This window comes from Eutrigla gurnardus (assembly GCF_963514095.1).
Source record: "Eutrigla gurnardus genome assembly, chromosome: 9".
In the NCBI taxonomy this organism is placed as follows: Eukaryota; Metazoa; Chordata; class Actinopteri; order Perciformes; family Triglidae; genus Eutrigla; species Eutrigla gurnardus.
Genome location: NC_139923.1, coordinates 24249197 through 24319978, shown reverse-complemented (window position 1 = coordinate 24319978; position 70782 = coordinate 24249197). Strand labels below are relative to the sequence as shown.

At 43.7% G+C, this 70782-nt stretch overlaps 5 protein-coding genes and 1 long non-coding RNA gene across 7 annotated transcripts; 5 read left to right on the top strand and 1 right to left on the bottom strand.

Moving 5' to 3' along the window:
* Positions 1-26225: 26225 nt before the first annotated feature.
* Positions 26226-32511, top strand: cry1b (cryptochrome circadian regulator 1b). The gene is made up of 11 exons (XM_084016577.1): positions 26226-26866; positions 27958-28066; positions 28396-28538; positions 28621-28805; positions 28937-29025; positions 29264-29404; positions 29522-29833; positions 29962-30113; positions 30448-30650; positions 31133-31264; positions 31637-32511. Exons 1-11 carry the CDS (start codon positions 26709-26711, stop codon positions 31717-31719), a joined length of 1707 nt encoding a protein of 568 aa, XP_083872703.1. The 5' UTR covers positions 26226-26708; the 3' UTR covers positions 31720-32511.
* A 1486-nt stretch (positions 32512-33997) lies between these two features.
* On the top strand, positions 33998-36415 carry LOC311018926 (dihydrofolate reductase-like). Its single transcript, XM_084018045.1, has 6 exons — positions 33998-34267; positions 34842-34891; positions 35003-35108; positions 35218-35344; positions 35557-35672; positions 35759-36415. Exons 1-6 carry the CDS (start codon positions 34161-34163, stop codon positions 35847-35849), a joined length of 597 nt encoding a protein of 198 aa, XP_083874171.1. The 5' UTR covers positions 33998-34160; the 3' UTR covers positions 35850-36415.
* Positions 36416-38837: 2422 nt separating this feature from the next.
* On the top strand, positions 38838-41140 carry LOC311018397 (dihydrofolate reductase-like). The gene is made up of 6 exons (XM_084017342.1): positions 38838-38997; positions 39572-39621; positions 39733-39838; positions 39948-40074; positions 40287-40402; positions 40489-41140. The coding sequence occupies exons 1-6, from the start codon at positions 38891-38893 to the stop codon at positions 40577-40579; spliced, it is 597 nt and encodes a 198-aa protein (XP_083873468.1). The 5' UTR covers positions 38838-38890; the 3' UTR covers positions 40580-41140.
* A 3925-nt stretch (positions 41141-45065) lies between these two features.
* mterf2 (mitochondrial transcription termination factor 2) lies at positions 45066-47105 on the bottom strand. Its single transcript, XM_084016664.1, has 2 exons — positions 47037-47105; positions 45066-46254 (listed from the first exon to the last, which is right to left on the bottom strand). The coding sequence occupies exon 2, from the start codon at positions 46225-46227 to the stop codon at positions 45100-45102; it is 1128 nt and encodes a 375-aa protein (XP_083872790.1). The 5' UTR covers positions 46228-46254; positions 47037-47105; the 3' UTR covers positions 45066-45099.
* Positions 47106-47487: 382 nt separating this feature from the next.
* LOC311017957 lies at positions 47488-53457 on the top strand. The gene is made up of 3 exons (XR_014597667.1): positions 47488-47613; positions 52049-52185; positions 52998-53457. It is a non-coding gene; the product is annotated as an uncharacterized lncRNA (long non-coding RNA).
* A 5549-nt stretch (positions 53458-59006) lies between these two features.
* On the top strand, positions 59007-65715 carry LOC311017952 (carbohydrate sulfotransferase 1). 2 transcript variants are annotated; one of them, XM_084016660.1, is made up of 3 exons: positions 59007-59446; positions 63107-63278; positions 63941-65715. In XM_084016660.1, the coding sequence occupies exons 1-3, from the start codon at positions 59444-59446 to the stop codon at positions 65065-65067; spliced, it is 1302 nt and encodes a 433-aa protein (XP_083872786.1). In that variant the 5' UTR covers positions 59007-59443; the 3' UTR covers positions 65068-65715. The 2 variants fall into 2 exon arrangements, with proteins under 2 accessions (XP_083872786.1, XP_083872787.1); XM_084016661.1 differs by lacking the exon at positions 59007-59446 and adding an exon at positions 60912-61046.
* The last annotated feature ends 5067 nt before the right edge of the window (positions 65716-70782 follow it).

Below are 70782 nucleotides of genomic sequence, written 5' to 3'. Positions count from 1 at the left end.
CAATGATTAGTAGCACAAGTGAACGGGGTGCTACATCCTGCGCTTTTTTGGTAAATGCAACATTATCACCTCAGCATTTCTATCACGTTGTGCGGTGAATAATTCCCTCGGCTCATTCAAAACGAGAAGCTCCTGGGTGCTGAAATAAAGGCCATTTGTTTGTGAGAATTAAGTCATTCATTGATGCTTTCTTTCCGTTCTCCCTTTCTTCCCTCCATCCATTCACTCCCCATAAAACAACCGATTCTGCTGCCAAACAGGCGGGCACCATTACAAAGAAAAGGATTGAAAACCTATTGATTTACAGTGACACCTCAGACAAAAGGGAGCAACTGAATTAGTGATTGTACAAGTAAAAATGACTTTGCAACCTTATATCATTTGCCTTGATATAGTGCAGAAGATGAACTCCTTTTCTTAACTAAAATAAAATAAAATAAAAACGCATTCAGTGTTTCTCAACACAGTTACTTGACGCACTCTTTTCCTGCAGGAAAAGCTTGGAAAGGCATCAAAATGAAGTCCCAAGTCAAGTTTGTTTAAATTATAAATAACATGAGTCATATTTAAATCATTTCATACTTTGCTCATCCAGTTTTAATCCTGAGGCAAAAACTTCAAATGTGAGAATGCATCTCCGTGCACATTAACAGCCCGCTGATGATCAGTCGTATACATGGTGGTGGATGTGCACTGTTCCCCATCCACTACTTTCACATATTAAAGTAAGAACTATAAAGAATCTCCAAAGTGATCCTAATGTAGTCTCTCTTTGCCAGTCGTTTATATCGCGTATCATTCTTGGAAGTCATTCCGGATATGTGCTTTACGGCGTCCCACAAATGGTCTGTTAATGCTTTCTGTTTAACTGATCAAGGAGGAGGAAAACAACAAACAAGCAACACTTGAGCTCCTAAAACTCTGCTGCTTTGTTTTTAATTAACTTTCGATTTCCGTGTAATAAGGACGAAAACTATCTCCAAACACACACCTACACCTACACACACACACACACACACGGAAATTAAACTTTGCCAGGCCAAGAAATTACAATAAAAAAAAACTTGCATGAGAATTATGCATTTATTAATCCAGCTGTGTGACTGAAATGGCAAAACATCATGAAAGCCAGTGATGATGTGGAAGGACGCCTGACTAATATCTCTCTGACTGCCGTCCGGCTCAATTTATCAATAAAGTCCATTTAAATGAAGTGAGACTTTAATTTGTACGCTAAATTTAACGACAGAACAACGTGCCAGTGTTTGATCTTTAAGGCACTGGCTTTTAATGACCTCTATATTGCGAGCGCCGTGAAAGAAAGTCAGTGGAGTAATTACAGGCAGATGGTTCACCCAATGCTTTAAGAACGAGGCTCATGTGAGCGCCGCCATCAGCTTGTGAATGGAAAGGAAGTGGGTGAAAAATAGCAGATTGTGCCCCTCCGGTGCCACTCGGCCCCTGCAGGGAATTTTTATTTGCCAGAGAGAAATGTATTTGCCAATGACCGAATGGCAAGCCGTGTATATCCTCCCTGAGGGGGCGGCGCTGGCAATCTCTGTATTTACTCTCGCTCAAAACAAACAGAAGAAAAAAAAGACTGATAGAGTCGCAGAGACGAGGGGATTTTCTTTGCCGTATATCTGTCCCGGGCAAGAAAACACCCATGAAGTGACAACAACACTGTGTTTGCCACCGAAGCAGGATTCATCATCTCATCAGACACGGCCACCTCCTGACTGACAGGTAATCCGACTCCGCGGAAGACGCCTCTGCACCAGACGAAGGACATGAGGGGGTTCCACGTGCGTGAGCGTGCACACGTGTACAGACAGAAAGGACATCCATGTGTGTGTGTGTTTTCTTTCTACTGTCGCCCCCGGTGACACTGCAGATGTGAATAATTCACTGATTGGATAAAAGTGACCCTACAGTTCAGAGGGATATTTCAAATATCCGGTGCTGCTCAATATTATATTGTCTGTCTGCGTTTACACTTAACACATTTACATATGCTTTATCCTTTATAGGTTGGCGAGCATGGCATAGAGTCTTGGCATAGAGTCTTGGCAGGGTCGGGGGGGTTACGTCACATGCAAGTAAGTGACTGTGAGGAAATTATTAGAGGATAAGAGGATAAGAGGAGGTGAGATGGCTGAAATTTTGATATTTAATTCTGTTCTCAGGCATCAAAATAATAGATGTTAACACCTGATCTGATATATCATCAGCCAATTTAAATCATATATTATTTTATCAGAAGCCAGTTTACTTCATCAAAAATATAATTCAACATGTATTGTTATGTTGGTATGTTTGCCATGAATATAATATTTTAACATATTAGAGGGAAGTCCAATGAAGACATTAATAACGCTTGGAGGGCCCTTCCCCTCTACTTACCCATCCCAATTATTTTCATACAGTCCCTTAATTAGCCTCATTTAGATTAAAATATTAATACAAATTACATTAGTTGGCGTGTATGGCCGACTGCAGAACAGACAGTGTGCTGAATGTTAATGTGCTGCTTACAAGTAATTAGAATAATTTAGAAGACTAGAATTTTTTTTCCCCCCTTTTGGCAAAAGGTGTTTTTAAAAAATGAGGGCATCATACTCTCCACTCACTCTCGACAGTGAAATTTACCTTTAGAGGAACTAAGAGACCAGAAGACGGATGCACAGTGTGAATGAAGATAACAGCGAGGCGCGATGAAGAGTTGGGGCGTAGGAAAAGTGGGGAGCGAAGACAGCGAAGGCAGTGATGGACGGCCAATAGACTTGAGAGGCTCTGGAGACAACCCGGCCAGCAACTGACAGTCTGTCATCAGATAAAACCCGCCAAGATGCAACTATAAGTCAAAAAAAAAATAAAAAAAATAAATAGGCTTCTGCTGTCTCTCGCGGTGACCTTGTGACTTGCGCCCCGATGCATAAGAGACAAAAACACAATCTGAAGGTTGGAGCAGAAGCTGATGCCCTTTGGTGGAAAATGTGATCGTGTGTCTGCCTCCGGGCGGCGAGAGCAGCTCAGAGCAGCCTGCGGGAGCCTTTGAAACACAATCGGCCCCCATCAGCTCTAAGTCAGCAACTTTTACAGCACAAAAATAGGCCTTTGTTGTCGACCCCTGTAATTAGTGTTTAAAAGCGCCGCCACGTCACACTTCATCTAGCACTCGTCTCCCATTTAGCTTCATTTATGTTTAGCGAGCGGCGGTTTCGACGCGGCTAAAATAAGGACAAAAGGCACAAAGGAAGCCCAGAGATTATCGGGACTTTGCCGTCGTCCTACAGAAACAAACAACCACGGCTGAGCACACATCCTTAGGGTGTTGATACCAGAAAAGCCACGATGACATCAATAGCTGGAGGCTGTCCTAGCCGCGGGCCCGCGGCCATCGGGACGGAGAGCTCCACCCACCCTAATGTTGCCTGGAGGAACTGCGAGGGCCGGGACCAGAGGGCTGACAGACCGCTGGCTCACCCATCCAGAACATTGCACTGATTGACCAGAAAACGTCCATAGACATAACAGTCGTACATGAAACTGTCAGAGGAGAGGCAGCGAGGGCAGCAGAGTAAATTGTTGGATTGACTTAACACGAGTGGGAAGCAATAAAGCTCCCCACCACACAAACTAATGACTACAGCATGCGGACCGCAGGGCGCAGTCTCTCACCCTCCCTCCCACTCCCTCCCTTTTTCATCCAGCCCCCTCTGTTTCTGCAAAGACCCGGAGAAAAGCCTCCTCCAGCGTCCGACACGGAGGACAAAGTTGTCATTTTCAGTGAACAGAAGGTAATTCATTTGGAAATTGACCCAAACTTTACAGAAGCCACAACGTCAACGTCCCCCCGTTATGCCAAAGACAACAGAATTATGCTAATGCTGATTGAGCAGCTACCGCGGCTAATGGATAGGGATGACCTCTCTCTGACCGACCACTTTTCATCTTTCAAATTAATTCAGCGGTTTGTCTAAAAATCCCCCGGCGGGGAGGATGATATCGGATACCGTCCATTACACCTGCCGGGCTGCATTTGTTGTGTGTGTGTGTGTGTGTGTGTGTGTGTGTGCGTGTGTGTGTGTGTGTGTGTTTGTGCAGACTGGTAAAGACAGAAAGCAATTACACTGTCAGAGCTGGAAGTTATGCAGCGAACGACCAGAGGGGGAGAATGACGTAGTTCAAAAGGTCGCACGCTGACTCCCTTTGTAGGTGTGTAGGGTTTCTGACCCGCAGGTGTCCGAGGCCATAAAACCAAAAACCCTTAAGGGGGGGGAATGTCCTGCAGGCTTCAGCTGTGGAAACAAGGGGGGAGAGTGAAGCAGCAAGTGTTTTTCGTTAAAAAAAAAAAAACAGGTGGGAAGCTTTCACCTTCTCCTCATCATACCTCATCACAATCAGGGCTGATTTGCATAATAAGTGACGAAGTAGCTCGTTGCATTCTGTGACATGATTGTAAATGAGTTCGTAAAAACACAATGTGCAGTTTTCATCATATAATACACAAAAAAAAAAAAATGCAGTTATTCAAGAAGCGTGTTATCCCAATTATACCAGGTATGCGTATCGTTTGGCACCATCTTTGTCAACCTTGGCGTGACAATTAATTCACTTAGCAGGTAAGAAGAAAGCGGGGGAAGGAGTTGCCCTCCAGCTGCTGCAGCTGCATCAAAGCATGTGGATATCTCATGTGGTTATCTACTTCCACCATCTCTGTTGTTGTGTGTCTCCACGCCTGTTTATACCTCTCTAGTGATAATATACTGTACATCCATTGTACAGTTAATTCTATTTTAATGTATGCAAGTAGAATCCAGCAGCAATATGTACATGCTTGCAAAAGGAATACTAAAAACACACATTATGACTGGGCCTCAGTGAATCATATTCATTTGTTTTTTAAATCATAAAATGTATAAAACAAAGAATAAGGTCATTCTTCAAAAATGTAAGGCAGACAAACTGTATTGGTGTGTTTTTCGGTGACATTTAAAAAGATTTCCCTCCTCATCTCTCGCCCTTTCTCCGTTCCCCATCTAATATCTGCGATGACACTTGCAGCAAGCAAACAGAGTTGCCTCTGCGGGGAGTCAACGACACAAAAACAAAAGCAACTGTTCAATGAGAGACGGTAATAAAATAAAACAGCGCTGCGATAAAAAAAAGGCTGCCTGCCGTCGTGAAGGTTATCATGTGCAGCGACCAACTGGGTCAGCGAGGTGTTGAGTCAGATCTACGGCGGTTTTTGGGTCCACGGCGTGCATAGTTGTCGTATTGGATTGTGTTTTATTGGAGTGTGTACGCGCGGTGTCATCGTGCAGATTCTCACACAGCTGACTGCTCCCAGAGCAATCCGTCATTGATCCCACGCACGCCGACCCAGCGCCGCCGTTTAGCCATTTAAATGCTTGGATGCTGGACTCTATTGATCACAGATTGATTCTTTGTTTCAGAAGAGTTTTCGCCGGCCTCCAGTGGTGTCAGTGGTTTGAAGAGGCGACAGTACACATTTCAAGGATTTCTTCGTCCTCCATCTCTTTGTGCAACAATAACAAACCACACAAATTGTGTTTTCCACCGCTTCTTTGATCCTAAACTGCTCCCCGATGCTCCAGACAAATGACTCCCTCATGGGACACAAACAAGCCTGTGTGAGTGACGTTTGTGTGTGAAGAACCAGCTAAAAGCTCATATGTTATGTCACGTGTGGAAAAAGTGATGCAGTATCCCTGAATCAGTGCTGTTTTGTGCTCGCAGAGCTCAGTCAATAGCTGGATGAGGCCGAGGATGTGGGCACAGCAGAGTGTAATGAGTGCAGGGCGAGGGATCAGAGACACAGCATGACATATTAATCTCCTCCCCCCCAGGGAACCTGACACCACCAGAACAAAGCAGGTATGAGAGGAAATTCAGTTTTCTGTGGTCAGCACCTGGTGCCCGAGCTCTGATTACAGATCTCTCTCTCATCCTCCGTCTACCTTTATTTTCAGAAAGTATAAAATCTATGTGCACACAGTACGGTCTAATCACTCACATAACAACCAGACCTAAATATATGTAGTTTTTATTGTAGCGGCACCAGTCTGTTGGCCGGTAGCCTCGTCGTTAAAGGAATAGTTCTGGACTCGGGACACAGATTCGCTTATTTTAGCATAAAAAGTGGAAGCAGGGGGAAACCAGCTGGTCTAGTTCTTTCCAATATTTAAAAAAAATAAGCCTAGTTTCTGTTCATGAAAGGATAAAATGTGCAAGATACATTGTGCAAACGAGACAGCTGTATTTTTCACTTAAGAGACTTTAGCTGCTTCCCTCTGCTTCCGGTCTGTATGCTAAGCTAGGCTAACTACTTACTAGCATTTTTTTCTCAAAGGAATAGTCCGACATTCATAAATACGCTTATTTGCCGTCTTCCCAAAATAAATGATAAATCAATATCATAAATATGAAGCTACAGACAATTAGCATAAAGACGTCAACCATAGTGAAATCGCTCGTGTCACTGTCAAATCTCAGTGCCTCTAAAGCTCACTAAGTAACATGTTATGTCTCAGTAGTTGAACCTCCCTGCTTCCAATCATGCTAAGCTATGCTAATTGGCTGCTGCCCGTAGCCGAGTTAACTCCCGGAAAGAAAGCAAAGAAGCAGATTTCCTAAAAGAAGAAAAGCTTTCCAATACGTTCTTGTTTACATGCCTCAGCAGCCCACTAACATAAAAGAAATAGAAGACCACAGGTTCCTGATTCTTCTTTCAGCTCTGAAACTACACTCGCCTGCCGTCGGCAAACTGAATGTTGTCATCGCAAAGTGTGCTCGGTGGGCTTCTTACTCGTGGATCGGGGAATGTTGTTCTCATAATAGGTCTTTCTTCACATGGCTCTCTGCCATCTTTCCTTCATTACACCATGGGCCTAAAAACCCCTAAACCAACGCGACCACAAGCCAAGCATGTGGGTCCCCTGTGTTCAGTACGCCGCCTCATCCAAATAGGTCCGGCGAGGCGCTGTGCGGTGTGATGTCATGGGGGCAATTTTCATGACCAAAGCTCCCTGTGAACATGCGTTCAAGTACAGACAAGAGATGAGCAATTAATGATTATAAATGAACGCCATCCCCCCGCAGGCAACGCTGCGCTGTGAAGGAGCAGCTCGAGTGTGCGCGTTGCTTTGCGTTTGGACGGAAATGACTAATTAAGAGGAGTTAATTACATAAACACTGATCAGAGAATCCGATGTGACACACTTGTGTAAAAAAATGAGGGTGCCATGAAGCTCGATTCCCTTTGAACTGCATCCACAGTGATATCATGTGGTTTGGGCCCCCAGAGATGAGCTGTTACACACTGTTAAAGACCCATCATTATGGGCTGCAGAGCCGTCCGCTGCAAAATCAAAAGCACATTCAATGAGTTTGTAAATCCACATACGACTGCGAACTGAGAACATTTCCATGTGAATACAAAGTAGCTCAACGCGATGCAGAGCCAGGTTTTAAAAATCTGTGTTTCTTTAGTTTTAAGCCCCCTTGTCAAGATTTTCTGCCTTACACACTGATTTTCACCACCAACCTCCAGCTGTACAGTGAACAGAGTTAGACCCCACTCGAACAAGACACCAGCTCAACACATGCTCCAGCCGAAACAAAGCCGGGCACAAGATTCAGCCACATTATGGAGTTTCCATGAGTGGAGGAAAAAATTGGATTTTCAAAGTAAAGCATGTCTGCAATGATGGTTGAATTCCACTGAGGCCCTGCCAGCGATGCAGAGCGAATCCAAGAGAAAATAAAGAGCTATTTGGACTCGTTCCTCCATTAGATGAGTTTTGTGCTTATGATGTATGAATATCATATGATTTGAGGGACAAACTGCACCGACAGCCCTCTAATTTGTACAAGCGATGTCACTGTGAAACGCACAAACGGTCCAGCCTCTGAGAAAATAAAAGGAATTTGCACACGAAAAAAAAAAAAAGACATATCCTCCAATGCACACAGCGCATGGGGGAATGAAATTACAAATAAAGAAGGAAGTGGAGCCTGACGAATGGTTTCAACTTCTTTCATTAATCAACTGCATGCTCTGAGCTGACAGTTGGCAGGAGTCCACTTTCACTGAGAAACCGAGGGGTGAAAGCCGAAAAAACACAAGCTGACAGTCTTCACATGGATCATACAATGTATGAAAACGGCTCAGATTTTCTCCTGAAGAGGTGAAAAGAGCTCAATCTCACAACGGCAATCCAAAAACGTATCGTATACTCCGATAAATGCCACGGCTGAGATATGAAACTAAAGGGAATTGACTTTTAACTCCACACAGAATAAGTATTTAAGGAATATTTCACACCGTCAGTGGGTCTATATTGGAGTTATCATGAAGGTAATCACATCCCACTTACTTAGCGGATTGTTAAATGTCAAAAATGTCTGCTAAGACTTCACCTCGACTCTACATAGCATGACCCACTAACACCCTCCCTCGACCCCCCCCCCCCTGCAAAAAAAAAAAAAAAAAAAAAAAACTCGGATCGTAGCACTGTTACTCTTGAAGCACTACTTTACTCAGATGAGGACCTAACACTTGTTCTATTTTTAGCTCTTACTGCATCGGCAATGATACGTCGTGGTTTCTTGTTTCCTTCTTTTGACAAATGTACTTATTGTAAGTCGCTTTGGACAAAAGCGTCTGCTAAATGACCTAAATGTAAATGTAAATGCTAAGAAAAGAAAAATGTGACACGATTTGTCCGTCTGGGTCTCTGAGCAGATCCAAATCATCCTCTCGTTTTTCTCCGGCTGACAATCAGGCCTTGAGAAGGCGGAGATGATTTATTTTCTTTGCGTCGCAAAGAGGGGACATTTCAAATCTCCGCACACAAATTTCACACCTCGTGGTTCCCCCATCTTTGATTATACATATAAAGTGACCCTCTCTGTCAAGCATCAATCTCCACACTTTCACTAACCTTCACAATGTCTTGCCTTAAATTAAAAAAAAAAAAAAAAAAAATTCCGTTAAACCCTCTAATCAGAAACCCAATATGGCTTTTGATGGAAGGAGATTGGTCAGCTCCTCATCCTGCCAGGGTTGAATATGCAAATGACTTACATCTGTTCTGAATCTCAAGTAATCCTTGTCGATGGAGCAAATCAAATCCCACAGCATCTTAAACACTCTATCTCCTCTTCGGCTCGGTCTAAGTATATACTATGACATTAGAGCAGCAGTGCGAATGTGTTTTTTCCTGAGGACAACATGCTGTGCTATCACCAACATCAGTCATTGTGAGGCAGGGATTAGCCCGCTCCCGGTGCAGCAAACAGCATGACAGACAGGAAGGGAGTTCGCCTCCCAACGGAGGATAGGTGACATATATTTAAAGGGATATAAAAAGTGTCACTCGCCCTCTCTTTCCCTTCTGTTTAACTTGCCGAAGGTGACAAGAGGAATGCAGTCGGCCTCTCGTCGGCTGACCTCATAATTTCATCCATTAAAGTTGAAATCAATCTGAAAATCGATGCCGTAGCTTCATATCGCGTGCTCCGCACGAGAGCGACGGAGGGGAAGAGCGGCGACGCTCCGGATGAAATGTCAAATCTTTTGTCTGTATGGATTTAGTCATTTCCTGAGGCTCCCTCCGTTACTCAACACACCCCTCGGCTCCCCTCAGCTGCAGCGGCAGAAACTGTGATGATTGTGTGATAATCTTTCTGCCCCCACAGGGGGGGTAACACTTGGGTCAACATCGCTCATTTCCCCCCGAGGAACTTTTCTGCCCGATTGTTGTGTTCAAACAGCCAGAAGTGGTGGGAGAAGGCAAAGGGCAGGGTCTCTATCTCGACACCCCTCCAACCCGTTTTTTTTTTTTTTTTTTACAGAGGAATCCGCCTGAATACGTCCCCCCGGCAGGGAGCTGCAGTCAGAAGGCATCATCAGTCAGCATAATAGAGGCACGGCAACACTGGTGCTTAGCAGGAAGTCGGAAAAGTTTTGAGGAAGCCCATTAAAATGATCTCATTTCTGTGAAGTGATGATCTAAGATCTTCAAAATATGATCGGGGGAGCCGTGTTGCTCAGAGCACAGCCCGAAGGCAAAGTTTGGGATTGATTAGCAACTTTGTTACAGGTATGACGTTTGAACACAAACCAAACCCTTCTTGATCATCTCATTCTTCCCCGTCCTCTTCTACGAAGGAGGAAACCTGCCTTCCTTTGTACATTATTGAAGTGAAATACATAATTCACACGTCTCAGGTTTGTTCCCGGGCCGGCTCCTTCCTGCTACCTGGAGCCCATATGTGATGTAAACTGATGTAAACACTGCTGTGCTCTGCAAGGCGCCCCAATGCAGTGAGTGCAGCATATCCTGTTGATCATGTGTAAGGTGCAGTGGTGGAAGAAGTACTCTGAAGTAAAAGTAATACCACGATATAAAACATATGATACTACAATAAAAGTACTGCATTCAAAAGATAACTCAAATTAGAGATGGCTTCGTAAAATGTACTTAAACATCCAAAATGACTCATTATGCCTAATAACAGTTAAATGTTTATTATCAGTAACAAAGTACAATATTTTCCTCGAAAATATTTTGTGTCGTAGAAGTATAAAGTAGCATTAAATTGAAATATTCAAGTAAATTACAACTAATGAGTAAACTAATAATGTTCCATTATCCTCATGTGATTACAAGGCTGAAGATCCCCCACACACACACACACACACACACACACACACACACACACACACACACACACACACACACACACACACACACACACACACACACACAGTGCTGCTGCATCTCCTGCCTCCCTCTATATGAGCAGCTGTCATCCATCTCGTCAAACGCTGGACTGCAGTCACCGTGGCAGCGCTGCTTTTAGCTGCCGCTTAGCTAACTTGGTTGGAGCCTCTGACAGGCAGGCGAATGGACCAAATTGGATGGATGCAGCTCCCCTCGCCCAGCACAGGCAACCCTAATAGTTCACATCAGATCTCAGCTCTCTCATCTGTCACAAACACTTACACAGAATCTAAATGTGCAGTCTCTTGTTTCCAAGGTCTCCGTCCCAATGCCCCCCCCCCCCCCCTCCTTTTTTGTTTTGTTTTATATCCTGCCTTCCATCTGCTTCTTTTCTCTCTCTCAATAACTCGATCTGTGTGATCACACGCTGCACATGCTCAAACAAAATACGCTGCAGGTCTCGTGGAAGTGCAACGACAGACTGAATTTATCATCCCATCCCCCGTGTATGTTCTGCAGTGTGCAAAAGGTTACAATAGCAACCAATTGGATTTGCAATCAGGCATCATCCACCCCAGAGACAATCAATAATTTATATCATGGTTAAAGGAAGAGGCTGAATTTGACATTTTTAGACATTTTTGTGTATCATCATGTGTGCGCTTCGTTTTTAAAATTCTCCAGCGGTATTCAAGAAGGTTAACGAGTGGTGCAACTATATGAATCTCCTTCCAGCACAGACATAAATGCCTGATCTGATATTAACCACACAGCACTTCTCTTAGATCATGTTCGCTCCTCCAGCAGGGGGTGAGAGAATTTAGTTAAAACTGCTTTAATCTAGACTCTGATCTTTCCAAATCACAAGACCAAGAAGGGCAATATTCCCTTTTCTCTGGGGAAACTAAGCAGCAGTGCCAAAAGGATAAAAAAAATGAATTGAAGTGAATAAACAATATTCATGCTATACATAGAATTCATGAGAAGTCCCCGCTTCATGTATTTTTCAGCGGGTTTGCAGATTATCTGAAAGTGAGCAGCCCTTCCTCCCGAGCCGCCTGTAACTCATCCTCCCGGCAGCTCTTTCAGTCCTTTACAAAACAGATGTGAGAAGGACTTTGTAGATCAGAGCTGTGTGGCCACGCTGATGCAACATCATGCCGGGCATTAAAACTGGCAGACACACCTGTCTCACCGGCAGTGTGTCATCCACTCAACTCCTCTCCATCCTGTGAGTCAGAGAGAGCTCTGAACTTCTGTCCGTCCAAAGAGAGACGGCGACTGAACTAAGAGAAACACTCACGGCATAATGAGAAGGCTGAGTCATTTTACGTATAGCGGCCTCTGATCACCGCTGCACTATGGCAGTTGTGTGGGCGTTACCCAGAAATGAGCACGGATTATTAAAATATGCCCGGTGGAGAATTCACTGTAAACAAACAGAGTTTTTAACTTTCAGCGTTTCTCAGTGAAATGCACTTGACCTGAGAATATGCTGAATGTTTTAATGTTTTGAAACATGCATTATTATGTTTTGCCAAGTTAGCAGCAACATCTACCATAACATTTTGTACAGATGTTCATGGTCCCCAGATGATAAATCTGACTCAATTTGGTGATTTCACCGCCAGCAAGTATTATAGTAAAATTAAGTCAAATATTATGACAATTACTGGATGGATTGCCACGAATCTTGCCTCAGATATTCTAAGCCTTCGCCTGCTCTCCATAGGAAATGAATGAAAAGAGTTCAGACGCTTCAGCCTTTCTCTAAATCCCATTATCAGAAATATCTTGGAAAGATCTTTGCGATAAGTTAATGATCTCCTTTAAAGACTTAAATCCTAACATTGAAAGTGGGACAGAGCATATGTGCATATAAATAAAGATAATTTCCCCCATTGAGGGGTGATGAATACAATATGCAGTACTCTAAATGACTCTCCAGCAAGGACATATTCATCCGTTAAGTTGGAGGTACCAGACCCTGATGTGGCTGCCATAACAAAATATACAGTCGAAGTTACAGTCGCTGTTGCGTCTGTCTTTTCACAGCGCGCTTGTTATTCTGCCAGTCTCTGGTCCACTTTAAGGATGAAATGGAACTAAAGCAGGAACGGGCATATGTTAGTAATAAAAAATGTCATGAACAAAATAGACATACCTTCTCCTGTGGTAATCTGTACCATATGCTGCTAGTTCAGCTGGGGGTTGAGCAAACTCGCTCTGTTTTAGTGAAAGATTGAGAAGACAGCCAACGTTGGGCCGTTTAAGTGCAGCGTTTGAGTAAAAGTTGTTTGGCACTGGATATATGGACCGAATGCAAACACGTTGACTGCTACTCAAGCAAAGTCTTGTTGTCTGGCACATTTCTCATTGACTTTCTCGCACATCACCCACACGCTGCCCCGCCCACTACAAACTACGGTTACAGATTATAGTTCGATCTGTCATGTTTCAGACACGTCTGTCTGCAGAGCGAGCTTCGCCTGAGGATCCCCAGTGGAGCCTTCCTTTTCTGGATTGACAGAACTATTAGAGAGCTGCCAGACACGTAGGACGGGACAAGGTTACTTCAAGTTGGCACTTATACTCCGTCGAGGCTGTGGCAGAATGACTGAATAAAAACGCTGGGCTGAAACAGGGAGAAAACCAAGACAAAAAAGAGAGAATGAGAAAAGGGCAGCATTGAGAGAGAAGTGCAAAGACAGAGATGGAGAGTGAGGACATTCACATCTTGTCTTTTTTAAACTGGCTGGCTTAATTCGTCTGATTGAGGCAACTGCACACTGTGAAAATAAAAATAAATGGCCTATTCAGTTTTCTCAAACATGCATATAGTATATACGCAATAACACACACATAGTCCGAAGGTCAGCGCTCTGAGCTCTCGTGGGAGGTAATGAGATACTGGTTCATTGGAAGTGAATCAGTAGTGCATCAGGAGGTTCAACGCCTGCTAGAGTGCTATTAAGCCCCAGTTTTTGCATTGTTCACAGTGCATAGTCTGTTTCCAGTATGTTTAGACCAAATATATTTAATTTGGACTCATTTCAAGCCGACTTTGCAGCACAATGCTACTTTTAAATAACACAATGTCAAATAATGTTAACACTAATCGTACTAATACCTAAATGTCAATAAACATTTCCTGCAGAAAACAAGCTCAGTGTATTCATAATTTATAACGTTAAGACCATAAGCCATAAGGAGTATATTCCCCATGGAAAGAGAGAGAAGTAAGCCAGCTATTGGAGTGCAGAAAGGTGCTAAGAAAGACCTACCTTAAGTATACCAAACTCTCCATACCCGAGGTACTGGATGCTGCCGAACAAAGACTCACAGCTGAAGAGGTACACTATAGGAGTAAAAGCAAGGAGAATAAACAGGATGTTCTCCACAGAACCACCCAAAGTGAACTCCCAGTGGCGGAAATTAGCATGCGAACAGACCCACCCAGGGCTAAGACTGAACAATACTAGAAAAACCTCATGGGAGAAGGAGGCAACACATAACACCAGTGCTCAGTGGCTAGTGGATCTGAGAGCAGACCACAGAAACTGCCCAGAACAAGACCCAGTAACCATCAGAATGGCAGACATCCAAAAAAAAGAGTGTCATATCTGAAGAACTCGACAGTACCAGGCCCTGATATGATCCACATTTACTGGCTAAAGAATCTAACTGCACTCTAAGAATGCCTGGCAGCACAGATGAACCGGCTGGATGGGACCCATCCAAGGCTGGACAGTCCTGATCATGAAGGACCCCCAGAAGGAAGCAATTCCTTCCAACTACAGGCCAATGACCTGCCTGGAAGCTCCTTCCTGTGGCTAAGATGAGTAGGCACATGGATCAATACATAGCGGGGCCCAGAAAGGAGTTGGTGGTAACAGCATTGGAGCCAAACACCAGCTCCTGGTTGACAAAGCAGTCACTGGAGACTGTAAGATCAGACAGACCAACCCGTGCACGGCCCGATGCCACACACGGATACTGGCATGCTTGTAACTGTACAACATCAACAGGACACTAAGAGCCTTCATCAGGAACTCAATGGGGCTGTGGAAGACGACTCTAGAGACCACATCAAAGCAAACTGCACAAGTTACCATCATGTGTCGCACATACCAAGGAATCAGTGTGACATGGACTCATTGATCCACATCACCAGGCTCTACAGCAATGACATCAAAATGTAATTTGGACAAGAAAAGGGTGGTTGGATGGTATCCAAGAGAGGCCAGATGATCACCACTGAAGGGGTTGAATTACAAGAAAGGCAGCAGATGTCCAGGACAGCTACAAGTACCTTGGAGTCCCGCAAGCAAATGGAAACCATAAGGAGGCCGCAAGACATTCAGCCACAGCCAAATACCTACACAGAGTAAGGCAAGTCCTGAAAAGTCAGCTCAAACTAAATCTGAGCCATCAAACCGTACGCACTGCTGGTCATCAGATACTCCGCTGGTATGATAACATAACCCAGTGAAAGTATATGTTGTATTCCATGGGAAGTCTGTTTATTTCTGTCACATGAACTATCTGATACAGCTGATGTGAAAAGGAAATACGCATAAAGTGGTTTGTGAAAAACTTGAAATAATAGAAGCCCAACTCCCCATGATCACCTCGGAAATCCCGGACATGTTCACAACCTCACAGTTTACTGTACTGTAGCCACGGATTAGCTTGACTACAGGGGAGTTGGACATTGGCAGCTCAGAGGGTAAACAGTAGGAGATTTTCTTCACCTTGACAAATCTTCAGCGGAAGGGTTAGGAAAGCCAACGTTTCAAGGACCAAATATGAGGATCTTTAAACAAATAAAGAAAGTTTGATATCTTGTGGCACTATTCTCTTTTTTGCTGAGTAAGATGCAAAGGTTAACTTCAACTTGCGCCTATCTGTTTCATATATGCCACAGTTAGCTTAGCATGTTTTGGCGTTTTTTTTGGCTGTAGCTTTAATTTAACATGCAGAGTGGCATCAATCATCTCCTCTAACTCTTTGCAAACAAAAAAAGTACATTTCCCAACATGTACTTGTGCAGAAAACTGAACTAAAAGAAGAAAACAAAAGTCTCCTTCCATCTCAAACATCACGTCTAAGCTGTTCTCAAATACATCTCAATTTGTGCTCTGGGCAGATAAGATATTCCTTTCTGCACAGATTCACTGACTGACGCTCTCTCTCTCTGTTTGGTGCTGGATTGCTCAATGATTTGGGGAATTGATGTCTGATTTGACAGTGTTACTATCAGATGAGGATCACCACACACACACACACCCAGAGGAGGCAGTCACTGCAGATGGTTCTGTCACAAGTAATGAACTTATCAGTGACGTTGCTGCTGGCAGGTCCTGACATATTTGTGCTACTGTGATAAAACAACAGGTGAGATGGTGCAGATTTGCATAGTGCCTCTTGTGACGTGAGACAGCTATTCAAGTTGGCTGAAAAACAGTTTTATTTGCATTTTATCCAGTGGAGGTTGATGGAAGTACTGTGTGCATTGTGTAAATATATTGGAATTTTGGTTCACACTTGGAAGCCTCTTGACGTGTCCTGACCTGCAGCTTTCTCGTATCACTGTTCCAATTGTGACGAGACAATTTCTTTTGACTTTTGCTCAGCTCACATCAAAGAGGGAAGAGCTTGTTTACCCGTATCTTCTTCAGAATTTCCAGCCAGACTGGCTGTTATTTAAACAGGATCATTTCCCTCTACACAACAGTAGGAGTTCAGAGCTGCAAAAAAACAATGCAGTAGATACTGATGCTTCACCTAACTAATCCACTTGCTGGTACTTGTTTGCCCAGAGTCTTCTTTCTGCTATAATAAGACGGAGGCATTGCTTGTCTGGGTCTCATCTGTCACCTCCAGCTTGTCTTATGGATTTTCCTGTTTTGATCCTTGCCATCTGTGCCTCCTTCTCTCCCTCTGCTATTTCTTCCAAAGTCGACATCATGAACAATTCATTCTTAGCCACGGCTTCACATGGATTTGGCTCCACAACGCAGGGTAATGTTAAATTATTTGGGTCCAGGATTGGTATGTTTTTCTCCGTCTACCTAAGTAACAGCTAATGCTGAATTTGTTACCTATGCATTGGAAAAACTCAGTCATCCTAGAAGGTTCAGTCCGGAGGGAAACAAAGCTCTCCAAAAGAATGAAATATAGCAGCTGAAGCTCCGTCTGTAATGTCACCTGGAGATGAAAGGACTGGGTTTTTCTCTGAGAATATATGGGAATCCAAAGAGTAATTTCCAAGCACATTTCGGGTGACACTGTCAGGGTTATAATGGAGTAAAATCTTGTGTCGGTGTAAAAGGTCAAGCATGAAAACGACAAAAAAATCGACAAAATTAGTCCTCGCTGCAGCAGCTTCGGCAGCGTTTTTCTAAAATGGCATCACATAATGATACTGTAGAGTTTTCAACCTTGGAGAGATATCCACAAATATTGACTGCATGTGCACCGATTGAAATATTCTGTTAAAAGTGAGACACAATTCCACCCAGTCTGCACTGAACAACCACTGAAAGGATCCCGAACAGTAACATACAAATTATTATTGTTGTGTGTGTGTGTCTGTCTATTGTGCACAATGGCTGCAGTCACATTTATATAGCGGCTGAGTCATGCTGAACTCAATGCTGGTCCACCATCTGCATCTACCACAACACACAGCAATGAGTGACATCGCTAATTCATCTTCAGGGGTTGCACGAGAAAAAAAAGGATCTTAACAGAAGAAAAAGGAAAAAAAAGGCACTTGATCTACTGCGGGCGTTGTCAGCTGGGTGCAGAATTAACTGTTTTCTATCGCCCGTCTCCTCTTAATCAACTGAAGTAAGCTTGGCTGAAGCACTCCCTCGCTGTACCAGACTCCATGTCACATCAGCATTCCTCATTTCCTTCACAAACCCTTTTTTTCTTTCAATTAATACCAGATCTGCTCCTTGGACTTGTGTGTGACTCTGTGTGTGTCCCTGTCTGTGTGTGTGGGTCCGCCTGTGTATGTTGCTGCCTCTATATGCTGCTGTGTAAGGGTTTCCCCAGCACACATAGGTTACATCTCACTCCCAGACATAATGGGGACTGGTCTCCGCCGGTACAGAGTGGTACCGCTGCAGACCGCAGTCATTCCTGTCTGCCTGCCTTCCCCACAGCATGTGTGCACCAGGCACCGACCTCGCACCGCAACGCCGGCTATTGGATACGGAACAAAAGTCCTGCACTCCCTCACCCCCATTGAAGCTCTATAAACCAAAACAGCACAAGGCTACCCGGTAGAAGAACGGTAAAGCGTCACGGCTCTAACAAGTGCCTCAGTCGTTATGGTTTTCAACCGTGATGTTTGTGTTGGAGAAATTTACAGAAAGTGAGGTCTCACTTTGGAATGTTAAATACTGAGTGTGTAGTTTATTCTGATGTTTGAACAGACGGCTTTAAAAGGAAAATCCCACCTCGGTTTCACACTGTAGCGGTCCAGTGGTTTCCAGGGGGACCTGCTACAGTGCTGTAATTTACTATTTTTGTGTATACCCACTTTCCCCAAATGTGAGGGTGTTCAGTTGTTGATTTGCCACATGTCACACAGTTTCTTTTGACAAGAATTGAAGTGGTGTGTTCTTTGTCCCAGAAGGACAGTGTGTTTAGATTAGGGATGGGTGCAAGCATATTGACAAATAATGTCAAATATGTCATGTTGACCCAATACACTACCAGCTAGGGAGATCTAGAAATGGTCTGCTGGGCTAAACAATGAGTACGTTTGCTAAAAAAATGTTCTGTTAACCATGTCAACTGTATCTCCAATGGAAATATTTCAAAATAAAGCCATGCATCTTGGCCTGCCGGCCATGTGAAAAAGATCACACGAAACGAGGCGGGACCTGCAAGATACATTACCGACACTTATTTTTAAATGACTTTCGGGTGAATTCTTCCTTTAGATATTTCAACCAAAGCTCTGCCCGGACTTGAAAGTCATCCCTCACCTAAAGCATGATTAGAAAATCGTCCTCGGGGTCGTTACATATCCCTGAGCACTGGATATCACGTTCCACCAGACATGTTCGGTGGCATAGACACGTAAAGGAAATCAAAGAATCGCCGTGTTCCTGGAGCTAGTGGGTGCCGTAAGAAATACCCCACCATATAGAGCAGTTTCCTGTTGTGACAGGATACCACCGACGAGGAAGGGAAACCCAACACCCACCTGCAAATAACACTGACTTAGACTTGGTGAGTGGAGCCCCTGACATCGTGCTGTATGTGTTTGAGTGTGTGTGTGTGTGTGTGTGTGTGTGTGTGTGTGTGTGTGTGTGTGTGTGTTAGGCTTGTGTGTGGGAGGCCTGCCATATGCTAGATGTGCTGAGCTGTGAGGTGCAGTAGGCGTATAACGCATTATAGGATGGGGTAATTATAGATGCTGTGTTTAGCCCTGGAATGCCAATTAATGAAACAACCAAGAGTTATTCTCCATACAGTACATGGATGGTAGCCCATTAGCTTAGCTTAGCATTAGAAGACTATTTCTTGGCTATTTCTTTTTCCTGACGTCTTGTCGTCACCATGCTGTTGCCAAGGCAGCAAGCAGATACCTGGGGAAGTTACTGCTGCTGGCCTAGAAATGATCAGGTTGTGCCAGACATCCATCTGCTTCCACAAAAAAAATGATCACCCCTTGTTTCATACTTAAGTTGTTGATTTCAACACATAAAGATAAGACGTGTTAATTAGGGAGGTTTACTGGTAAGTGGAATTTGTCACGTCTGTGATGCTGTTTCCCTCTGTTTCCAGGCTTTTTGCAAAGCCAAGCTAACCAGCTGCTGGTTGTGGCTTTATCGTTAAGATATAAGAGTGGTATCAATCTTCACATTACACTCGCTGTGAGAAAGCCTGTCAAATTATTTACCTCATGACTAAGGTGATATAAGCTGAGAGGTTCATAAAGGAAGAGCCTATACATTCAATAAAGAAACTGCATTGATTTGTTACAGCACAAAAAAAATGAAATCAGCTTTGGTGCAGTAAAGATTCCTGACAATGCTGGGTCAAAAAAATTACCTCAATTGCAGCCACTTGGCAGAAAGACACTGAGAGAATGGATGGAGCATTATGGAGGTGCAATTTGGCAGGCGGCGGCTCGGTTAAGGTCAACCCACCCTCGGATTGACTGGCTGTTTGATTTTACTGGGAAGACAACGAATGATGCGGCCGTGCCTTGGCTTTATCTGTCACTGCAGACAGAGGATATCTTGAGCCTTAGAGCTCCTGCAGTGTCACAAAGAAGACATGTGATGAAATCTTCCACTATATGGAACCTCCTATATTAACTCAACCACCTCTAAAGGATATACCAAAGAGGCAAATATCAGACATACACGTGCATGTCCAAACATACTAATAAGTAGATGTATTACTGAGATAAAACTAAGATAACTAAAAACCTGTCTGTCTATTGAACACCATGAACCTGAAAGCTGCATTAATTGATTATCTTTTGTCTGGTGAATATATAAGTCCAATATCTTCTCTCCTTTTAGCTCTGTTTTGGTCTCCACCACCTACTTAGGTCAATATGTGTCATTTGAGCGGCTAATTGAAGACACATATTTGATGATAAACATAACGAGTCACTGAGTTTGACACTGTGCAAGTCATGTACAGTCAGAGTGGTGAGTTACTCAAAGCAATAAAGTGCGTAACAATGAGTAAAATTACACCATAAGGCTCTCTTCATATTACACAAGGTCATTCGATGTATCGTTATGAAAAACAGAGATTTTAGTTGCGTTACTCATGCTAGTAATGACGACCTTGTGAACTACACAACACTGAACAACAGCATGCATCGTGCACGCTTAACCCCTTGGGCATTAGATCAATATTTGTTTTGCATCTTATCCTATTCACCGGTCCAATGCACCACTGAACACTCACCACACCTTTTCTACAGCTGCATGCCAAGTGTGCAGGGTGACTGAATATTGACTTTCAATAATGTACAGAATGCGCTCACGCTGTAAACTGACGTTATGTTGCAGTGCCTTTGAACTGTATGTGGCCAGGCTTGGCATTTTTGGCAATATCATAATACTACTGTTTGCTGTCGTCACTACAAATCAACACACATGTACGCGAGTCTGATTCTGATGCACCTGAAGCCTTACAATCACGTGTAAGCAAGCAGAGATGACACGCGTGGTTTAACAAATATGTGTCACTGTGCCTTTCTCTGCATCAATACAGTCACAGAGTCTAAGTTCCTCTCCCCGTGTGCCTCTCTGTCTCTCTTTCTCTCCCTCACTCTATAACTCAGTTTTATTCACATCACTCTGCATAATGCATGATAGCACATAGGTCCCCCAAGGCCTTTTCATTACGTAAACCTGTTGCAAGAGGAGCCGCAGCAGCACTTTTACAACAACCATAAAAAAACAAGGGGCTAGCATGTGTTGGAGTGGTTTGTGATGTATTGCTGTCTGAGCGTCGGTGAACTGTGAACACGGTGAAGTGCACACCTGTGAGTGGTTCTGAATACGTGGGAAAGCCACCTGCGAGGTATCGTGTGTATCGGAAGTCAGCAAATGTATAGAAACATGAAAAACCTTCGTCTCTGGGTGAAAAGAGTAAAAACTCACCTCTGCAAAAAAAAAAAACAGGGCAAAGATCCTTTCACTGAAAGCTCTCAAAGTGATGCATTAAGCCTGGAGGCACCATGGCTTGCTTTGTCATTTTTGTGCATTAACAAAACAGCCACATGCGGTACAAGAAGGACATCTTAAAATACCGCCTGCACAGACAGAGGAGGCAAGCTGGCCTCAAGAGGACTACTACTCCCACCCTGATACCCGGCCAGTCATCACCTGCTGTAGCTTCTGCAGCTCAATATGGAAGCCTGTATTTCAGCTGCAGACATGCTGTCACTGATGTCTCTGGGTTTGAGAGAGTGGGAGATTGTGGCATGACCTTTAATCCTGTATCTTACATTCATATGGGTGTTTGGTGTAGTTATACTAATGTGAGAGATGACTCCACAGGTGACAAACGTGGAGGAGGATCCGTGACAGTGTTCACCACTCACCGCTTGCACTCTTCCCGCAGATCAGGTGTTGCCAGAGCTGCAGGGAGCCCCAGATCTCCGCGTCCGTGTTGACGCCCTGCTCCAGGGTCTCCACGGTGAACTTGGGGATGCCGTTGTCCCGCTCCAGCAGCGCGCTGCGCAGCACCCGCGCGTACACCTCGCGGAAGAGGCTCTCCATGCACGCGGCCAGGTAGATGGCCGCGTGCTCGTGGATCCGGACCGCCACCCTGCTGTCCACCATCCACCTGAAGAACTTCCCCACGTTGAAGATGAGCCCGCAGCGCACCGACTTGCCGCGGCTGAACTTGTCCTCCTCCGTGCTCATGTTGTACAGGGACAAGGCACTCAGGGCCGCGCCGACGCAGCTCATCGAGACGCTCCACGACAGGACCATCTTTATGGCACTTTGGATCTCGTATTTGGTGCATTTGGCGTAGCGCAAACTCAGGCGCTGCGATTCCTTCGCGATCCTCACCAGGGCCCGGCTGACCAGCACCGAGAGCCGGAGCAGGACGTCCTGCGGCGGGAGCGGCAGGGTCATCTCCTCGTCCCTGCTCAGCGCGCTCGCCACTTCCCCGAGGCTCCACGGCACATCCTCAAGCTCGGGTAGTTTAGCGCACTGCCCGGTGCTCTCCAGGATCTCGGCGTCTTCGACCAGGACGGTGTTAACAGTGTCCAGACTGTTGTGTCGACTGTGCATCGAGTCGGTTAGATGCCAGTGAGTCCCCCCATGTGCCTCTGAGAGGCACAGCGACGCACTGGAAGATCTGAAGGAGTCGGCGGCTCCACCATAACCCGAGTCTAGCGTCAAATCCTCCAGGGTCCTCGTTACTGACTTGCTACTCCTGGCCATATTTGCACTTCATACTGCAAAAGAGGGCTCGGGGGGGAAGTGGAGGGAAACGGATCGAGGCGGTGCAGTTTGAATACGCACGGGCGGATATGATTGTTTTTAAGGAAAAAGTCCATCCGAGGCTGTCGTATAAAGTTACGGAGTAGTATCTCACCACAGTGCATCAGCGGACACGGCACAAGCGCAGTGCCTGACAGATGGGGGCGGGGCCGCGGAGAGCCGAGAGCTGTCAGCCAATGGACTCTCGGGATGAAGCAACGAAGAGTTCTAATTGGATGGCTGAGGAGGCAGTTTAAAAAAAAGGAAAAGTCGTTGATGTATAGCCTATTATAAGGCTTATTAGTAGTAATAATAACAATAAAGAACGATGTAAACTGTGAGCTGTTGGCTTTCAGTCTACTTTTGGTAAGTTTCTCTAAACTTTGGGATTGCATAAATATAAATGCATACATCCTGTCATGTAAAAGCAATTGCATAAAACACATCGCAGTAAATAATAAATCACATAATATAGAGTGATAGAAGCAGCTGCTTTTATATAATCATGTTAAGGGAATATAAGTCAGGCAAGGATCAGGCTTTTCAGTTATTTTCTGAAGGGCCCATGTCTGATCGTAACATGACTCAAGAGCATCAATAATAGATTGCATGCATAATGTATCCTTCTCCGTTGCTCTGGAGGGGAACTCGTTGAAAAAGATCTGAATTACTCTCAAGGTCATTCCCTGGGATCACTCGCAGGGTCTAATCTAGCCATTTTTGTTTTTTTTCTCCCCCCTCCCATATGAATGGCTCTGGGAAATATGCATGAAGCCAAGTCCTCCTTAAATGAAAACCATGATGATGCACGTGGAAGTACAACAGCAGCAGCAATGTATTTGCTTTAAGTTAAATGTACTGAGGATAACTGCAGTCACACTGCAATACTGACTAAACCCAGTGCAATGCAAATAACTGAATTGTCTAGGGGGTGGAAATAATATGAATGTACACTTTGAACTGGAGATTGCTGGCAGATCTGAGGGACTTTATGTCTGAGATGCAGTGAGAATTTGGATGTCATGCTGGAGCAACAGTGAACCCTGGTGTTGTGTCGTCAAACTTCTATTCATTTGTCAGGGCAAAAGGCTCATATTACTGTTAACTGAAATCATGTATTCTTCACTGGAGACGGAAGATACAACTACAATCACGTGGTGCGTGTGAATATCATCTATTGCATGCAGATTTAAATCGACGTGCTGTTCAGACGCTGAAGGTCATACAAGAACAGGACAAGCAAGCAGACAGCATGGGATGTGTGGAAGTAAACATGTTTCTCAAAAACAAAAAAATAATCTATCCTTTCGTCAGACTAAAGGTTAAAGGGGAGTTTCTTCATTTAACTGAAAACCAACAGCAGAAAGGACAGAGATTGGGCTTCATGATAGCACTGTCGTCTTTTTCCAGGATCACAAAAAGAATCAGAGAGATTGATTTATTTGAATCGTGTGGATTTAACGATGTGACCTCATTGATTTGTCTATGACAGCTCTGTCGTTAGGGGAAAAAGGCTATGATGTTGGAGAATAAGTTCTTGTAAAGTGAAAGTACCTAATTTGAGTTAGCACCTCAAAGTGTTTTATATTTCTAAGGAAATCATTTAATATTGCAATTTCATGTCGACATTTGGGTGTAGATTAGCGTTTCCGGACAACGGTTCACGTTACTCAAACTTAATTTAGAGGGAGCAGCAAGTCAGGCGAAGCACAATTCAGAATGAGGCAATTTACAATAATGATGATTTGGTGCCAAAAGCCCGTTTCTAGTTCAAGCTCACAGGAGCCCAAGCACGAACCGTGGCCTAGCCACGCTGTCAGCACGGCTCTCAGGACGGCAATGTGGGTTTAATGGTCAGCTGGTCTGTCTATCACTCTGGTCCAGACTGAAATATCTCAGAAAATGTTGAACATTAAAGCTGCAACTTACTGTCCTGTTTCAGTCATTGGCCAAAGCTGTGGCCAATGACTGAAACTTCATACAAACTCAAACTCATTGCTCTTGAAATAAAATGATAATGTTAAAAAAGGGAGGGGGAGTGTTTAAAAAATTGATGAAGGGGACTCAAGGCCTTTCAAAAGCAAATCCGGGTTAAGACTGCCATCTAGTGTCTCCTTGCAAAAATACATGCAATTGCATCAATACCTCTGGTAACTAACTAAAAAAGTAAATGACTGCCTTACATTAAGCTTTGCTGTTAAACACCGGTTTGCAGGCTATTTCAACACAGCTGATCTGGTCTCTCATTACATCTATTCTAGATGACTACAACATAAATAAAGTTTGTCGGGTGCAATGCTCTGAGCAAGATAAAAAGGTTGTAGGTTTACTTACTGTAGTAGATACTGAAAGCTCCACGGTTCTGGAGCCGTGCACCTATGTTTTGACATCCTGCTCCGGAATGATACTTCAGCACCGCATGCACCTCTTTCCTCTTGGCATTTCTGTGATAGCATAACACAGGAGCAGATTAGATTAGATTAGTAGTATTTGTATGACCCATTTTAGAAAATAACTGGCATTTTGATCAATTTCACAGAGCGAAGTTCAAATCAAACATTCATTGTGGAGTAGAGAGAGAGGGTAAAGGCCATTTCAGTAATCAGTTATTGCACAATTTGGCATGCTGTGGGCCTATATATTATATTATTTTGTTATTTTCCATCTAAGCTTTCATTTTCTTTCCATTTTTGCAAATCTTTCTCAATGCTGAACAAAAGAGACATGCTATATTTATGCGGAAGGTCTAGATACAAATCACTTTTACCGGTCAATACGAAGTGATATATATTTCACAGCTGTAAGCACAATATTCAAACAGACCTATTTCCAGTGATTTCTAACTAACACTAACACACATTATTACACAAAGTCAGATTCTCATTCCCATTGACATTGAATGTAACATTATGAAAAAAATAATCAACTAAAGCTGCTGATGATGCATCTGTTTCTGCTTTTTGTACGTGTTTACATTGTCCAAAAATAATTGCAAAAACTCAATATAATCTATGATAAACCATTGATTTTAACCTCATTGCTAAAACAATAACAATATGAGAAGTCGCTGCTGTTTCCCCCCCTCCCCCACACAATTTACTCCTTTATGTAATATTATGTGTGGAAGAGGGCGGGGCTAGCGAAAGTCGGCCAAAGTCGCCGCTCTGCACGTGCTCATCCGGGTACTTCTGGGTATATGTAACCCAGATATTAACTGTCTATCAGAAAACTTTTTATTATTATTTTACGCCGTCCGAAAAGTGAACCACGACAACAAAACACAGAGGAGAACCCGAAGGAACGCCGACATTTTACATAAACCAAAACAGACGTTGGTGACGTGTCGGCGAGTAAGCACATTACGGAAACGTGACAGGGAAAAACTTGTATAACAGTTCCCGCTGACCAATCAGAGCGCTCCGTTCCTGCCTGCGTAGGTGCTCGAGGTTGGAGACGAGGGAGGGGGGAGTTCTGTGTCAGACGGCTTTACCAGGCGTTATACAACGTATGTGTTGTAATGTTACACGGTTTAGTGCGTTAACTTCATGCAGACCAACGTCACGCGTGGGAACGAACTCCGGGGATCTTAGCGCGGTTCTACTTTCTTGTGTTTTTGTTTGTTTGTTGTGAGCTCGTAGTTACCACGGTTCTTCACCACGCCTCGTGCGGTAGATTACGAAACCTACAAACTATCTGGGGCATCGCTGCTGGCTGGGGTAAACGTTGAATGCGTCCATTTCATCGTTGCTTTTAGCGAGAAAGACGAATCGTGCAGTTTTTCCCCGCTGTTACACACCGTGGATAAATCAATGGATCGAGGATAAAGTCTGAGAAACTACTCTACGAATCCCTCCGCGGACGCGAAGGGACACTTGGACTGTTTTGATACCACAGCAACGTAACAGGGCGTCGTCGTCTTTTTTTTTTGTGTCTCTTACAAACGGATAAATAAAAGGAAGGTGACATGGTGGTCAACACCATCCACTGGTTCAGGAAGGGGCTGCGGCTGCACGACAACCCGTCTCTGAGGGACTCTATCCGGGACGCGGACACGCTGCGATGCGTTTACATCCTTGACCCCTGGTTTGCAGGCTCCTCCAATGTGGGCATCAGCAGGTGGAGGTGAGTGGGGGGGCGGGGCGAGATGTCAGAACTTGTGAGGTGTGTTTGTTTACTAGAACTGAAAATAACACCTGATCACTCATATCATGACAGACTACATACTTGCTTACATAAATCCCTATATATATATATATATATATATATATATATACTCATATTGCACAACTGGATAGTTATGTATCCATATACATTCTCACATTCTCTACATTCCCCTGCCTCCTATCTCTGCTACTCAGCTGTGAATGGCTGGCTGAGAAACTGGGTCAGTGTGATCTGGTTATAAAACCAGGCTGCCACGCTCACTATTTTTGGTCTACATTAAACACACACACTCACTAGATCTCTCTACCCCCTTAATAGTCACTTACACCACCTCACTTACTATGTGCACACTATTTCTATATATTTTTCCACTTTATAGAGGGCACTTTTGATCTGGTTATGAAACCAGTCTCAATGTCATGGTGAGGCTTCTAAAATGGACTCTGCTGCTCGGAAACGCTACCTCTTTTGTCCACAAGGTCTGCTGAAATTAACCCCAAATTAAAGTCCCTTGTAGTAGCTTTCAAAGCGAGGCAAATAAAATGCAGTAAACATTAGTCCAATGTCATGGAGTGTAAATAAAACTACTGTATGCTTGAATTGTATGTGTTGTGTTGTGATTGTGGTGTGTTGTGATCGTGCTGCTGAAGCACATCGTGTACATGTTTTCTGCCGCTCAGTGTGATAAATGTTAGGAAGCTGCCGTCGACTATCTGCTTATTGACAGCACATTCACCACTGTTTGAAGTGTAGTAGACTGTCTGCTGCTGCCCTTGGTAACACTGGAATGCAGTGTGTGATCAACAGTGTGTACAACAAGACTTCACCAGAAGAGGGCAGCCTGTTCACACCAAAACACTGCTACCTTTCATTTCATGAACTCTCGTCCATGATGAGAGATTTTGGTCGTGTAGCTTTTTTAAGTTGTGATCAGAAGGAATAGCTCACGGTATTCTTTGTACAGCTGAATGAATCTGCTTTTTTTTGTGTGTAACTGTGTCCTCTGACTTATAATCAGTTTATTGATCCTTCTGTCTATTTGCTTCCAGGTTTTTGTTGCAGTGCTTAGAGGACTTGGACGCCAGCCTGCGCAAACTCAACTCCCGCCTGTTTGTCATCAGAGGCCAGCCGACGGATGTCTTCCCTCGGATTTTTAAGGTATGATCGATGGAATGAAGATGCAGTTTTATACATAGCTTTTTCTCTGAAATGAACTGTCACTTTAGTAATTATAACAACATAATGATACAGATCCATAAAATGTGCCTGGAAAACCATGCTGTTGATACTTAAGTGAACCTGGCTCTCCCAAATTGATTGCTCAGAAACCCTCACATGTTGTCTTGAAGCAAAGTTTGAGGTTAATTCAGAACCAATTTGTTTATGTCCAAACATAAGAACCAAACATTTATTATGTCACTGTCGTCTTCTTTCATGCGTTCCCTTACAGAATAAAACAATACATTTTATCTTTTACTGTTCCTCAGGAATGGCAGATTAACCGTCTATCTTATGAGTACGACTCTGAGCCGTTTGGCAAGGAACGCGACGCTGCCATTAAAAAACTAGCCAGTGAGGCCGGGGTGGAGGTCATGGTGCGGACTGCACACACCCTCTACGATCTGGACAAGTGAGTTGCCTATCCAGTACTAGTTAATATGACTGTCCTATACTAATGAACCAGTTACATTTACATTTTTTCTTTCCTAAAGGATCATTGAACTCAACGATGGTCAGTCTCCTCTTACGTACAAGCGCTTCCAGGCCCTCCTCAGCCGTATGGATGCTGTGGAGCTGCCTGCAGAGACGATCACATCCAAGGTCATCAAAAAATGTGCGACACCCATCAGCGAAGACCACGATGACAAGTTCGGGGTGCCGTCCCTAGAGGAGCTTGGTAAGTTCTATCTTTATTTGTAAGTTGTGGTGTATGTAAATACAAAAATGCCATCCAGCGTGTGTTTCAGTGTCACATTCACAGACCTGGAACGTTTTTTTAACGCATACCTGTATATGTTTCATTTCCAGGTTTTGAGACGGAGGCTCTGACCACAGCTGTATGGCCAGGTGGAGAAACAGAAGCACTCATGAGGCTAGAGAGGCATCTGGAGAGAAAGGTAAAAAGACATTTTACTACACAGTATGCAACACTACCCGCTCTTTGTCCGTGATATAAACGGGCAGACAGGGAGGAAAATAAATCATTCAACTCTCACTTTAACATACTCACCAATTAAATGAAATGACACACTTTAGGTCCTTCCTGTGAATGATATTCAAGGAACTTGACTCAGTGCATGTGGCAGACCTTGAATGACATTTTGTATAAATATTTTGTCCATTTTTTTTTTTAAGGCATGGGTGGCAAACTTCGAGCGCCCACGTATGAACGCCAACTCCCTGCTGGCCAGTCCCACAGGCCTCAGCCCCTACCTCCGCTTTGGATGTCTCTCCTGTCGACTCTTCTACTTCAAACTCACTGATCTTTACAAGAAGGTAGGATTGGGTATTTCTATTTAATATTTTGTTTTCACTCCGATTCGGGCATTTAAATTAAATCCATTTTGTTTTTTAAATTTGAATTTTAAAGTAACATTGTGATGTTCTCATCAGGTCAAGAAGAACAGCACCCCACCACTTTCCTTGTATGGCCAGCTGTTGTGGAGGGAGTTCTTCTACACGACTGCCACCAACAACCCCTGCTTCGACAAGATGGAGGGAAACCCCGTCTGCGTGCAGATCCCCTGGGACCGCAACCCGGAGGCACTTGCCAAGTGGGCAGAGGGACGCACAGGTTTTCCCTGGATAGACGCCATTATGACCCAGCTGAGGCAAGAGGGCTGGATCCATCATTTGGCGAGGCATGCTGTGGCCTGCTTCCTCACCAGGGGAGACCTCTGGGTGAGCTGGGAGGAAGGCATGAAGGTAAGGACGGAGACTCAAGAGAATCCTTATGGACTTCACTTTCATCATTAAAAATACAGTTGCAGTATGTGTTTCTCGCTCCGATTTAAAGTAACATGCATCGTCTCCACTGTCTGTGTCTCGTACAGGTGTTTGAAGAGCTGCTCATAGACGCCGACTGGAGTGTGAATGCTGGCAGCTGGATGTGGCTCTCTTGCAGCTCATTTTTCCAGCAGTTTTTCCACTGTTACTGCCCTGTGGGATTTGGACGACGCACGGACCCAAACGGGGACTACATACGGTCAGTCTGCACTTTGACCTGCAACACATGCATTGACGAAGCACTGGGCTTTTCACACGCTTACTGTGTCGTTGATTTGTCATGGTCGGTCTTGATACAATCATGAGTGGTAATCAATTAAACAGTGACGCGAATCGTTTGACCTATTTTACAGTGCCATTATAAAAACAGAATGAGCTCACGCAGTCAGGAGTAATGGTGGTTTAACATTAACTTATCTACTATGTTACTACCTGTAACATCTTAAACAATCAGTCGACTTTCCCTCATATCATGTTCCACACACCTTTCATCCCTCTAATCCGTTTCTATGCTTTTCTTTCTCTGCTCACAGGCGCTATTTGCCCATGTTAAGGGGCTTTCCAGCCAAATACATCTATGATCCTTGGAATGCCCCCGAGGAAGTGCAGAAGGCAGCCAAGTGCATCATAGGAGTCCACTACCCAAGTCCCATGGTGAACCATGCCGAGGCCAGCCGCATCAACATAGAGCGGATGAAGCAGATTTACCAGCAGCTTTCCAGCTACAGAGGACTAAGTAAGGACACGAACCAAATATTGATTCTCAGTCATCCGGGTCACGGTAGTCTTTGAAAGCTTTATCGTGGGCAACTGGATTTGAAGACCTTTCTCCTCATCCAAGAGGCTACTTTAGCTCTAACTGACTAGTGGGGAGTTTAGGTATTGCCTCTTGTCGGGTCGTTGATACTGAGAGAAGCATGTGACTCCTAGACGCGACCAGCCCTTAAGAGAAACTTGACTCGTGAGCACTTTGATGGGGCAAGTGGTTCTAGATACAACCACAATAATCTACGATAAAGCTTTCAAATATTACACAATATTGCATTAGAATACACCACAATGAGATATTTGCGATTGTTGTGTGCAGATAAAGCCCTTGTAATAGCTGTTTCATAGCAACTATACAAGCACAAATAAACCTAGAAACACTTTCATAAGGCTAGAAATAAGGAGCCAATGCCTTGTGGGTAAATTATAAAAACCTTTGTCCCCTTGCAGGCATGCTGGCAGCAGTACCTACCAATCCCAACAACGGAGCCAGCATTGTCAGAGGAGTCATCATGGGGGCCAGTCAAGCTGTAGGAGGGTCTTCGGAAAGTCTCTCCACATACACAGTAGCGTCTCGGACAGGTATGTAGGTCCGGATTGTTAACATTGTCACTGCTTAAAATACTTTGTGTCCTAATACATTACACATACATGTTAAATTGTACAAAGCAGACAAGAGAATAACCGGTTATATTTGCATATAATCAAACTCATCAAACTCGTGGATGTAAATGAATACTCATGAGACTTATATCTGAGACTGATATCAAATATTTGCTACCGTAGCCAACAGAGCTGCCGTACTCTGCCGTAACTGAATTGTGGGCTTCATTACCACAAAAAATAAAACTATTTGTTCTCCCAAAACAAGCCAGAAATATTGAGAGCCCAATTGCTAATATGCAAAAGGAACTTGAACTCATTGACGTGACTGTTTGTTTTGTCTCCGTGCAGAAAGAGGGCCGTCTACACTGAAGCGGCGGCGTGAAGAAGCTCCACTCAAAAGCAGCTCCAAATCCTGGAGGCCGAGCAAATAGTGTGCAAAAAGCAGAAGATAAAGAGTCCCTCAGTGATCTGGATAGCATCTCCTCCTGCAGAGCCCTCAGCTGACACAGTGGTAACTGTAACTAACGACTTTATGTCTTAACGTGTCTTGGGTCGCCGATCAGACACGTCGCGCATCTCAGGAAGCGAGGAAGGAATTCAGAGACAATGCTGATATTGAGGAGAAGGAACCCTGCACGAGAAGGGCATGAAAGGAGGGGGGAAAACAGCAACCCATCGTCTTCCACTACAGTATATAACTGTAACTGTCATTATCACCGATGCCCTAGCTTCACCTCAACGTCCCACATCAGTCAAGCATCTGGCCGGTTATAAAATCAGTATCTCATAGACGAGTGAGCTGAAGATAAAGCTAATACCCGACTGCTTCGGTCTCTACGTCTTTACGTGAAAATGTCAAGATCTGAAATCTCAGTGTTGGGAACTTGTGGGAACTCTGACATACACTTTTTGGCTCAAATATTTCATATGAAAAATATTAGGTCATGCTGACTTTAATGTACATAATGTAATAAAGTTTATTTTTTTATATTTAAGACAAAGGCCTGATGTACAGTAATAATGACGATTATAAGCAGGCCATGCAAATTTACAATTTGTAAATATTTGTTTTTATTTCCCACATTTGTATATTTGGTCCCGTGGGATCACAACTCCTTTTGTACATAATTTTTGTCTCCCTTGTGATTGTAAATCTATTTTTGTATCAAGAATGACCACATTTTAACTGTATTGAAAATGCCAATAAATTACATGAAACGTTGCATCCTTTTTGATTTCTCTTTTGTTCATTTCACCATTAATGTCAACAGATTATAACTTTTGATCTTCCTCTTTATAAGTGTAGAACATTCTCCAGTCGGACTGTAAAGGAGGACTGATTACTGCCTTTTATAGTTTTTCTTATCAACTTATAGATTTGTATGTTTTCATGCAGATAACATCAGTAACTTACGGAAGCGTATTGTATTCACTTGAGTAATTTTTTTTTGGGGTTTGTTTTTTGGAGTAATTATTCCTGTTTTTCTGAGTAATTTATTTCTGTGGTCTGTTTTTCTGAGTAATTTTTTTTTGGTCTGTTTTTCTGAGTAATTTTTTTTTGTTTGGTTGTTTTTCTGACTAATTATTTTTCCTGATTTTCTGAGTAATTCTTTTCCTGTTTTTCGGAGTAATTTATTTTCTGTTTTTCGTGGTAATTTTTTTTCTGTTTTTCGTGGTAATTTTTTTTCTGTTTTTCGGAGTAATTTTTTTTCTGAATTATCGCGATACTTCGAACTCCCGCGAGAACCTCCAACCTGCAAGTGACTCCCATGGACCTGTAGTGACTCCTGCATACACATGCCCCATCTTCAGCTATTCAGCCGCAAAGTCCTCAGGTGCCTGCGTAAAGTGGATACACTTATGGTAATACCATCTATATGACTCAAAGACAGGACTATCTCCCAGTGTCTTAATCCCAGATCAAAGTAGAACTTGATCAAACTAAACAAGTCGGTCATGTTGGCCTCCATTATCGAGCTTTCACAAAGGAATAAATGCGTCTATTGTTTCAAATGCTGTCTAAACTCAGAAAAAAAAATATTCAGAAAATCAGAAAAAAATTACTCCGAAAAACAGACCCAAAAAAAATTACTCAGAAAAACAGACAAAAAAAATTTACTCCGAAAAACAGACCAAAAAATTAATTACTCAGAAAAACAGACCAAAGAAATAAATTACTCAGAAAAACAGACCAAAGAAATAAATTACTCCGAAAAACAGACCAAAGAAATAAATTACTCCGAAAAACCGACCAAAGAAATAAATTACTCAGAAAAACAGAAATAATTACTCCAAAAAACAAACCAAAAAAAAATTACTCAAGTGAATGCAATACGCTTCCGTAGTAACTGATTGATAGCTGTTAAACAATAAAACATGTTTGGCACCTGTAACCTTTAATCCAGTTTATACCAGATAGTGTGTTGCATTATATAGTTTTAAGAACTAAAAGAACAAAAGATATCATTCTATCTATTTTTGAGGTCACCAATAGCAGCTGGATGATACATAACATACACAGCCTTTAATAATCTAATGTCCTGGTTTTTTTTTGTGTGCTTTGAAGTTCATGGGGGAAGTGCAGCTGAGGACGATGCCTTGCTCGTGAACGAGTCACATTGCTGATCACATTGTTATCACAGTGTTATGCTCGGGGCGCGAGCAGGGCTGATTATTTGCCCCAAAAATCAGATTAAAGACGCTCCGCGAGGCTCCGCCGCGTCCAATAGCAGCCGCCGCCGTCGGTGGGCGGTGATAGCCGACCTCGAGTCTGCATAAAGCGGCAGCACCGAGGCGCAGTCCGGGTCGCGGATCTCGGTCGTGTGCGTCGTTTTTTTTCTTTTCTTTTTTTTTTGTTGACTTCACGCTGGAGATGGAAACCGCCGGGGACAAAGTGCAGAAGAAGCCCATCCGCCTCATAGCGGCCACATGCAATAACATGGGCATCGAGAAAGACGGGCAAATGCCCTGGAATCTACCGTAAGAGTGACGCGTTTGTGATGACGTCTCTTTATACTTTACTGAGTCATGGGATGCGCCTTTTAGACATGCTTATAGCATACAATAGGCCTGCATGTGTGTGGATATTATACATGTTAAGTGTGTGTTTAGTGGGTTCACCTCTAGGTAACAGTTTAAAGGTCTAAAAGCAGATATTATTTTTCCAATATTTCTTTTTCAGTTAGTCATAAATGTATACTAGAAGAGCCGAAAAGTGATGTCAGCAAAAAAGAAAAAAAAATCTCACTTGTTGGGTCGAATGGGACATGATGTTCTTTTTTTTTTTCACGGTCAATAAGTAATTGAATTAATTAAAAGAAAAATGCTGCGGGCACTAGTTGCAAAGTCAACAGGTAGGCCTTCTAGCAAGCAAACTAGTGGTACAGTAGGCTATAGTAGCAGCAGTACTGTTATATGGTAAAAATAAAAATGTGTGTGTTATATAACTACATTGTATTCACCAGAGCATCCTTTGCTCTGTGTGGAAACCATAAAGCACGTTTTGGTGACTTTGTTATGTCTGATTCTAATATGCCAAATGTGACTCTTTCAGATCCGAGCTCCAGAACTTTATGAACCATGTCACGAGGGTGTCGAGACCAGGTATTCCTCAATGTCAACACGGCATCACGTTGTATCCACCTCATGTAGAGACTGTGCTATGTCACCGAGAGCTGATGTGGAGAGTCAAATATTTCATTCTTTCTATTTCAGGAAGGATGAACATGATGGTCTGGGGGAAACTCTGCTGGTTCTCCCACCCAAAAACGAACTACCCGATGCCCAACATTCTGCACGCGGTGCTGAGCACGACGCTGGAGTGAGTCCTCTCTCAAAAACAAACATGACAAGCGGCGCGACATAATTGGGATTATCTAGAAACCAGTCATTCGTGCTCCTCGAACTAAAGGGCATTCCTCCTCTTACAGCACGGCTCCAGATCACGCCCACTTCTTGTGTCAAGACTTGGACAGTGCTGCCCGCCTGGCAGCGCAGCCCCCCCTCGCCGACCTGATCGAGACCATCTGGATCGTTGGTGGGATGCAGGTCTACGAGGTAAACCAGTCTGAGGGCGGAGCTCCTCCTCCTCACACACCTTTCATTAATCCAGTCATCCAGCATTCCCAACTTCAAACAGGTCCAGTCAGCCGTGAAAGGTGGCGCATTTATGCAAAGTTGTCATTAGAGAAGAAGACAATGTATCTCCTATTGTGTTGAGTTACATACAGTAAAAGCAGGTTGTTAATACTCCTTCTGTTTGTGGCCAGGATGCGATGAAGCACCCTTGGTGTGACTTGGTGTACATGACGGACGTCATGGCAGACTTTGACTGCGATGTTTTCTTCCCCGAGTTTGACAGAAGAGTCTTTAAAGAACAAGAAGGGTATGTGTTCATCTTCTCCTCTCGGATCATTAAACTGGCAAAGCTGTTTATTAACAAAAAAAAGTTTCTTTTTGTTTCCAAACAAGATATCCTCACGTGCCGAGTGGAATCCAGGAGGAGAACGGCATCAAGTACAAATTCCAAGTATTCAAGAAAGAGGTCGGTGATGCGGTGTAGACGACCGACAGAGAAAAGCCAAACACCAGAAAACCATTCCTTCAAAAATATGTTTTAAGATGTATTGCAGAGTGGATTCCTGGATAGAAGCAGCCCACAGTGTGTCAGTCTATTTTTCTAAATTCGAGGAAACTTGCTATCACTCTTTTTAATGTAGTCATTGAGAATTCCAGTGTAAATATGGCCTTTTATACCCTTTGAAATCCACCAAAAAAGACATACAGCGGTCCAGATTGTCTACCAAAGTCTTCTGCAATCACTGCTCAGATTCAGATTAAGATTCCTTTATTAGTCCCCAAGGGGAAATTCAGAATTCCATTAAGGAGAAAAATGCATTAATGTACTTAATGTTGTCTGGCAGGACATCACTTAACCGGCGTTTGCGTCTCATCCTCCTCAGTACACGATATGGAGAAATTTTACAGCTTGTAATTTGTTGGGTTCCGAAATGTAAAGATGCATTTATTGATGGAGGTTTTTACTGTTTTTCATGAAATTCAATGGTACATTTTTAATGGAGACGTGACATTTTGTGAATTAATGTGGAATAAAATGATCCATATTCATCTGGCTTTGTGTCCCGTTCGCCACTAGATGGAGGCATATCAATGAGACAAGGACAACTGTCTCTTAACGCTCTATATCTATTATGGTCTTATATAATATTAATGGTCACTGCAGCGACTTTACTACAGAATAAATCAAAGTTATATAAAACAGTAAACAGAGAAAGATAAATGTAATAAGAAACAGATGTCCAAGGAGGTACTTAAGTAACACCTTCGTCAAATCACTTTTAAATGTGTTCCACAGATAAAGGGACTTGACTAAATATCACAATAAAACAAAGAGTTACGGCTCGGCTCAAAGAATGCAACAGAAATGGGAGACCAGACAAGCTTCAAGTAATAAATAGATAAACTGAATCACCATAAGTGTCCAACTAAATTAGCATCCAAAGGTTCCTCTAAAACAAAAATGCTCACTAGCCACACAAGTCGTCCCAAGACAGTTCACCACATCCTTCCTTCTACAAGCTTCGGGTTCTCAGGTTCAAACACCTGCAGCATAACTGGGTCCAATTACCCAGAAAACACTGAGCACGACCATGAACTCAAAAACCCAGCCATGTCACAGAGGAGGAGAGAAGGTGAGGTGAAGAGAATAACCGGTTATATTTGCATATAATCAAACTCATCAAACTCGTGGATGTAAATGAATACTCATGAGACTTATATCTGAGACTGATATCAAATATTTGCTACCGTAGCCAACAGGGCTGCCGTACTCTGCCGTAACTGAATTGTGGGCTTCATTACCACAAATAATAAAACTATTTGTTCTCCCAAAACAAGCCAGAAATATTGAGAAACCATAAAATGCCCCGAGCCCAATTGCTAATATGCAAAAGGAACTTGAACTCATTGACGTGACTGTTTGTTTTGTCTCCGTGCAGAAAGAGGGCCGTCTACACTGAAGCGGCGGCGTGAAGAAGCTCCACTCAAAAGCAGCTCCAAATCCTGGAGGCCGAGCAAATAGTGTGCAAAAAGCAGAAGATAAAGAGTCCCTCAGTGATCTGGATAGCATCTCCTCCTGCAGAGCCCTCAGCTGACACAGTGGTAACTGTAACTAACGACTTTATGTCTTAACGTGTCTTGGGTCGCCGATCAGACACGTCGCGCATCTCAGGAAGCGAGGAAGGAATTCAGAGACAATGCTGATATTGAGGAGAAGGAACCCTGCACGAGAAGGGCATGAAAGGAGGGGGGAAAACAGCAACCCATCGTCTTCCACTACAGTATATAACTGTAACTGTCATTATCACCGATGCCCTAGCTTCACCTCAACGTCCCACATCAGTCAAGCATCTGGCCGGTTATAAAATCAGTATCTCATAGACGAGTGAGCTGAAGATAAAGCTAATACCCGACTGCTTCGGTCTCTACGTCTTTACGTGAAAATGTCAAGATCTGAAATCTCAGTGTTGGGAACTTGTGGGAACTCTGACATACACTTTTTGGCTCAAATATTTCATATGAAAAATATTAGGTCATGCTGACTTTAATGTACATAATGTAATAAAGTTTATTTTTTTATATTTAAGACAAAGGCCTGATGTACAGTAATAATGACGATTATAAGCAGGCCATGCAAATTTACAATTTGTAAATATTTGTTTTTATTTCCCACATTTGTATATTTGGTCCCGTGGGATCACAACTCCTTTTGTACATAATTTTTGTCTCCCTTGTGATTGTAAATCTATTTTTGTATCAAGAATGACCACATTTTAACTGTATTGAAAATGCCAATAAATTACATGAAACGTTGCATCCTTTTTGATTTCTCTTTTGTTCATTTGACCATTAATGTCAACAGATTATAACTTTTGATCTTTCTCTTTAAAAGTGTAGAACATTCTCCAGTCGGACTGTAAAGGAGGACTGATTACTGCCTTTTATAGTTTTTCTTATCAACTTATAGATTTGTATGTTTTCATGCAGATAACATCAGTAACTGATTGATAGCTGTTAAACAATAAAACATGTTTGGCACCTGTAACCTTTAATCCAGTTTATACCAGATAGTGTGTTGCATTATATAGTTTTAAGAACTAAAAGAACAAAAGATATCATTCTATCTATTTTTGAGGTCACCAATAGCAGCTGGATGATACATAACATACACAGCCTTTAATAATCTAATGTCCTGGTTTTTTTTTGTGTGCTTTGAAGTTCATGGGGGAAGTGCAGCTGAGGACGATGCCTTGCTCGTGAACGAGTCACATTGCTGATCACATTGTTATCACAGTGTTATGCTCGGGGCGCGAGCAGGGCTGATTATTTGCCCCAAAAATCAGATTAAAGACGTTCCGCGAGGCTCCGCCGCGTCCAATAGCAGCCGCCGCCGTCGGTGGGCGGTGATAGCCGACCTCGAGTCTGCATAAAGCGGCAGCACCGAGGCGCAGTCCGGGTCGCGGATCTCGGTCGTGTGCGTCGTTTTTTTTCTTTTCTTTTTTTTTTGTTGACTTCACGCTGGAGATGGAAACCGCCGGGGACAAAGTGCAGAAGAAGCCCATCCGCCTCATAGCGGCCACATGCAATAACATGGGCATCGGGAAAGACGGGCAAATGCCCTGGAATCTACCGTAAGAGTGACGCGTTTGTGATGACGTCTCTTTATACTTTACTGAGTCATGGGATGCGCCTTTTAGACATGCTTATAGCATACAATAGGCCTGCATGTGTGTGGATATTATACATGTTAAGTGTGTGTTTAGTGGGTTCACCTCTAGGTAACAGTTTAAAGGTCTAAAAGCAGATATTATTTTTCCAATATTTCTTTTTCAGTTAGTCATAAATATATACTAGAAGAGCCGGAAAGTGATGTGAGCAAAAAAGAAAACAAAATCTCACTTGTTGGGTCGAATGGGACATGATGTTCTTTTTTTTTTTCACGGTCAATAAGTAATTGAATTAATTAAAAGAAAAATGCTGCAGGCACTAGTTGCAAAGTCAACAGGTAGGCCTTCTAGCAAGCAAACTAGTGGTACAGTAGGCTATAGTAGCAGCAGTACTGTTATATGGTAAAAATAAAAATGTGTGTGTTATATAACTACATTGTATTCACCAGAGCATCCTTTGCTCTGTGTGGAAACCATAAAGCACGTTTTGGTGACTTTGTTATGTCTGATTCTAATATGCCAAATGTGACTCTTTCAGATCCGAGTTCCAGAACTTTATGAACCATGTCACGAGGGTGTCGAGACCAGGTATTCCTCAATGTCAACACGGCATCACGTTGTATCCACCTCATGTAGAGACTGTGCTATGTCACCGAGAGCTGATGTGGAGAGTCAAATATTTCATTCTTTCTATTTCAGGAAGGATGAACATGATGGTCTGGGGGAAACTCTGCTGGTTCTCCCACCCAAAAACGAACTACCCGATGCCCAACATTCTGCACGCGGTGCTGAGCACGACGCTGGAGTGAGTCCTCTCTCAAAAACAAACATGACAAGCGGCGCGACATAATTGGGATTATCTAGAAACCAGTCATTCGTGCTCCTCGAACTAAAGGGCATTCCTCCTCTTACAGCACGGCTCCAGACCACGCCCACTTCTTGTGTCAAGACTTGGACAGTGCTGCCCGCCTGGCAGCGCAGCCCCCCCTCGCCGACCTGATCGAGACCATCTGGATCGTTGGTGGGATGCAGGTCTACGAGGTAAACCAGTCTGAGGGCGGAGCTCCTCCTCCTCACACACCTTTCATTAATCCAGTCATCCAGCATTCCCAACTTCAAACAGGTCCAGTCAGCCGTGAAAGGTGGCGCATTTATGCAAAGTTGTCATTAGAGAAGAAGACAATGTATCTCCTATTGTGTTGAGTTACATACAGTAAAAGCAGGTTGTTAATACTCCTTCTGTTTGTGGCCAGGATGCGATGAAGCACCCGTGGTGTGACTTGGTGTACATGACGGACGTCATGGCAGACTTTGACTGCGATGTTTTCTTCCCCGAGTTTGACAGAAGAGTCTTTAAAGAACAAGAAGGGTATGTGTTCATCTTCTCCTCTCGGATCATTAAACTGGCAAAGCTGTTTATTAACAAAAAAAAGTTTCTTTTTGTTTCCAAACAAGATATCCTCACGTGCCGAGTGGAATCCAGGAGGAGAACGGCATCAAGTACAAATTCCAAGTATTCAAGAAAGAGGTCGGTGATGCGGTGTAGACGACCGACAGAGAAAAGCCAAGCACCAGAAAACCATTCCTTCTAAATTATGTTTTAAGATGTATTGCAGAGTGGATTCCTGGATAGAAGCAGCCCACGGTGTGTCAGTCTATTTTTCTAAATTCGAGGAAACTTGCTATCATTCTTTGTAATGGAGTCATTGAGCATTCCAGTGTAAATATGGCCTTTTATACCCTTTGAAATCCACCAAAAAAGACATAGAGCGGTCCAGATTGTCTACCAAAGTCTTCTGCAAACACTGCTCAGATTCAGATTAAGATTCCTTTATTAGTCCCCAAGGGGAAATTCAGAATTCCATTAAGGAGAAAAGTGCATTAATGTACTTAATGTAGTTTGGCAGGACATCACTTAACCGGCGTTTGCATCTCATCCTCCTCAGTACACGACATGGAGAAATTTTACAGCTTGTAATTTGTTGGGTTCCGAAATGTAAAGATGCATTTATTGATGGAGGTTTTTACTGTTTTTCATGAAATGGTACATTTTTAATGGAGACGTGACATTTTGTGAATTAATGTGGAATAAAATTATCCATACTCATCTGGTTTTGTGTCCCGTTCGCCACTAGATGGAGGCATATCAATGAGACAAGGACAACTGTCTCTTAACGCTCTAGATCTATTATGGTCTTATATAATATTAATGGTCACTGCAGCGACTTTACTACAGAATAAATCAAAGTTATATAAAACAGTAAACAGAGAGAGATAAATGTAATAAGAAACAGACGTCCAAGGAGGTACTTAAGTAACACCTTCGTCAAATCACTTTTAAATGTGTTCCACAGATAAAGGGACTTGACTAAATATCACAATAAAACAAAGAGTTACGGCTCGGCTCAAAGACTGCAACAGAAATGGGAGACCAGACGAGCTTCAAGTAATAAATAGATGAACTGAATCACCATAAGCGTCCAACTAAATCAGCACAAAAATGCTTCACAAGTCGTCCCAAGTCAGTTCACCACATCCTTCCTGTAATGAGCATCAAGCTTCGGGTTCCCAGGTTCAAACACCTGCAGCATAACTGGGTCCAATTACCCAGAAAACACTGAGCACGACCATGAACTCAAAAACCCAGCCATGTCACAGAGGAGGGGAGAAGGTGAGGTCCATGTTCCTGTGATGAGCATATGTGTGACTCATCAGCTGTTAAAATGGGAACAGGAACAGAGACCCCTACTGGATTGCAGAGGTCATCACAGCAGTAATAACTAAAGTAAGCCGACACCTTTATAGGGTGGTTTAAAGATGTTTCATTGTTAATGAGCTTCCTAGACCATCTATGGCTGAGGGGATCGGTTGAGTTTCACACAGACACTCTTTTAAAAGAAAGATACTTTTACTTGAGGAAATATATGATGGTATGTAGGATGAAGTTCATGTCAACACATTGATTAAGAAACTTCAAATAATAAATAAAGGTGATGCAGTAAAGCAATGGGTAAAATGAGCAATAAAATCATTTGTATTAACACTGACGCAAATGTCATTAAACATATTTCAGTATAGTATGTCATGAAAAACATAGTATACTATGCCATAAAAGACTCCTAAAAAGGACATGAAAATGTCATTAAAAATCTAAAATATTATAGTATTATGTCACTAAATCTCATCAAGATCTCATAGTATAGTAAATCATTAAAAGGTCATTAAAAGGTCAATGTGCCATAAAAGATTATGTTATATCATATCATGAAAAAAGTAATAGCACATCCCGGCAAAAAATGTGATTAAAAGTCAGCCATCGTATAATTCAAATGCCATTAAATTAGCATAAAATATCATAGTAAAGTATGTCATAATAAATATAGCTAGCATAACAACAATAACCACCTTGTGATGATATGCCTCCGCAGTAATGAGAAAAAATATCTGACCTCAGATCACGAGCATGGAGAAGATCTCAGGGTGGTTTATAACGTTCCTCTTCTCCCCAGAGGTCGTCCAATAAGGCTGCACATCGACAAAAAGCACATCTTAACATTCAACACACAGTTCATACAACAATGATTAGGCTTGACAGTGGAAAGTGTAAACTAAATAATGTTCCACAGTAGGTGGCGACATGCACCTAAAATTAGAATTGCAATAAGCACAAAGAAGCAGACGATGACACTGTAAAGTAGAGAATTACATAACGTTCATGAATGAAATGATAAAGATATGCAGGATTTGGACAAACCTGAAGACTCGTCCATAGTTCTCACGGGCCGTAAACACAAGTCCACCTGTAACCGTCTGTATGATGAAACACAGAGTAAAAAGTCTTCGAAAAAGTGGATATTTGCATTGATAAATTATCTTTGATTTGTTGATTTTTTTTTAAAGAAACTTCTATGAAAGTGTTTTTTTTAGGAAGAAATGAATTATTAATCTCAATGATTTAATGAAATGGGATACAGGCCAGCGGTTATTACAAACTATCCACAAGGCAATACTATTTCTGATAATGTGTTTATGTCTCAGATGGTTGTGTGTGTTTGGAAACCAGACTAATTCTAATGATTTATGGGTTGAAATACCTTTAAAGGGGCAGTAAAAATTCTGTTTTTCTCATGCCAAAAAGTGATTACAGCTTCTAAGGTGTCTCTTAAAAAGTATTAATGCATCATAATGATTTGATTCATTCAAGAGAGTTATATTTGACAGCTTAAAGCCCATTCATGGTGTTTTTAAGGCTGAAAATTAGTATGTAAGGAAAATAAACATGAATCTTTAAAGTGGATTTTAACTTGTGGTGACCAGTATTTTTCTCTGAATACTGTGGAGTGTTTCATGAGCTGCTTTTGAAAATAGTGGCTACTACTCCTCTAAATAAAAATGTAACTCACACCGACTTCAAATGAGGAATATTTACTGCGGCGCTGGTCGTCCGAGCTCTGGCTTCAGCTGGAAATCATAGTTTTTAATTGCGGATGTCATCCGTTTCTCCTGAGATATGACCCATTAAAACAATTTGTTGAGCATGGCTAATATCAACCAGTGTCATGTTTGAAATGAAAAGGACAATTTACACTCCCTCTTATTAACCTCTCTGGCTTGTCCGTGTAATTCAAAAGCACAGCGCGGGACGATACAGCAACAGAGGACAAGAGGACGAGAGGGTATGAAAGAGAGGTGACTTGCATTTATACACCTGAGGCCTCGTCTCGCCTTGTTACATCTTGATTTTCTGGTATTTATCAAGATGCAACCTTTGCGACATGATGAATTCAAGGAAACGTAACCGATGTCTGCGTAAAAACAAGAAACCTCCAGTACATCTGTTCCACTACTGTCGCAGCGTGTTGTTGTGAACGGTTTCACAATGAACTCTAGTCAAGCATCCCTCTGCCGAGCTCAAATTCATTACCAGATGCACTCACTTTCGCATCATCTGCCCAGTGGCTATCACCATGACGACGGAGGCATGCTGAGCGATGCAGGCGACAGCAGATGGGCAGTGGATGTTGTTAACGTATATAACCCCCCCCCTACCGACACAAGTCCTCGCTCTTTGTTGTGACCCCCACTGTCCACATTATGACAGCGAGGGAACCTTGAGGCATAAAGTCATGGCTTCATTAGCGGTGGAGCTCAGTCCCATTAAAGGCACTCTTGCCCATGTTTCAAGGGCTTTTGCAGGCTTTGAAACATTGAGACACATTCAAAACAAGACGGGGGACCATTATACGACGGCCTCTCTTGCTTAGACATTGCTCACTGATATCGTACGTTGACTTTGTGGCCTGCACTAAAATAAATGTGGGCACTAAGCCAAAAGCAGTCTTTTCACTTCCATATGATGCATGTGCACTTCTTATAAAAGGCAAAAATATGTATTTTGCATAAACCGACTAACACTCTACTACTTTTTCAATAAAGACTGCAAAGTGTGGTCAAATCATAATAACTTACATTTCCAGTCCTTCCTTTATCTCAATGTGTGGGTGCATTGAAATGTATTTGAAAGAATATTTTAGGAGTGAAATGGTTTATAATAAAGTGTCTCCATCTGTAGAGGAACAATAAAACTGTGAGACACGGTTGGATTTTCCTCCCCGAGGATAACATTTGTGCTGCCAAGAACATTTTCTGAAAATGAGACACTTGCGCAGGCTGTAAATAAAATGCTTTGAAAAGCCTCGTTTGTCCTCGGTTCCTACGCCGTAATATATTTGATAAGAACAGACGACAAGTCTCTGTAATGAGATAACTTCTAAATAAGATGTAATAAATCCTTCATCTGGTGGGGAATTACACCTTCCCTAAAGAAGCGTGATATATATTAAGACGCTGTTTCATTTGTCTCACTTTCTGATATCACTCCAAGTCGTTATATAACCATCCTCGTCTCTTACAACATGGATTTACACCTGCAATAAAAAACAGCTTGAAATGAGTGCACCTTTAGACTTCAGGCGTTTTAAACCGACATAATATAGATCTAAATAATCACAGGAACAATACACTTTTCCACAGCTTTAATTCCCTTGATTTCGTCCATACAACCTGTCAGTCATCTGTTTTTAAAGGAGCGACGGGGTTAAAAAGTGGTCTCTCTCTACGTAGCTGAAGTTTTCCATAGCTCATCTCGAAGTCTTTCTTAGTGCCATTCAGGACCTCCAGACTACCTGTCCTTACGTCATAACCGTGCACCCTCAGTCGCTGGATGCGATGATTTACTATCTGCGTGGTCAGCTCCAAAACGGTCGGAGTCTCTGTGATTTGAGACATGCTGATCCCGGTGCTGAGGAGGCCCTTGAAGCGCTCAGCCAGAATCATGTCAGGATAGTAAAGCAGAGCTGGGCACTTGAGGATGATGTCCCGCAGCTCTTCCTCCGAGCAGCCCAGAGTGTCCTGGGAGTAAGCCAGGGTACGTCGCATGCTGTCCGGGTTCAGCTCGGTGACAAAGCCCCTGAGTTTGGACAGGAGGCGGAGGAGCTCGGCCGTGCTGAAGCCCTTGTCTCTCAGGAACAGCAGGTTCTGCCTCAGCACCTCGGGGGGCTTGAGGAGAACAAACGGGTTCTGGCTCAGCAGCTTCTGAAGCCAGATTTTCATGTTGGCCTCCTCCCCGCCGAGCTCCTGGTAGGCCAGCTGGAGGGTCCGCACCATCACCTCGTTCTGCTCTACGGGCCGACTGAAGCTCTGAGGAGCACTGGCCATCAGCTTAGTTATGATTCTCTTGTTGAGGTTTAAGCTCTGGAAGTAAGCGATGTTGTTTCTCTGGTTGTCAAGGTGGCTGAACGGGGTAAAGAAGGAGGCCGGGAATTTCTCAATGATACCAACCAGGTCTTTCTGTTTTGGGCACACGGACATCCACAGCTCCTTCTGAGCCTGCATCTGCTCTGGGTGACAGAGGACCGCCTCAGGGTGACCTGCTAGGATCCGGGCGATGATGGAGCCTGAGGCTCCCATGTCCTTTAGCAGGTCAGCTACCTCCCTAGTATAGGCCGGGCTTTGATGCAGGACCCAGCTCTTAAGTTTCCGGACCTTCTGGATGTCCACAGAAAGGTCATAGAGAGCTTCCACGGTCTGCTGGTTCTCCGCCGTGCTCAGCGTTGCACATGGTCTTAGGCGTAAAGTTAGTGGTGTGGTACGCTGGCAGCGGAGGCACAGGGATGTCGTGATCAAGCGCAACATTGATGCGAATCTCCTGAGGCAGATCACCTAAACGAGGGAGAGAAGAAGGAACTTCAGTGGGTGGCGACCAAGCAAGCAGGGAACTTCTTCCTAAAAAACACAGTAGTAGACAGTGTTGCAACAATGCTCAGTTCCCAATGTCAAACACCTGGAGTTGCCGTGGTGATGCTCTGAAAGGCAAGAGGTCTGGCGTGGGTGGTCACATGCTTCTATCAGACTCAGAAAATCATGTTTTTGTGAACGCATGTAGTACTACTACCTTACTACTACTTGTATTGCTTTTAAACGAGCATATTTTAAAGTTGTAAAAATCTCCATGAATCACTTTGTAATTGATCCCCCTGGTTCCACACTGAGGGTACCCTGATGTTTACCTTTTATGCTATTTTGGCTAATGCCACTCATCATATAAGCCATGGTTGTTATGCGCATCTGGTGCCAGAGATTCATATCGAGACGTCACCGTCACGTGACCTATTGTCTGTCAACGAACACGTTCAAAAGCATAACAAAGTGCCTTAGTGCTACTTAAACTTACTTTATTGTCACGCGCTCTCACACTGAGCAGTCAACGTATTAAGTCCACGATTTCAAAATAAAAGCTTTCTTGAATTAAACCCCAGTATTTTATTTGTTAGCTAGCTAGCTGCTCTAAGAGACCGGAAAGCATGACGTGATATCGTGTGTTTTAAACCCCCTAAAACACACGATAATAACTGGGTAGTTGTAACTTCCGGTAACTGTTGACACAGGCGTGTATGCTTAGAATCTAGCTAGTATATCAACATTTTAGTTAGAATATCTGTTACCTTTAGCAGCGGTCAGCGGATGTGACGTTATGTTATGAAACTCGTGTCTTCTTCTACTCTTAGTTGCTGTAGGGTTTGTACCAACAGCGTCACGCAGAGGCGGTGCCCAGTACTGCAAAGGAAGACCACATACCTGATACATTTATAGGTTTTATGAATACTTTTTTTTAATAAAAAAAAAAATGCATCGTGCAGAATGTAAAAAAAGTATTTTATTTCTATGCTCCCAATGTCCCATTCCATTTAATCTTTTCAAAGTTGTGCCCTTTTACAGCGGCCCATATGTCCGGTAATTAAATGATTTTGGCCAAAAATCTGAAGCCCATCTCAAACAGGAGTTGGTGCGCCTCCAAACCCTGCAGCATACGGGGCCGTGATGAGTGTAATCAGCACAGGGTCGAATTGGACTGAACACACACAGAGTTTTCTCACAGTTGGTGCTTAATCATGAGGCGTGATCACCAGCTCTGCAAGCTGTTCCCTCAGCAGCACGGTAGCTGCTGCTGCTGAGTGGGTAGCTGGGTTCATTATAGTTTATGTACTAGTAAACAGATGATATGCCTCAAAGGAAAAACAGGTTGGTGTTTTCATATACTACCCAACATTGAAAGGAGCGAACTGGTATCGAGTTACTGATAGCTATTAGAGATCCAACGAGCACAAACACAGAGGTTTAGATTTGACTGAGCGTGTGAGTTTCATGGGAAATGACTCTCTTTATAGTGGGAATGTGGGGCTTAAAACAACATGTTGGCCAGCAGTGTAAACAGTGTCATTCACTCTTCTTCTATTTGCAGTCAGCCTGTCAGTCAGTTTCCCTCGCTTGTGTCAAGGTTTTGTCCATATCAGCCCTCTCTTGCTTACAATGCTTGTGTTGTTTGTGCAGGAATGAGGAACTTAAAACATAAGCAGGATTTTCCTAAACAATACAAATGTGTCAATACAACCAAAAGCACCGGCAGTGTGCAGAATCCCCTAAGCTAATTCCACCGATTTGTTTGTGACTGTGATCCAATTCCTGTTGAGCCCATCTGATTAATATGCAATAAACTGTGAGACATATTGCCACACACTGTGACTTTGTCAAACTCAAAGAACAATATCATCAAAAAGACGCAAAATGGAGGGTTTCGGATTAAACGTTGGTGCCAGGATGTGGCATTGAACTGAAAGAGGAAAGGAGAAGCTTTTCCTCAACTGCCGCTGGGCAACGCAAACAAAATGTGATACAGGCTGTCGAACCGTTGCAGATGCTCTACACACCGAGTGCTGCTTCATGGTGTTAAGAACTAACAATGTGCCTCATTACTGAGGGAGTCCAGAGGATTTTCCGAAATGTGTTATTGTCCACTTACTTCATCCATCCATCTATTCAATTGTCTTTAACTCCAGGCAACAAACTGCATCATTTTCACTTTCTGATGCCAAAGACACCCTTTGACCCACTTCCCCCACAGGTGGCTAAAGTACGGGGTTTTCCAGGCAGTGTGCTTTACCTCCGTCACATAATAAAACCTCGGAATCTGGAAAATGGAGATGGAGAGGCTTGATAAAGCACCCAAACAAAGACATGACCCGTCATTGTTTCATATTTCAGCTAACAATCAAACGTGATTGTAACTATGTAAGACGTTAATCAAGGCGCCATTGAGCGAACGAGTCGAGTCATAAAAAGACAGGTTAGATAATAGCTGAGTCCGGTTCTTTTATAGCAGATCAAAGTCGACATTTGTTTGGCGGTGACATATTAACTCATCCGGGAGGAAAATCGATCAAGCAAAATAACTAAAATGCAACATTACGAGCACCAGTGACCACAAACTGTTCCATTCCTAAATATTGTTTGACTTGAGGGTGTTTATATTACACAGCTTTTATGTTGCGTATCCTATTACCCGACTCTTGCGTGATATGAAACGGGGGAAGACACAGCTCCTCTGCAGCTGGTTAACAGCGGAAGATTGAATGAATCATTTGTGTTTCCTCACAGGGCCGAAGAAAAAAAAACAACAAACTCAATAATTGCCAGACAGATGACCCGATACGTCTAGATTAAATTCAGATTTGGATGTTCACTGAAAAAGAGCACGATGGTGCAAACTAAACACTGCATGCATTTACAGACACATGCACGTAAAACACTCCCTTTGAACTGCTGTGGAGCGACCTTGCACGGTGACTGACCACACCCACACGTAACTGAAAACCTGTCCGTCAACACACTGAATGCATAACTAGCAGCCTAACCTTTTTAATGTTGATGATCCATCTCCTGTCTTTGGTGTTGCTTTATAGAGCGTCTCAGACTTCACAATTCTATACATTACTTTAATGATTTTCCAACCACACCTCACACAAAGAGTGTTGCTTCATGTGTGTGCGTGTGTGTGTGTGTGTTTCTTACTTCTGTCACTCTAAGGCAGAGACTGTGTTTGCGTAGGCTTGTGGAAGAATGTGGAGGCGGAAACTGATATTTTCTGGAGGTGGACCTACAGTGACAAACCAAAGTGGTTTCATTGAGCACACTTCCCGGTTTGTGACAAACACATGGCCGAGGGCAGACTGGCAACATGACCTCCGCCAGGTTTCTGGAGTTACTGCTTCTCCTCCTGCTTCTCCTCCGCCGGGTCTACAGTGAGGAGGCAGAGCCTGTGTTCAGGGCAAAGGGCGCCATCATCGAGATGGGGTATTGCTTCGGAGTGGATTACATTGTTGTTTATAGATGTGCACCAGAGGGGGACCTACTGCTCGGCAACTCCTCGGCCGACAGCGCGGCCGTCGCAACTCCTGCGGACCTTCGGGGTCGCATCGACATCAACAGAAATCTGCACCTGCTTGGGCTCCAGATCAGTCAAATCACTCACAAGGACTCGGGGATTTATAGGAGGGAGTGCTGGCAGAACCGGGCGCGGGTCAGCCAGCACACACAGCAGCTCACTGTGTGCGATGAGGAGGTGGAATCCGTGGAGATTACTACAAACGAGGGACATGGAGGGGGCGAGCTCTTCTGCAACAACACGTCCATCGGTTCGGAGGGAACCTCCGTGCGCTGGTACCGTGAAATGTATCCGCTGTACAAGCCCACGCTCTTCCTGGATACCAGCGTGTCGCTGGACCCCATCGATGTGGAGCTGCAGGGTGTCATGGAGGTCCAAAACAACGGGGCACTGCTCTTGTTCAACACCAGCATGTTAAAGAACAGCCAGCACTTCATCTGTCTTGTGAGCAAAGGTGAGAGTTGTCTCAGTTTCCAAAACATGTACCCGCCAGACCGCAGCGAGAGCAGCGACGTGTTTGCCACACAAGGGGAAAGCGTGCTACTCAAATGCCCCTCTGACGGCAACAACCAGCATTGGGAGACACCACTGGGTAGAATCAACGGCAGCACCGTGAATATGAACATATCATTCGGTGACAAAGCTGAAGACTTCTCACTGGTAATTCCTGCCTTCTCGGATAAATTTAGCGGGCACTATTCATGCATCTCCTCTTCGCTTGAAATGCAGTACTTGGTGGTTCTTTGCCCCGAAAAGGAACCCCAAGGAAAAGTCGCTGTCGAAGGCGGGAGCGTCTCGCTGGATTGCGGTGTCGGCAAAAATGATTCCAAAAGGGTGCAGTGGTACCGCCGAGAACCATCAGGCAGAAGTGAACTCATCCACAACTCGGGCGACAGAAGCGTTCCCATCCCAGGGGATCTGAGGGGCAGACTGTCTGAGAGCGGCTCCCCGCTGACCATCTCCCACTTGGAGGCCAAAGACCAAGGGGAGTACTGGTGCGTTGTTTTAGCAGGCCATAAGTTCCTGGAGGCGGATGACGACTACGAGGAGGATTTTGCCGAGGACGGCGCCGGGGAAGACGAATTCAGCGACGGCCTATTCTGGGATGAAACGCACAGCTGCATCCATAAACAGGAGATCATCTTGAACTTGACCAAGAGAAACGTTAGAGGTGTGGATTTGGAGACCGTGACTTTAAAACCAACGATGGGAAGCCATGAAACTGGCCCCACACCTGAGCCACCGGCAGGATCTAATGGTACCGCCTATGCTGTGGGGGCCGGAGTGGTGGGGCTGCTGGTGGTTGGAGTGATTGCGGCCGTGATCGCAATAAAGAAGAGAACAAAGTCCTCCACGGAGCAGAGAGGACCAAACACCACCAAAGACATGGATCCTGATTGTAATGTTCATATGTTAACTCAGACTGATAAACATGGTGCAGCTGTTGAAGAGTAGTTAAGAGGATATTTTTTATATATCCAAAGGACATTTAACTGCTATGAAATCTGTCCATGAATCACAAGTTGGAGATTGTGAAACAGTCCCATTCATACATTTAGTTTCACGTTGATGCTGCCTTCCTCCCCTCGTCTTAGGATGAATACCATGTTCTTCTTTCAAATCCCCATTTTGTCTTGTGACTGAAAATATCAATACCCCCTGTGTGTGTGAAAAGAAGGAAATGGAAACTTTATAGGCAGTTTGACTTGCTTGCGGTTTTTGAAGACGTTTTGCCTCCAACAGGCTCCTTCAGTTCCAACTGACAACGTGGTATGGCTGTTATGTGGCCGTTCATTTATGACTAAAAACCAGTCAGGCTGCTCTCCTGTCAACAGATTGTTTGGTGCCAATAAAGCAGAGCGTAACGGCCAAAATGTACCTGATGTTTGAGTGATAAAGTAATTCAAACAGAAAGCATTTCGCTGTGACTCCATTACTGCACTGCACATTAAAGGAATTAATATAAATTCAGGTTGACTTTTTTTTTTTAAATCAATGTTCCTCATTAACTTTTTTCCCTTTCGTATCATTAATAGATGGTTTTTTTTCCATTTTGGGGGAAGCAGCACATTCACATACTATATATGAGTGGATGAGTGATATAATAGTGTAATATTTACACAGCCAGCAGAGACGGAGCAACATTAGCATTCATGTGGAGTTTTGTTTCTGGCCACCTGATGAATCTAAGTCTAATACACACTCTCAGTTTAGCTCTGTTCTGTTCTTCGACAGAACTCCTGAGGGAAATGACTCTTATGCTGCTAAATGCTCACAATGTTCACCAGCTAGTCTGTCGGCTGTTGGGTGCTGGGCGGGGCCACTTATGACTCCCAGTGGGTGGATCACTAAGAGTGGGTGAGGTTTATTAGGTAGCTATTTTATATAAAAGATCAACAAGCAAATAGCAGCAAACCAAAAATTCTCTACACGTGTTAACCAAACCAGACAGAAGGGTTTGTATCCTAACCTCTGACCCCCATCCCTTAACCTAACCTTTTAAAAATAAAATAAATCAATAAAATATATACATTATCTTGGAACAATATTTTAGGACTTTAAACGCAAGATCCTCGTGGTATCCACAAACCCCTTAACCCTCAACTATCAGGTAACATTTTAATTTTATAAAAAAAAATATGAAACCAAAGAGAATCTCAGTAACGAACTCAAGCTGTACATGTTTCCAAAAAGGCTGCGTTATTTGACTATGAAAAGCAAGACGAACAAGCAAACACATGTTTAAGTATCTCCCATTTCTTTGTACGAGTTCTTTCTCCATCTTTAATCAAAACGCCATAAGCCATCTCATCCAACGCCACGCACATAAGTTCAAATATTGAATCAATATCTGCTGAGGCTCCGGAGCAACTTTAGCAGCCCGCCGCTGCAGAGGGAATCTCTATCGATCCAATCTTGCAGTTTATGTTTTCCAAAGACAAAAAGGGATACAGTATATAAAGTTTTTCTATGCGTTATGGACTAGCTGACTGTGTTTCTATTGATTCCACTGTGCATTTTATTATACATGATAATAAACAGTGGGATGCGTCTTTTTTATGGTTAACATAACAGTCGCAGCTGCCGGTGTGTCGTGAATGTGAATCAACACTTTAGAAACTAGGATCTGGGAAAAAAGCTCATCACGATCATCATCATGTAATCTGATTTTTCTTCCAAACAGGGAGAAGAAATGCTCATTAGACCGAGATGTGGAATCGATAACGTGCTTGCAGTTAATATGCAGCAGTTGCAGACTGTTCAGCTGCTGAAAGAAGACTCTGCTCCTCTGCAGCATCCACAGAAATACTAGTCTCACGTAACAGCGGGGAAGAAGGCTCATGTTCTCCTCTCACTACTTGACCATAGCGACAATAAAGTGTCATTATCCTCACACTGGGGAAAGGCTCTATCTAGTACACTTCAACAAAAAATGTGTGCGAGTTGATTATTATTGTCTCCAGCAAAGTTCTCCAAAGTCAATCTGGTCGTCTCACATCTGCAGATTGTTAAACTGATCAACAGGCTTATCGTTTGCAGTGATACATGTATATTTACCTTTTATTGCCACACAGCTTTAATTTATCGCACCTTATGTAATGGATTTTTATCACATAATAAAGTGGAAGGGATTATGAAAAAAACTATTTTTTATGAGGTGTCTTTTTTTCAGCCTTTATATAGACAATCAATTTTAATAGTTGGGGTACTAGTTTCAGCATTAAGCATCTCTGCCTAGCAGGCTGTCTCGCTGTAATTGGAAACATTAGAATGTGACATCAACAATTTGATCCATTTAGACGTTTTATGTCGCACTCCCTTCAGCAAATAGTCAAATCGAACAGTTTGACATTACGGGAATTGCGCTAATTTGCTTTCTTGCCGAGTTAGATGAGAGAATCGATAGCACTCTCACACACGACGGTGGCATCAATCTCCTCATCTAACTCTTGGCAAGAGACTGAATAAGCATATTTAGTCCTTTTAAAACTGGACAAAAGATCATAATGGAGCTTAACCTCCGCTGCCTACAATCCACTACTTTGCTAACTGTCTGCCTGATATTTTGGCGCAACATATTTTTTTGTACAATGAGCCAAAACCGATGTTTTTGTTGTGGTGTTTGGTGATGCAAAGTGGCGCTGGTGTGTTCATGAAGCTTTCCATCTCGCAGCACAATCTGTTTCAGCAATATTCTCAGCTGCCAGGTTCTATTACTCCTACACACTTAACCTTTTGGAACCCTGATAAATATTTATGCTTCACGGCGATGCCAATACATCGAAAAAAAGAAAAAGAAAATATCTGTTGGGAAATATTTGCTCAGCTGCGATATATAAAACACTAAATCTTATTCCATCGTTCTTAATTTGATGTCGGGCCAATATGTGATGGCGCAGCTGCCGTGAACAGGTGGACCTTCTGGCAGATTTTAAACCAAATTGTTTAGCTGTTTTTATGATATTAGCGGTTCTTTTGCTTTTATTTCTATGAAAGAGATTTAAATGAGCACAATTTTGACATCACCCCAGGAACCCATTGTTGGTTTTTGCTCGCTCTGTGCTAACATTGTCTTCCCAGCCCACGGTTGCCCTGAAATGAAGCACTTCTGCACCAAAGTGTTAAAAATACACGGCTTGAAATTCAGCACATTTTTATAAAAAGCTTCATATTTATGGAGTTGAGACGGAATGACCCACGGTGGCTATGACTAAGAGGAGGGATATGGACCTCCTGCCCACAAGGTCGTGCTTTGTTTTTTTTAAAATAGCTCCATTGCGACAGCAGTGATCATGAACATGCACAGGTGATTTGACAAATCTTTCACAGACGCGGTTCTACTTGAGACGAATCAGACGGGTGAGCGGAGCGGGGAGAGAGTGTCGGCCATAATTGCCAGTTTGCTTTCCATACGCTCCTTCAAAGACTTGATTGATGGAGACACAGATGTGAAAGAGGAGCATCTGCTCGGCGCTCTCAGGTGTAATTAAGAAAAGGGCTCGGTCACACAGAAAGGACCCCCGGGAGGGCCCCCCGACGGAGCACCGAGGAGTCAGCACGCCTCGGAGCGCAGCGAGATCCAGCAGCCGGCTTGTTACAGTCAGAGACTTTAAATGGATCGGCTTAATTGTCGAGGCATCTCTCAGACCATCTGTGTGTTCGAGTTTAAACAAACTGTGAGCCATCGCGGTGTCAGAGCAGAACCAAAGTTTGAAAAAATAATCAATTAAATCATCCAGGAAATTGCGTTATGACATGTTGTTACTCAGAGATATAAGTTCTGCAGAACGTACCGAGGCGTCTGACTAGACTCCCAATTTCCAAATGATCTAAAGTTTTCTCAAAACGCACACGTGTGCGCACCGTGGTTCATTTTTTTCCACGCCAGTGCAGCAATCAACATCACAGCTGGCGGATGTTAACAGGATCCCTCCGTGGCTTCCCTGCCTGTCCCAGGGCTCCTCTTCCTGTCTGATCGGGAGGCCGCGTTCTGTGGAATCAGCACGTCTGCTCGGCGCTTCCTCGTGGCTGCCGGTCTGAGCCCGTGGAGGCGCCGATCTGCTGTAATTTGCCCGGGCCCATTACTCCCACAAATGTGATGGCTGTGAGCCCTGTGAGTGTGGAACAGTTGGTGGGATAAAGAGCAATAGAAGGACAGAGAGAGAGAGAGAGAGGGAAGCTCGCTATTAATGCCGTCCAGCCAAAGTGTCTGAGAGCGTGTGATGTGTTGTGCTAATGGCACCAATTATGCACCAGAGAGCACTGCTGATGGGCTGGTTGCACAGCTAAAGAGTTGGGGGGGACGGGGGGTTGCAGAGGGAGTCCTATGAGTCCAAATAAAGGATGTTCGAGGCAGCAGGGAGATGAGCCACTAGGGGCTTTTCTTCCCTAATAGTGGTCTGGTCTGCTCGCTACCCAGACATGTGGAGGTGTCTGGTTGGATCGCAGCCATGCAGGAATTTATGTCTGTTATTTTCAGAGGAGGCAATCCAAGCGAGACCAGGCCCAATCAAACGCTCTCAATAAAACCGACTTTCCTCAGGAAGTCTCAAAGGCTTTCAGTAGATTTGATTTGAAGTCTATAACTTAGAAGATAGTGGGAGTAGCAGGCTGAGACGCCGTGATACTCGCTCTCGCTGTCAGATTGTGAAAACTTCCAACTCCCCTGTGACGACGGAGCCGCTGGAGAGCAGAAGGTGCATCGCAAGTAATCATTCTGTTTCGGTGACCCCGCCGCCCCCGCCTTCACACGCCGTCGCCGTGCTCATTGTGTGATTGTTTACAAGCAACAATAAGCTGATCTACCTTTTTCTCGTGTTGGCGTGACGTGTCACATGGGAACATTTTGCGAGGAGAGTCTTCTTACAAGTTAACGTGGCGAGAAAAATCATTCTTCTTCTCGTGTAATTGGCTCCTCTGGCATGTCAGAAGTAAAAGTTGTCTACGGATGTCTTAATGGCTACCAGGAGAAAACTTTAAAGCAAAGGAAAAAAAACTTTTAATTTCATTTCATGGCATTGAGCAACCCACATGCAGATAATTACTCGTCTTTGCTCAGAAGCAGATTTTGTTTTTTTTTTGTTGCACACAGCGGGGTTCAACAATACAACAGCGGAGCCGACTCGCAGATGAAAAAAAAAAATGAAAGAAATTGGGAGATCTCAGCAGACGGGGGGGATGAAAATGAGACCATCTATATTCAAGAGATCTCTCGTTCAAAAACAATCACACAGAAGCGCATCACGGAGGAAAGCCGGCGCGTTCACACCTTTGATGCACAGATGGCGTGTGTTAACCGTCTCGTTCCCCCTCCTCTCCTCCCCGCCACTGTAATCTCTCTCTCTCCCTCTCTGCCTCTCTCATCCCTCATGTCCCACATTCTTCCTTCCTCTCATCATCCCGCGTGTCACTCAGCGGATTCCTCCCGCTCCGCCGGCACCCTTGGCTCGCAAAACCTCCGTCCCGCCTAAATTTAATAAATGAAGCCTTGAGAAATGGACAAGCAGGGCGGGAACGCCTCACCGCTGGGTAAATGTTAGCCGAGAGCTTTTCGGTTTCATGAAGACAGTCCGCTGCGTCTGCGATTTGGAGGTTTCATAGGAAACAGCCGGCGATGGCATTGTCTACGGGTGAATGGCTTACTGAATACTGAACTGAGGGAAGCCCAGTCGGGGCTTAACGATAACAAGCAATCAAAGGGACTCAGACACTAAGTCTGATTGGGGTCAGCGTCACTGAATTCCATCATGACCTCCCATGAAGAAATATTCTGCAAAAAAAGGAGAACGCCCTATCTATTTTGAGAAAACAGTGGAAAGCCTGATTGCTAACATGGGCCTTCTTAGTGTTTGATTGCAGAAATTAGGCTATAGAAACATGTTTTGAATGATTTCATCATTAAAATAGTTTCACTTTTTGGGGAATATACATGACAGTATTGTTCTGACAGTGTTAGAGAAGAGCATTGATATCATGTGTTGTAAATATGAAGCTACAGCCAGTTAGCTTGCTTTCTGTCTGAGCCATACGGTGTGAAGATACCGGGAGACGTGGCGGTTTGTAGATCATGTGACCTTTGACCGGAGCCAGACTAGACTTCCAGTCCGGCTGTAGCCAAATATTTACCATTGTATTGATGTTGCCTTCTAACTCTCGGCAAGAAAGCAAATAAGTGCAGCCTCGAAATGTCAATGAATTAAATTATTTTCTGTCTGCGTGGTTTTATTACCGTCTAAGACACAATAACTCTGGGAAAGTTGCCGGTGAAGTTTGAGTTCCCCCACCAGTGAGAAATAGAGGCTGGTTGTTTGCTGGAATGAATGTAGACGTCTCTGCTGGCATACTCGTGGGTGAAATGAGATTTCTATCCAGCCGCTTATTGCACTTATAACGAGGGAGGTCTAAATAAAGGGCCTGCTTTTTTCCCCTTCCTGCTCCCTCTGAGATGGAGCGTATAGGAACACTCACTTCCCTGCGTCGCCTGGTGACAAGCTGAATGACAGACAAGCTGACGGATCGCCTCTTCAAATGAGAAATGGAAGTTGACGAGGAAGCCCAGATATAGAAAAGCAGCTGGGGAGCTAAGGACACGGGGTTATCCCAGAACAAAGTGGAGCGATTCAGCCGAGCATCTCCATCCACTTTATGATGAAGCTGTCATGTTAAAAATCAGATATGAGGTGGATCATAGAGATATTAGGGAGATCGTTCTGGAAAAATGTGGAAAAAATGACAGGAATCTCCAACGTGCATCTTATTTTTTGTGTGGTGAGGAGCAAATGTGGGTAAAGCTAAACACGGAGGCCCGTGGAGGATTCGGTTTGCGCTCACAGAAAATGAAACTTTTTTTTTCTCTTTTTTTTGTTTTGTTATTGCTGCTTTTGAAATCTTACCGAGAAGATGTGGGGGCGTTCGGCTGCTGGGAGCCGGGGAATCGATGCTGTAGGCAGGCACAGCGAGGGATCAGCGCTGAGAGGCGAGGAGGACAGGATACTCTTGTATCGCTCTCTTCTTGGCAGCTCGTCCTTTATCGGCGCTTGTAAGGGAAGACCTTTGGCTGGTGCACCTGTGTAGGTAGACTTCCCACCCCTCCAGCTCTTCACCGCCTTTGTTTCTGCTTGTGTTCACTTGTACCGCCTGTGAGGTTTAAAAACAGTATAAAAGGTAGAGAACTTGGAAGAGCTAGCAGCCCCCCCCACGGATGGAAGGTTTTAAGGCTTTAAATCATCCAAGAGCAGGGAATGAGAACGAGAGAGTGAGATGCGGCCACGACAGCCATTTTTATTTCACCAATCTGTCTGCGAATCACAGCAAAGACACACTTTAGCCAGCGTGACTCCGCCACAGCGGGAGATAAATCGTAAAAAGGCGCAAACAGAATCGACCCCCATTCCCAGGAGTAATGGAGCTGTCACAGGCTAAATCTGACCTCACAGTAACCCACGGGGGGCAATGATATGGCACCTATCCCTTCAGTCAGCAGCAGGGGGGAGGGGGGGGGGCATCTGATGATAGCCGGCATCCTCACTGGAATGAGGAAAAATAGAGGTCACTGTTATCTCATGGGCTGAGTGTGTGTGTGTGTGTGACCCCCGAGAGAGCCTGACAGTGACAGAAGGAGGAGTGACACTCACAGTGGGAAGTGATTGTTGATGAGCTGATGAAACCTGCACGAGATCCTCTTACAAACAAACAGAAAGAACCGAGATGAAAAGAGAAGCAGCATCTTTGTTTCTTTGTTTGTTGTTGGACTTATATATATATATATATATATATATTTGGTTCTATGCATTACCCGTTCACATCACATGGATTTCCGAGACGCAGTGACACGTACCCTATGGCATCAAAGCGTAATGCACGGCGAGGCAATCTGGCATCCAATCTAGAGACTGCGCTCCAGTAGGCTGTGTGGTCTCCGGAGGGCTGAGACATACCTCCTCGCTCAGCCTCTCGCAGCTCTCCATCCGCGGCGCATCTCCAGCGCTGAATCCACTTCGGCTCGACCCGCACACGCGCGCACACACACACACGCACACAAACGCACTTTTTTTTTTTTTTTTTTTGACAAATGTATCGCAGAGGACGGAACCGGGCGGAAAATCCTACTGGATCTGATCGAGTGCGTTGATGGTAAGGCAACATTTCTTTTATTTATTTATTTTTTAAATCTGTTGTTGCTTTTTACGCGCAGCGAGCAGCGAGCGAACTGTTATCTAACAAACTAGATGCTCTAATCTGACGCTTGTGATTATATGAGGGATGAATCCAGTAAATATACCGATGATTTCTCCACATAAAGTCCGTCTGCGGGACTTAATGGTGAGTTTAAAGAAACGTGGTACTACTTTATCGGCTTTACTGTGATGCTACACGGACTTTGTGTTGTGGATTTTTATTCTTCTAACACTTATTCAAACAGTGCGATGACAGGATGCTCCATGTTGAGTTTATATACATCACTGGACAAACAGTTTCACTATTTCCAGATGCATATGCTCCATATTCAGCCACTCAGACTTGTGTCGAAGTGACAGGATGAGATCAAAAGTTGGAGTCTCTTATTCTTAATTCAACTCTTTTATCCTGTTGCTGTTCATTAATTATTTCATCCTCATAAACTTCATAATTTACTCAGTTCAATTAGGTTTCTTTTAATACAAACATCCCTGTTAGTGCTGTTCTTCCTTGTTCTGAGTGTAGCGGTGTAGTGCCTTTACTGTGTGTGTGTGTGTGTGTGTGTGTGTGTGTGTGTGTGTGTGTGAGAGTGTGTGTGTGTGTGCGTGTGCTGGAGGAATCATGCAGGACTAGATTCATCTTCTCCCCTATGGAGCTCCTCTGTAGCCTAGGGTCAGATGCAGCTCCAATGAACGCTGCAGCAGCTCAGCCCAGCTCTCTGCCTGTGGCACTCTGCATGGATACGTGTGTGTGTGTGTGTGTGTGTGTGTCGGTACTTTAGACAGAGAAAGAGAAAAAAGGGAAAGGTGGAGAGATAGATGGAGAATCTGGAGACTCCTCCGGGCGTCGCTGTCCTGTTGCTCTCCTCTCCGTGTGTCCCAGAATTGATCTTTGCCAATAAAGCGCGGCACTCAGAAGATCTGTGAACACACAGGAGGTGCCTTAACAGATAAATCTTTGGCACTGTCACATCCCTCAATCACTTGCATCCCAAATCCCTCAGTCCCTCCCTCATCAGTAACTCCTAACCTCATTTGTTGCCTTTATTTTCCACAGAGGCAATTGCCTTTTCCCTGCACCGTGCCCAAATGTCATTACCTCCAACACTTTCGCTGCCGGCAATTTTATCTCATTGGCAGCAACTGCTCCTGAATTTACAACTCAAACCTGCCAGAGGAGCCTGCACGGCACAGTGTAATCTTTGGGTTGATCCCGTCCCAGAGGCTTTTATCCCCTTGTAAGCGCCGTTATTGTTTGAGGAATACAAAAGCTGAGAGCATCTGAAGCTGCTGGTCCCTTTCCAGCTGTTGACAGAGTGTCTATTATTCCTGGTGTGAGTCCCGGAGCGGGAGGAGTTATAAGCCACGGAGAAAGGAGGACTTGCAAATCAAATCGCTTTAATCCACTGAAGCATCTGGGTTGTCCTCCAGAGGGGCGCCGGGTGTGTAGCAGAGGAGGGCTCTGAGCCCTGATCACGACTGGAAAGGAAAACAAAACCTGTCGCTGAGGAATCACACGATGTACCTCGGTCAGCCAGCTGTGCAGTACACGTTGGGTATGGATGGCAGGACTGTCAAATTGACAGAATGTTTTCTTAAGTGTCAGGGATGGTAAGAAGCTTGGTCAAAGTTTCTCATTATCTGCAGTCGTTCGTGCTTCTGTTCCTCTGCTTTTTCATCCATCTCTCTCCCGTCCTTCAACAAACGCACAAACACAAACGAGCAGCTTTAAAGACAAGCAGTACAGCATCCCTGTTTCTGTCATTCTGTCTGCAACTAACAACCCCCCCTCCTCCTCCTCGTGGGTTCATTCTACGATGTCTGTTTCTAGCCGTATTCAAACAGAATTGCTCACGATGTCAGCTCGATTTCTTTCCCCCTCACCCACAGAGTAAATGTCTTTGGTTTTGCGCTGTTTGTGATTAATGGAACATCAAAAGCTGATCTGAGCTCAGTGTGATACATTCCTGAGGATATGAGTCTGCCAGGGACACATAAACATCATTAATGAACAAGAGGCAGGCTGCAGAGAGACAGAGTGATGGAACAAAGAAAAAGGCTTAGAAGAAGCAAACAGGAAGGCGATATTTATTTTTGTCAGTAATAGATATACATTTACCTGTGGGTTTTGATGTTGATGATTGCCTCGGTGAGTGATGGAGTCACACTTTGCGCCCGGGGATCTCGAGTGATTACCTACCATCAGTTCAGCGCAGAGGGACAAATGGATGGCAGTAACTTTCTTTTTCTAAATCCATTTGGAAAATCACATCTCCCTTTGCTCTTTAATGCCCAGTGGCAACAAAAAAAAACTTGCAAGTGAACAAAGGGAACTTCTGCACTCTTCTAGACAGCTATATTTATCTGGGTATATACCTCTCTGCATGGCTTAGAGGCTTAATTACCCAGAAGAGAGGAAAGCATAAAATGAAATGCAATTATGCAATGTACAAATGTGAGCAGGGTAGGCTATCTTGCAGAGCTGTTGTACTGCTACCATTTCCCAGTAGGTCTGACCACTGAGTCATGTTTTTCTGCGAGACAAATCTGTCTATCTTTGTAAGAAACAAATCCTGAACCTGATTATTCAAAGCGTTTCAAGTACTTATGGTGGAAATTCTACAAGGTGCTGTCTTTAAGTTTTGCATGAAGACAGAGAGCAAGCAACCTTTTCTCCATTCTGTATTTTTTAAGAAGCATATGTGCCCCCATTTTTAAAATCTTGGTTAATATTCTAATTTACAAAATAATTGAAAGCTACAACAAGCAGTGGGCTAGCATAGCTTAGCAAAAAGACTGAAAACGGAAAAAGCTTGCATGACTTGAGCATCTCTAAAGCTCACTAACTAACAGGATGTATCTTTATTTAGTGAGCTTTACAGGTATGATTTAGTCACCTTTGGACAGAGCTCGACTGTTTTCCTCATTTCCAGTCTTGATGCTAAGCTACCTGGCTAGTAGCTGTAGCTTCATATTTAGTGTACATGATCAGTCTTTCTATCTAACATTGTAGCTGACGATTCAACTACTGTATTCTTCATCTATACTGAATATACTATCTATCAGATACACTCAGTTGGAGTCACAGATGAGAGGAGAACCAGTCAGTCTTAAACCAAGTGGTGTTAATTAGCCAGTACAGGATACAAGCACCACAAGCTACCTAGCCTGAGGACTGGATTGTCGAGCTTATACACTGCAGGTCCCTGGGGCTTTCCACACCCCTGGGACCAACTTCTTTTTTATAGTCAGATGGACATTGCCTCCGTTTTGTAGACATATCCGTGTCTTGCTCAATCACCAGTATGCTTTTTCAAACCTACAACTGTGTTGCCCCAACTCCTCCCGTCCTCAGGGACTGGGCTGAGTTAGGGGCAGCTTGTTTTACCAGGTGATAGCAGCATTCTTTACTTTACATTTACCTTGTATGTTGGCTCACAGTTTCCCTTCTACTGTTTATGAGCAAGAATCCTAACTACTCCAGCAAGGGCTGCTCATTTGCCATCACAAGAGGGCTGCATGGGTAAAGGAGAGGGATCTGCACATGCATGAAGCCGAGAAAATGCATGGAAATGAAATCTCATTGTGCGTCTCTGTGTGTCCCTGGTGGCGTCAGCGTGAAGGATGTAGAGCCAGAGGGGGGGACAGGATGGAGTGCTCCTGGAAGACGGTGCTGCTGCTGGTGTGTGCATCTCTAGGGGTCCAGTACACGGCCATCCGCACCCTGAGGGACTCTCTGTCTGGGCCCTGTCAGGGAACGTACCGCTGCCAGACCAGGCACCACCGAGGTACGCCTCAACCCCAGCCAAGATTGCCCCACATACCGTCCTGCCTCGCTACAGCAGAGCAAAGTCTGTGTGCATAGCTGTTTGTGTATCGATGTATGGCAAAAAAATTAATAATCCAAACCGTGACTGAAGCTAAAGAAAAAAAGCAGACCGTTAAAAACGAGGGAATTCCCAACAAGTGGGAGGACAGTGCAAATTAAGTATGTGTGATTCGTTTTACAATTATCCTCCAATTTATCTCCATTAATCTCCTCTCTTAGCACAGCTGTAGCTCCTGCGTATGTAAGTAACATCCCCGTTGCAATCAACTCCTCATCAGCAGTAATTACACGTTAGCTATTTGCGCTATATTTAGAGATCCGCCATTTCATAAACCCCCTCGGTAACCGCCGGCAGACGAGCAACTTACTCAGGCATGTTTACCCTCTAAATTATTTAAGGCTTATTGACTTGATCCAGTCGTTGATCACTTTATCCTCGACTGAATTATAAAGAAATTTACACTTTTATGAGCTTAAGTAACTCTTCCGAAATAAGTGCAATAACTCCTCTTTTACCAGAACATGAATCTAGGAAACGAATAAAGCAGAATGTGTTATGTAAACTTGTTGATGTGAGTATTACATCAAATATAAGCACATAACTGGGTTTGTTTCTCTAAGACTCCAGATGGAGAGCCGTGTGTGATGACAGCTGGATGTCCGTCGATTTGCCTCGGAAGCACATCCTGCTGTTCGCCACCACGCGGAGCGGCTCCTCCTTCACCGGGCAACTCCTCAACCACCACCCAGGGATCTTCTACATCTTTGAGCCGCTCTACCACGTCCAGCAGGCATTCACCAACTCCAGCAGCAGGCTACGCCGCACCCTGGACCGCCGGGCCCTGCTGGGAGCCTACAGGGACCTTCTCCTCAATCTGTACACCTGCGACCTCCACTTCATGGAGAGTTACATCCGCCCGGAGCCTCAGGACCACGTCACCAGCTCCTTCTTCCGCCGCAGCTCCAGCCACGCCCTCTGTTCCCCTCCCGTGTGCTTGGAAGGAGACCTGGCGGCCCCTGATCCGCCCGATGAAACCTGGTGTCCTAAGAAGTGCGGAGCCCTGAACCTCACCCTCGCCTCGATGTCATGCCTGTCGAGGGAACACGTAGCCATAAAGACCGTGAGGGTCCCCGAGGTGGGGGACCTGCGCACCCTGACAGAAGATCCACGCCTGGATCTGAAGATCATCCACCTGGTGAGAGACCCCAGAGCCATCCTTGCCTCACGTATGATGGCGTTTTCGGATCAGTTCCGCGCTTGGAAAATATGGAACGCGACGGGACGGCAGCCTCGATACGTGGACCTGACGCAGATCACCAGCACCTGCAAGGACATGGCGGCCTCTGCAGAGACGGGCCTGCAGAGGCCGGCGTGGCTGCGGGGACGCTACCTGTTGGTGCGGTACGAGGACCTGGCGTTCAACCCGAAGGAGAAAGCCACCGAGATCTACAGGTTCGTGGGGCTGGAGATGGAGGACAGGGTGCGGATGTGGATCGCCAAGAACACCAACAGCAACGGTTCGTCCCCGTCGGAGTGGAACTACAGGTACTCCACCACCAGAGACTCCAGAGCGACAGCAGAGAGCTGGAGGCTTCGCCTGGGCTTCGACATCGTGAGGACGGTGCAGAATCTGTGCGGAGACACTCTGGCTCTGTTGGGCTACAAGCCGGTTCACTCGGCAGCCGAACTCAGAAACCTGTCTCACAGCTTAGTAGAACACAGGACCTTTCAACCAGTCACATGGTAGACTGGATTTTAAAAAAACGATTTATTTATTTCATCCGACTTTCTCGTCTGTCGTGACGCTGATTAAAAGGAATGTGATTTTATTTTTCAATAATGCCTAAAGTAATTTAATATAACTTTTCATGGTTTTTGTTAAAGATATTACAAGTGCCAAATGTCGAGTGTGTGCGATGCTGGATCCAGAATAATGTCCTTAGTGCTGTATGTGTTGACTGGGGAGCTCTTTTCGACTTGTTCAGTAAAACACTGAATCCTGATGGGATTCTGAAATTATTATGCTGTTTTTTTTTCATTATTAAATTGTCTCATAATTTCAGTGTATAATACTCTTGAGCAGGTCCCACTTCAAAACAAGTCTGACCTTGAATCAGAGACAATGTGATGTCCTGAAGGTGCAACACAAGGGGAATTTTTGATTAAAAGAAAATATAGGGCTTAACTTCCAAGTGTCTCTAGTGCATTTTTGGAAAAGGATTCAAATGTCACATCATAGGTAGAAAACCGTCTGCGGCGCACAGCAGCTCTAATTTCTACATGAAGGAACATTTGTTTTGTTGTAAATACTGATTAACTGTTGCAATGCAAGTGTGCAAACGTTATGAACTGGACGTGTTTGAACATTTTTGTCCGTGTAAGTGTACAGTTTGTATTTTCTAGACTTTATAAAATAAATTATTCATATGTAAGTAATGCATAAATACCACGCTGCTGAAATCTTCTTGAAGCCACATTTGTTTTTTATTTCTTTAAGCCCGAGAGGAAAGCAGATAAGTCGAGTTTTAGTGCTGAAAAGAGAGAACGGTGCAAAGTCGTTGTCTTTTATCTTGTAATCCCTCCATATTTGCTTTGTCTTTAAGCCAAATTTCCATCCTGCTGATGTGTCTGTAGTAACAGACATGCTTTTTTGACTCAAGAGACTCATCACATTCTGCTCACACCGTGTTTTGAGTTAACTTTGAACCTAAGAAGAATAACGCCAGGATCATTCAGCAGTAACGGCTGTCTGCAGTGAAGCATAGTCAGAGATTAGGCAGCTGCAGGTTCTCCGCCAGTCCCCCTCATTTCAAACCGGTCTTTGTGTCTAAACACAGAAAGGAAGTGTGCCATCTCCAGACACCAGCGCATTTATTTCCATGTAGAGCTGCTCTCTTGAGATAAATGCTGGAAGTGGGGTTTCAAAGGAGGGACGCGTTGCATGAATCGTGGAGGAACCACTGATTGACTGCGATTTGCCTTTCAAATTCATCACTTTTCCCTATGGAGGCTGCAATAGCGCCCCGCTGGGAGCTATGGGCTTTAATGCTTATGTTGCAGAAGAAAGCCACTCCAGACTGAAGGAAAGTATGCAACTTGAGTGGAACGGTCACGCCGCTCTTTGAGTACTATTAAATCTGAGGTGAAATTGTCCCTTTAATAATGTATTTTTAGACGCCCGGTCCTTTCCCATCCTTCCTGTAGTTGCTGACACCAGGGATATCTCAGCCCACAGAATTGATCTACACATCCGGCTGAGGAGAAACAGGATTTAGGGATGCATGGAGAAAAGATTGGCCGTCTTTCTTTGAACTTAATCTGCAGGGCTACACAAACTGGCCGTAAAGCAAAGCTTTATGACACCCGGGGAGAAATGCTTCATCGGTTTTTCCATAACCAGCCCGACACACAAAGCTGCGAGTGGCCTGAGTCAGCCGTCAGCTAATTACCCATTTCTTTGCACTCAATACCGGCAACCCCTTTCTGTCTCCCTCGCCCTCCTGACAAATTTAGGTCTTATCAACATAACAAATATGAAGCGCATGTTGCTACTGGGAAAATGCAAAATAGCACACGGTTAATCTACATCAGTGGTTCCTAACCTATTTTGTGACACACCTCAAAGATCTATCAAGTGCCCCTTCATTGATGCATAAAAGCAGTTATCCATCACTTTAAGCAAATTCTTTATCCATTACCTAATTCAACTATTTATTCACTACTTCTAGCAAATTCTTTAGATTTCTCTGCTTGCTTTCTAACTCGTTTCCACACACAGCTGACTCAATAGGTGCATAATTATACAGTATATTCACCACATCACATAATTTCAATCTATAATTTCCTGGTTGTGAATCCCTGATCAATGCTGTCCTGGACATACATAACAGAGGTACAAGAGGAGTTCACACACACACGTTATGTCATTAAAATGAAATACTCACTCAATTCAAGATGTTAAAAGGTGAAGTCATCATTTTTCTTCTGTAAATGGTTTGTGGTCGTGTGTCGAGGAGGCACCGTGACATCAGTCACGCAGGCAGTTCCTTCTTTCTGCTGTTTATTACTTTGTTTATTTCTTATTTGTTTTCAGCTGTTCAGGTGTTTTCCATTTATATGCAAGTCTCTCGCGTGAGGTCATGCTTGGAGGTTGAAACATGGAAGAATCTGGTGATAAACTGAGTGATTTGCATTTGTGTGGATAACGGAATAAGTTTTTAAACGGGCTTAATGGAATAAAACAGGAGGTTTTATTAACAAGATGAAGAAGAAGATCCCCCTCAAGCTGAGAAGTGTAAGGGTCAAAACACAGAATCTGTGGTGCCCTCTGATCTGTGTGAATAACCGAAAACAATAATAAAAAAAATCCTCAAGGGAACCACATTAAAATAGCAGTTTATATTGGGTTTATTAGACCCAGACACCGCAGACACGATTTGTCCTCATTATTTCCTTTGCGAAATTAAATAGCTGAAAAATAAAGTAACAAACAGTGTTTCCCAGGAAACTTCACCTGCTATTAAAATTCAAGACAGATGAATATCACAGATGAATATCACAGTTTCATCGCTCCACTGAACAACTTTGGTTCACAGTTCATCAAGGAGCACAGACCCAGGATGAACCAGATCCTAAAGATGTTTTTGAAGCACCTTCTTGACCTTCCAGCACCACCGTCGTCCCAGTCAAATAAGCTCCCTCCCTCTCTCTCTCTCTGCTCTGCCCTGACGCCAATCTGGAAGCACACGCCTTAAGCATTTGTGGCTCATAATGAGATGTGGGAGCGAAGGAGGCGGCGAGACGTCCTTGGAGTTGCTCCTCCGTGTCATCCAGGTCCATTATCCCCGCCGCCGATTCTTTATGGTCCTTATCTGGGCGAGCAGCCAGAAAGTCGTCAAATTATGAGCTCTCTCGCTGTCACGCCGACACATAACCGCATGCTTTGATCAAAATCAATGTCTCCCTGAGTGCACGTGAGCATACATAAACATGTGTGCACCTGTGTGTTCATGCAGCGTAATGGAGGTATGGCTATATGATGACAAAGGTGACACCCAGCAGCAGAGAGGCAGAGGATGATTTCTGACATTGTGTGCGCGCCACAAATTGCCCTCCTTATAGGAAAGCATTGATTTCTAAAGAAAGAAGAAAAAAAAAAGGTCAGGTCAGCGCCTTGTAAGAGAAGAACATGCAGCGTATTGACAATCCAGTTAAAATGACTTGTGAAAAATGCCTTTGATGACTAGAGAAAACATCCCCTATTCCTGTTTTGTATCAGACTTACATCAGCACTTACAGATGGCTTTTCACAGCACACAATATATATAATAATATATAATTTCTCTCCTTCTCTTAAGTGCTACGAGCTACTGGAGGAAGGCTGTAATTTCCACAAGCTAAGTGCATGCAGTGTATCATAGGATTTTTTTTTTTCCTCTCTTTTTTAAAAGATGGGAACATACATTTAGCTCTCCTGGATTGTAAACTCAGCAGAATGTTTTGGTATTATTGACAACCATTAAAATCCCAGTAGCTCTGGCACTCACTTTCTTTACTGGGAGCCAGAAAACGTCATTTATGGAGAGATTAAGGAGCATTTAAGACAGAACGAAACCACTTTTAGCCACAGTGTCATTATTACTGGAGGCATTTTTTTTAAACAAACACACAAAGACACATCCATATGCACCCCTGCTCTTCAGCGGCCATCTTTATCTCCTTGTCTCTCACTCTAAGCAACATCAAAATCTTTTTTTTTTTTTTTTTTTAAACAAAAGATTCCTTGTGTGTCTGTGATATCTTTTGTAGCAAAAGAAATGACATCTCTCCCCGGCATTCGTTTCCAGCACGAGCTCACTCGAAGCGTATTGACTTTGTTTTCCACTGATCCTAATAAGGGGCTTTCATAGCGAACATCAAAAGGCCAGCTGGCGGAGCTACATCTCGGGGAGAGCTCCTCAAGGTAAATGCAAGCAGGCTCCCCCCCTCTGTCCAACTTAGCCCCGTCAGCATTATCACACACACACACTGCAGTTTAAAAAGACACCAGTATTTCATCAGCGAATAAGCTTCAACAACAGCAATATATTTACGGCACCATATGCATGTATTATTGCGGTCTGAGACCTCACTTAATGGTCTGCAGGAATAAAATCATGGCCTTGTGCTTATTGCTCTATTGGGTGGAAAACGTACTCCATGAGGGCATGAGATGATTGCTTAACTACTGCGATACCGCAACGGGTAAGTAGGCATTTTATAATCCGAGATACTAAGCAGTAGACATTTTTTTTTGTAAATTTTAAGAAGCGTCTATAGTTTATTAAATTTTGGGGCTATTTTGAGCTCTATTTCTATGACGCACATTGAAGCAGTCTGGCAAGAGGGAGGAAATGAGTAATAACACTGGATCAAGTATATGAAGCGCGTAACAATAAGCTACAGCTGAGGAAATAACTTATTAAAATTCAGTCTGTTTGCAATATAGTCTTTGTGATGGTACAAATACACAGATAAAGTAGAAGTACCAAAGTAAAAGTACAGTATTATCACCGAAACGTATTCTAAAGTAAAAGTACTGCAGGAAAATGTCCACTGTGACTGAGTATTATATCATTATGAGATTACTGATGTATCGATGTGTGCATTTTGATACTCAAACTCATTTTGGCCATGTCAGGCCAGCTGTAAATAAGTTATTTTAAATGTATATAAACTTGAACAAATTTTTATTTATTCTTTACAATCAGAATACTTTATTGATCCCATGAAATTCTACTTTTCCCTACATTTGCTGGTTTACTTCATACAGTAGATCAGTCCATCTACTGCCCCCCCCCCTGGAGCCAGACTCCTCTAGAAGATCTTACCTCGAGGAGTCTTTCATCCAGAACCAGTCCAACTCTTTTTCAAGTCCCTCCTCATGTTTGGCATCTCTGTCTTCCTTTCATTCCCAACTCCTCTGTCAGAGAGCTGTGAACATGTCAAATGTCTTTTTTATTTCATTTTCTCTAGTGGAAGTCTTCTACACATGAAGGACTAAAGCGCAGGATGAGGCGTGGGCTGCGGTATCACAGAGACAGTAGGAGAAGGTGTGATAACAACCCCGCAGGCTCCGAATCGGCTCCAGCGTCATGCTTTTACAGCCTTGATCTGTGAGTTTGGTTTGGCCCTGGTGTTTTCCAGCCCACTCATCCCAGCTTGCAGCAGCTGAAGCTTTCGGGGCAAGTTTTAGCAGCACAATGACTCATGCAGCTTTATATTTACATTTACATTTAGCAGACGCTTTTGTCCAAAGCGACTTAAAATAAGTACATTTGTCAAAAGAAAAAAAACCACAACATATTGCTGATAAAGTAAGAGCAAAACAATAGAAACAAGAGTTAGGTCCTCGTCTGAGTAAAGTAGTAGCTGTTCAGCAAGTATACCTTAAGAACAACAGTGCTATGGTCAAAGTGCTATA

Coding starts and splice junctions, on each gene's coding strand:
- mterf2 (XM_084016664.1), bottom strand. CDS start 46,227: ATGTTGCGCTTGATCACGACATCCCTGTGCCTCCGCTGCCAGCGTACC.
- cry1b (XM_084016577.1), top strand. CDS start 26,709: ATGGTGGTCAACACCATCCACTGGTTCAGGAAGGGGCTGCGGCTGCAC. Junction 28,067..28,395: donor TCTTCCCTCGGATTTTTAAG/GTATGATCGATG, acceptor ACTGTTCCTCAG/GAATGGCAGATTAACCGTCT. Junction 28,539..28,620: donor ACCCTCTACGATCTGGACAA/GTGAGTTGCCTA, acceptor TCTTTCCTAAAG/GATCATTGAACTCAACGATG.
- LOC311018926 (XM_084018045.1), top strand. CDS start 34,161: ATGGAAACCGCCGGGGACAAAGTGCAGAAGAAGCCCATCCGCCTCATA. Junction 34,268..34,841: donor CAAATGCCCTGGAATCTACC/GTAAGAGTGACG, acceptor TGACTCTTTCAG/ATCCGAGCTCCAGAACTTTA. Junction 35,673..35,758: donor GTCTTTAAAGAACAAGAAGG/GTATGTGTTCAT, acceptor TTTCCAAACAAG/ATATCCTCACGTGCCGAGTG.
- LOC311017952 (XM_084016660.1), top strand. Junction 63,279..63,940: donor CCAGACCAGGCACCACCGAG/GTACGCCTCAAC, acceptor TGTTTCTCTAAG/ACTCCAGATGGAGAGCCGTG.
- LOC311018397 (XM_084017342.1), top strand. CDS start 38,891: ATGGAAACCGCCGGGGACAAAGTGCAGAAGAAGCCCATCCGCCTCATA. Junction 39,839..39,947: donor GTGCTGAGCACGACGCTGGA/GTGAGTCCTCTC, acceptor CTCCTCTTACAG/CACGGCTCCAGACCACGCCC. Junction 40,403..40,488: donor GTCTTTAAAGAACAAGAAGG/GTATGTGTTCAT, acceptor TTTCCAAACAAG/ATATCCTCACGTGCCGAGTG.